Source organism: Mangifera indica, unplaced genomic scaffold (genome assembly GCF_011075055.1).
Source record: "Mangifera indica cultivar Alphonso unplaced genomic scaffold, CATAS_Mindica_2.1 Un_0004, whole genome shotgun sequence".
Lineage (NCBI taxonomy): Eukaryota > Viridiplantae > Streptophyta > Magnoliopsida > Sapindales > Anacardiaceae > Mangifera > Mangifera indica.
In genome coordinates, this window is record NW_025401096.1 from 62,607 (window position 1) to 134,695 (window position 72,089).

A 72,089-nucleotide genomic window follows, 5' to 3' on the forward strand; every position below is an offset into this window, starting at 1 on the left:
GAATCTAATTATAAAATTCAAAATTTTTTTAAATTTATTAATATTTTATTTAAGTTTAGATAGCAAATTGGTAAGCTAACCAAAGTTAAGCGTTATCAATTTAAATTCAAACTCAAGACTCAATTAATAGATTATAAGTGGGCCAACAGAGAGGGGCAGTTTACAACCTTAATCTCAAACATTATAAAAATGGAAATCAAATTAATGTTACTTGCACTAAAAATTGGGCAAAATCTCTATGGCCGTAGCCTGTCGATTGTTTAGGTCTACGTTGAGTGATTGCTTGACGGTACAATTATCCCTTTCTTCTACTTTATATATACCTGTCTCATTCGCCTCTCACCTCTCTCTGTATCGAATAAATTTCAACTATAAGCGCAACAGCAGCAGCTTCCCCATATATTTAACTTCTCGATCGCTCTCTGAGTTTCTGCGCTTTCTCCTTCTTCATGGCTTCTTCTGCTGTGTCATCAAAAACTGTACAAGAGAGTATGTTTTCTTTTACATATTTTTCTTTCCTTTTCTTTTCTTTTTCTGGGTTCTTTTGTCATTGAAACGTCTGATAATTTGGGGCGCGTTGCAGAAGAAGAAATATTTGTTCCAGATGAACATGATGTTCTGCAGAGGCACGTTGCTTTCTTTGATCGGAATCATGACGGGCTTGTTTATCCTTGGGAAACCTTTCAAGGTACCTCCTCCTACTTTCTTCTTCTTCCTCATTAAGTTTCGTTTTTTTTTTTTTGTAAAAAGATTTTTTTAATGATTTTACAGGTTTCAGAGCAATCGGTGCCGGCTACTTGCTGTCGACGGCCAGTGCCTTTCTGATCAACATAGCACTCAGTTCGAAAACTCGCCAGGTAACTCTCCCTGTATTTTTCTGAAAATAATTTAATAATTTTTAACTATTAAAATTCCGTTACAATAATTTATTTAAAATATTAATATTAAATATTAAAACTCATAACGACCAAATTATTATTGCATTTACCAAGTCTTCGGCTTAAAGGCTGCCTTATCGTTTCGATTTTGGACCCCATTTTAATATAGGCCATTAAAATTTGTGGGATGAAATTTCAAATTTCAAATTAATATAGGCTTAAAGGCTGCCTTATCGTTAATTAGTGGCAAAATAACAATTCAAATTTAAGGGGACTACTTTATCATTGTATAAGGTGGTTTTTTAATTAAAAAAAGGCCAAAGGACTAATTCCCACCCAAAGAATGTTGTTTTCCTAAATTTCTCTCTTTAATTTTAAAAATCTCATTTATCCACTCATAGATTATTAAGTTTATTAGTTTTAAAAATAAAATTGTTACTTTATCTTTTTTGTCATTGATGCAATGGAATTTGTCTTGATGATGATCCCCTTTAATCTTCTTCGATAATTATTATTTTTCTTTTTAAATAACCTTTTGCCTTTTTACGATATCATTATTCATTCTATTTAACGTTCTTGCTATGAATTCAAATTTATACACATTCAAGGATTAGTGTCGGACGTTAATTGTTGATATGAAGTTTATTATTTAAATTTCTATATTTATTCATATGTGTGTCAGTCAATCAGCCAATCTCTGACACCGTCCGATGATAATTTTTTATTACGATATTAGATCTGTTAATTATTTAATTACGTTTCTTCATACAACCTAATTAAATAAAGATTAACTTAAAATGATTGATTTGATAATTTCAAAAGTTGTAATATTAAATTTTAATTAGCAAAACACTAAGAAACGAAAACCCTACGTGCAGGGAAAATTTCCTAATCTTCTATTCCCAATTGAGGTTAAAAATATCCACAAAGCCAAACATGGCAGTGACTCCGGAGTATATGATTCTAACGGAAGGTATATTTTCTATATCAATATGTCCTTTTCAAATATTATTTCTTTTTTTTTAATTTTGCCTTATTGTTATTGTTATTTATATATCAATCTTGTTGCATTATGAAAGCATTGAAAAGTGTAATTTTACCACACTAAAGTAAAAGATTCTACCCAACAACCCCAAAAAAAAAAAAAAAGGGGTAAATGACTCTCACCTCTTTAGTCGTTGTTATGGTGTCCCATATGTAACCTAAAGTAATTTTGAATTTTGATTGAGTGATATGGTGGCCAGATATGGTGGCCACGTTAATATAATATAGTTAAAATTTTAAAATAAATTTTGGTTATATGACATAATAATGATGTCATTCAAATATCAATATGACAATCAAACTGATTTGAATAATGATTTAATGCTATTCATTTGAGTAAAAAAAGGTCAAATTGTTTTGATGGTCGAATCAGTTTATGACCCAAATCCAAATCATATTTGGCATTGACTCTCGATTGATCCAATATATGTTTAAAACAATGTAAACTACTAGAAAAGACTATCTTGATGGTATTTGAGATATTATCACATATGTCAAGAGTAACTAAGTGGTTAATCATTTTTATATTTTTCTAGTAAAGAAAATGATTATATTCAAAAAAATTAAAATAATGTTATAAAAGATTGTATTAAACTAGTGTTAACTATATACCCTTTGTCTCTTCTCTTACAAATATATAGATCTGCTAATGAAAATTTTGTAGCGATTTAAATTTTTTTTAAAATTTTGTCATGATTAAAATGTTTTTTTATTGGAAGTATAGAAGGGTTATTTCTTTCCTTCTTTTTATGTTTTTAATTTTTTACATGATTAATTTTTCTAATTATTTTACTTGTATTGTAGGTTTGTTCCTTTGAAATTTGAAGAAATTTTCCGCAAGCATGCACGAACGCACCATAATGCTTTAACATCAGATGAGTTAATGGCAATGCTCAAGGCCAATAGAGAACCTAAGGATTATAAAGGATGGTTAGTATTTTTCTTCTTTCCTCCTTTTCCTTTCTCCTTTCAGATAGATGAATTGTTTAAATAAACATGAGAATAATCAACAAAATAGAATTGTGGTTAGGCGGTATTCAGAGCACATTCTTTACTAAATGGAGCAAATGCGAACTTTTTTAGAACAACGTATTGATGACATGTTGTTGGCCGATCTGATCTGAGTTTTAAAACAATATAATAAACAAATCAAGCATTTAGGGTTAAACTTTAACGGTAAACAAACACAAATGTTATGATTATTTGTTGTTAAAAATTATAAAAACAAAGATATTAATGCAAAAAATTGCAGGGTTGCAAGTTACACAGAATGGAAGGTGTTGTACGATTTATGTAAAGATAAACATGGATTGTTGCATAAAGATACAGTAAGAGCTGTTTATGATGGAAGCCTATTTGAACGATTAGAGAAGGAGAGACAATCTACCTCAAAGAAAGCGTAAATCCACTACCATTTTACGTTAATGGATACATACACATATATATAGTTGTCATTCCTTCTTATGAACTTGTAAATGAACTGTATCAACCAATATTATAAAAATAAATAAATAAGAGGAAATTGTTATATCAATTTCTTTTTTCTATTGCAGTGATGTGTAAAAGAATAGCATTGGTTTATTGAATCATTCGGGCAGGGTGCCGAGTCCAATGGGTAGTCCGGATTCGAGATTTGATGATTTGCTTAAAGTAAAATGAATTTTATTATTATTATTTTTTTGTAATATTCTTTGGTGTGATGTAATTACTTTGAAGCTTGTATTATGTAAAACGTCTTAAGTTGTGTTATAATATATAGCTTTCGTAGAAATTTTAGTTTTAGACTCACTATTTAACTCATATTCTAACATTATAGTTTTCGTAGCGACATAACATGTGCTAATTGTGGTGAGTTTTGTCATGCACAAGTAAAATGAATGCGAATGATATGATAATTGTGTTAATATATAATTGGATAAATTAAATTATAATAAGTTAAACAATTAAATCATTCAATCATATGATGATATAATAATTGTTAGTAATAGTTAATAACCATTCATTAACATATATAGTATTACTTTTAAACTAAGGATTATTTTTAAATTAAATTAAATATAATGTATAAATTTAGGGAAATTAAATAGAGAAGCCTAAACAATAGGGGTCTAAGGAAATTATCCCAAAAATTAAAGTTAAGCAAAAATGCCCTATTTAATTGCAATGACCAAAATGCCCTTATATATAAATAAAAAAATTTCCATGCCCCTACTCATTTTCCCCCCAAAATCACTGTTATAATTCAGAAGAAATCCCAAGTCTCTCATAGGTTTAGTGTTCGTTCGATTTCTTCGAAATGTTTTCCCGGGGGGGGGGGGGGGGGGGGGGGGGGGGGGGGGGGGTAAGGGGGGAGGGAGAGAATGCATTTTTGAAATAGTAAGGACCTTGGGAAGAATGGGGGAAACCCTGAGGGAGGGGGTATTTTGAATAGTAACCCCAGGGGGTGGTCCAGGGAACTCGGGGGAATTTAGGGGGTGAGGGAAAAATTAATTTTTTAAAACCATAGGACTTGTGAGAGATAAGAAAATTGATAAAGGGGCAAAGAAAAACTATAGGACCATGGGAGAGTAGAAAATATATAAGGGGGCAAATTGATTTTTTTTACTCCTAGGTTTGTCGACATGTAGTTTTCGAATTTTATATTCATTTTTCCTGTATTAGAGTTCTTTGACAAATAGTTTTTAAATTTCAGGTACCTTTTTTTATTTTTTGTGCTTTCTAGGTCCTTTTTTGATGTAATTCTCGAATTTTAGATCGATTTTCCAGTTTTTTACCATTTTAAGCTATTTCAATGTTTAGTTTTTGAAATTTAGGTTCTTTTTTTATTTTTGTCATTTTAGGGTATTTTGATTTATAATTTTTAAATTTTCGATTGATTTTTTGGTTTTTGTTATTCTAGAGGATTTCAACATGTAGTTTTCAAATTTTAGATCTATTTTTTTATATTTTTCATTTTAAGGTTTTTGGACATGAAATTTTCAAATTTTAGTTTAGTTTTTCAATTTTTGTCATTTTAGGGTATTTCAACATGTAATTTTTTAATTTTAGATCAATTTATTAGTTTTTGCCATTCCAGGGCCTTTCAATATTTAGTTTTCAAAATTCAAATCTGTTTTTTTATTTTTGTTATTTTAAAATATTTTAACTTGTAATTTTTGAATTTTTAATTTATTTTTGAATTTTTTTGTTCTAGGGTATTTCACCATTTATTTTTCAAATTTCAAGTTCGTTTTTTGATATTGTCTTTTTAAGGTTTTTAAATATCTAGTTTTCAAACTTTAGTTTAGTTTTTCGATCTTTGTCATTTGAGGGTATTTTGACATATAATTTTTGAATTTCAGATCAATTTTTTTGGTTTTTGCATTCTAGGCTATTTTAACATTTACTTTTCGAAATTCATGTCCGTTTTTTAATTTTTGTTATTTTAGGATGTTTCGACTTGTAATTTTCGAAGTTTTGATCGATTTTTTTTATTTTTATCATTCTAGGATATTTCAAAGTGTAGGTCTTAAATTTTAGGTTCGTTTTTCAATATTTATCATTTAAGGTTTTTGGACGTGTAGTTTTCAAATTTTAATTCAGTTTTTCAATTTTTTTGAATTCGAGGGAATTTCAATATATAATTTTTGAATTTTGGACCTTTTGTATCTTAGTCTTGATAAGATATCAGTTGATGAAATAATTATATTGTACAACAACCATATTGTTGATGAGATCTTATCTATCGCTATCACTTTGTCATTTGGGTGACCATATGCCTTATTAGAGGGTAATCTTGGTATGAGTGTGGATAGCTAATAGATTATTTATTCATTACGAACCTAGTCACTACCAATATGACATAGAGCCTATGAGTCATGTACAAAAAGTGTAGATCACCGGATCTACACTTTTTGAGCTCCATAAGATTGTTGGACTTAAATGTGACTTTGTCAACTTAATGGACTAAACTAAAATAACCCAAATGGAATGGCTAGAATGAAATAGTTTAGAGTTGACTTTATCCATATTGGATAAAAGAGATTTACAAATTGGATAAGTGATAGGTCAGATGAATAGACATTTAAGTAAGATGAAAGACCTATCCTTCTCCCTAGTTGACCCTATCCAATATCTTATGACATATCTCAAAGATCAATCATGAATTTAATGTTGATGGTTATAGTATTGCATTTATGGTTATGCATGCTTCAAACATGGTCATTCAAATGATGTATCATGCAACTATTCTAGCTATATTAGGCTTGTAACGAGCATTCCAATCTTGGAATGCCCATTCATGAGTTTGTATATATGTAAATAAACTAAATTGCAAACTATATAGACTTTTGTCATATTTTACATACTTTAAAAAACAAACACGTTTTCATCAATCCTAAGGTGTTTTAGTAGACACCTTGTGCCCCCTATCGCCTTTTTGTACCTGTACGCCTTGCGTGAATCACCACATCACCATCTTGCATTGTATTAGAGAATGATACACGCACCAAATCACCTGAAAGATGATGGAGCCTCCAAATTAGAGTAAATACCAAACAACACCCTATGATTGTTTTACGATACATGCTATGCAAATTACGTCTCATAATATGGACCTCGTCAATTTATGGATGACTGCTACATTTAAAATTTTATTTGTATTTCCACTGCATTTGTGATGTTTTGATTCCATAAGCGAATCCAACATTTAAGTTGAGCCAATCCCAAAAAATGGCAAGTTTGAGTTTGGTTTAACTTTAAAATAGCTAGCTTGAGATCACACTCAAGTTGCTTAATTGGCGAATAGTTACACTGGAAAAGAAGAAGAAGAAGAATCACGGACATTGTGAGCTCTAGTGTGATGACATTGACAAAGCATCAATCTCGAGCATTTATCAAGATGAATTTTTTTAATTCAAACTCGATTTATTTGCCGATTAGAAATTTGAGCATGTTCCAACAAGATCACGTCCAACCCTAAAGGTAGTTACAAACGTAACTTTATTTCCTTGTGTTTTCAATGAGTAAAACCTTTTACTAAAACAAAAATAAGAGATTTTGCAAAACTCATCTAACCACTTAAACTAGTTTGATTATAAAATACATATGTAAAGATCAATATATAATATTATTATCCAGGTTTGAGAGAATTAATTATCTATCACTTAATTTAATTTTTATTTATTTATAATATTGTTGGTAACAATTAAAGTAAAGATTAAATATATGGTAAATAATTAAGGTAACATTGCCTAAAAAGTGATAGCGAAGAAACCCATGATTTTGAGTTTAATTGTTGCCTCTTAGTTTTCAATAATTTTCTATATTCTCAGAAACATTTTATTAAGGACAGAAAATTTTATAGGGTCATTAACAATTTATTAACGAAAGAAAACATTTTTGTTATTTTTGTCACTGGTCAATGTATTCTAATCCTTTCGTTGCATAGAATCATAACTCTGCATGATACAAGGAAACTAAGATCAAACCTAAATAAGCATATAAGGTAACTAAATCAATTCATATACATACAAGGAAACTGAATAAAAATTTACCATTATAACTTTTATAGATTTACAATTATCCCATTATTTTGCTTTATATATAGTTGTGTGATTTGCCTCTCACCAGCAGAAGTTGAGTTTCAATTATATCTTATTTTGCTTTACAATTATCCCAAAATTGGCAATTATAACTTTCAAACACAATGAGTTTCATGGCCTTCTCCTTCTTCTTCTTTATGGCATCTTCTGCTTTTTCTGCAGAAGTTGAAAAATATGTTCCAGCGTCCCAAGATTATCTGCAGAGACACGTTTCTTTCTTTGATCGGGATCATGACGGGATAATTTATCCCTGGGAAACCCTTGAAGGTCCTTCTACTTTCTTCTTCTTCTTCTTGCCTAAGCTTCATATTTTTATTTCTGTAAAAAGATTTTTTTTTTTTAAATTCTGATGATGTTACAGGTATGAAAGCAATCGGCATCAGTGACTTGACGGCCAAGACTATTGCCACTCTGACCCACATGTCAATTAGTCCTAAAACTATCGAGGTATCTCTCCGTGTATATTTCCCACATTAATTTTGTCCTATTTTGTATTTTGCCAAAACTCGAGTTAAAACAATTTCAGTTTCTTTAGTCTGAGGCATAATTGAATCTGCCTAGATCAGTGTTGGATCTTAATTATTAATCTAAAGTGGTTAAAAATTTCGATATTCATGAATGTGTTAATTGATATTTTTTAATTGCAATATTAGACGTGCTGATTATTTGATTAAGTTTCTCAATACACCCTAATTAATTGATTTGACACTTCCAAAAATTGTAATATTAAATTTTAATTAGCAGCACTAAGAATCGGAAACCCTAAATTTAATCAATATTTGCTGATTTGTTCCACTACTTAATTTAGTTTATAAATTATAAAAAATATATATAATTTTATTAATTATAATATCGGTTTCTCATGATGTAGGGAAATTCGACTGATCCTAAATTACCAATTTTTGTTAAAAATATTGCGAAAGCCAAATTTGAGAGCGACACCGGTAGTTGGGATGCTCAAGGAAGGTATATTTTATATATCAATTTGTTCCTTTAATTATTATTTTTTGTGATTTTTTTTTTCAAATTTTGTTTTGATTAGGATGCCTTGTTCTTGTTTATATGTCAATCTTGTTGCATTATTAAAAGTGTAATTTGAAAGTGTTTTTGAGGAAAGTATTAATAAATTAATAAAATTAGCTTAGATCTTTTATGCCACGCAATGAGAATAGTTGAATGGTTAAGAATCGTTTTCCTTCACTTGGATAAAAGTTGCCATTAGGGTTGAATTTGAGGGGCCAAGAAAAGTCAATTAACTCCTCTTCAAAAATTTTTTTACTGTTGTCAGGGACGGACCTACATATGGTAAGGGAAAGTCAGTTTACCTCTTTTGACTATAAAAATATTTTTAGATATAACTGTTAAATTTTAATTTGACCCATTTTAAATATTTAGTTGATCTCTTTGATTTTGAAAATTTTTTAAATATAATCCTTTAAAATTTATTATTTCTTTATTAATTTTTTTATATTTTACTTTTATTCAATTTAGATCTTCCTTAAATTACATTTTTGTTTCCACTATTGATTGAACTATATAGAAAATCTAAAGGCAAAGGTTATTCGCTATTTTGGAAATAGGGTTATTTGTCTTATTTTTTACAAAAATTTGTAGGTTTAATGCTACAAGATTTGAAGAAAATTTCTGCAAGCATGCACATGCACGCAAGGACTCCTTAACATGGGATGAAATAATGGAAATGATGAAGACCAACAATGTACCTAAGGATTTCAGAGGATGGTTAGTTTTCTTCTTTCCTTTTCTTCATAATATAAGGAATAAGTCTATTATTAAGGGTTAAAGTTTAAATCAATATTATATGTATCTAATTGTAAATATTTAATTAGATAATGTATTATATAATTATATGATTTTGAATTAAAGATATTCAATTAAGTACTCAAAATTATATGCTTATATTTTTATTATATAGTTTAATGATACATTAATTAACATACGCAAAAAAGTTACGATTTTTTTTATGAAAATTATAAAAAGAAAGATGTTGATGCAAATTATTGTAGGATTGGAAGCTACAACGGATGGAAGCTCTTCTACAGCCTAGCTAAAGATAAAAATGGACTATTGCATAAAAAGACAATGAAAAATCTTTACGATGGAAGCGCATTTTACCAATTAGAGAAGGGGAGAAGATAAGCCGAAAAGAAATTTAAATAAACAAATTCTATGAGCGAATATTAACAAATCAATAATGTGGAAATCCACTGGCATTGTTCTTCAATGGATATACTTTTTTATACATTTTTCATTTTAACTTTTATAATGAAATTTAAATGATTTGTTTGAGCGAACATTAACAAATTAATGAATTTCAATTATATAATTTGAATTTAGAAAAAAAAAAATTGTATGTATCAAAATGAAACTAATCAATGTTGATGAAATTTGTCAAATAATGAATCTCAATCACATGCATGACTTCATGTTGGCACACGAGTGATCAGTGATTTATGATCTATCAATACAAACAAATACTAGCTAAAACAAAAATTTAACATCTTGACATAATATGTGATGGTCATGATCGTAGGAATTGGCGATCACCAGTCCTGTTTAAAGGTGTGCACTGTCCTATCTCTCTCTCTATCTCTCTCTCTCTCTATTAACACGTTGACATAATAAAAATAAAATAAATAATTATATCTTGAATAAAACTATTTGTACAAACAAATTTCATCAACTTATATATGTATAAACTAAAATAACAGTTTATAATTAAATGATGAGATTGTTTTCTTTTCTTTCACTTTAAAATTACTCAATTATATATTACTACATTAATTTATATAAATAAGCTAGTTAAATTTGTTTGTACTTATATCTTATATTATAAACATGTCAACTACCATTAGTATATATGACATTACTCTAAATGCATTTTTTTAAATGTTTAAATATTTATTGGGCTTACAAAGTGATTTCTAGTTTTTAAGTTCTTATTCATTTCACATATTTGAAATACCTCTTTGTATCAACTAACTTAATCTTTCATAAATAAATTAATATGACTACTTATGGTTTAAATATAATGCTTGTGCAGGGTTGATAAATATTGAACGACTTGTGGAACGAGAAAATTCAATAAATTGAAGTCCATAGTTTTTTTATTTACAAAAAATGAAACCAAGCCAAAGATGCAAAAATAAAAAGAAAATGCAAATCAAAATCGAAACCAATGGACTGATTCACTAATTTTTTTGTTTTTATCAATTTTTATAACACCCACAAGTAAACCGAATGATGTTTTCATCTTTTCTCAATATTATGATGATTTATATTGAGTTTATTGTAGGGATGGTTGTACACCATATGGGTGACACCCATTCATGCCTTGGAAGGGTAGAAAAGTCATTTCACACTGAGCATGTGAAAATGACTAAGTAAAGAGGAGCACATGGTTGTGTGTACAAAAGCACACAGTCGTGTGTAGTTAGCGAGTCTGAATTTTTGGGTAAGATCAATTTTGCGAAAACTCCAAAAACTACCTTTAATAAGCAACACCACACGCGCCCGTATATAGGAAACACATGTCCAAGTGTCATGTTCAATAGACAAGATAAAAAGAGGTGCAAGGCCTAATGTGTGTTATTTTTACACAAGTTTTCTAGTGAGATGCATCACATACACTCCCGTGGTAGGGGCCACCTAAGAGTGGTAATTTACATAGTCTTGTAGTTAGGCGAATGTGGTAAGGGAAGGACAGTGATTAGTTTTCCCATGTAACCAAGATATTATAACTAGTTAGCCCAATAGTTTGACTAACATATTCGCAAGGCACAATAGTTAGTATACATTTAAGATGTCAATTGTTTTCACTAGTGCATCAGATATATCAAAATTAACTTAGTCCTTAGTAGTTTGTGTGAGATGGTCTATTTATTTAGGGCACAAGTGTGTTGAGAGTTAACGGGTGGACATAAGAGAATGTCAAAAAACATTCCCTTTAACCACATAAGTGACTTAGTGATGGAAGACCAAGTTTAAAATTTATGTTTTACCAAGAGGCCACCTACTTATTGATTATTTTTTTAACTCATGCGTTCCTTTTTATGGTTTTGCAAATAGAGGTGAGTAGCAAGGTATGCGAGGGAGTAAGTGGTCCAACTCAGCTTATTGCATGAGGTGGAGGGAAATATTGTCATTATGACATTATTGAGCATTTGTATTTATTTTATAGCTTTTGATAAATTGTTAGTATTTATGCACTTGTGTTTATGAGTTTGGATTTTAGACATGGTTATTATGGGATGATTTTTAGTATTTTGTGAATGCAATTATTTATTGCACATTTTTGCACATATGTTAAGATTAAGTAATTAATATCATGTTTTAACTCCATCCTATGAATTAAGAAAGCAAGTTGTATACATCTCTTCAGGTCATATTCCGTGTAGAGAAATGTATATAGAGAGGGGTACTATAGTTTTGGTTCAGTTTTTTAGTTTCTCAATTTTTTTAAACCACCTATTAATAATTAGCAAGTGATGACTTGTGAGCCAGGTTTAGATTTCAATTCTTGTAGGCCAAATCATGAGATATTTCCTTATGAATCCCTTGATCTTAATATAGAGGACCTGGAAGGGGATAGCCTTGAAATGTAAAAGTTGGCTTGAGGATACCTTTGACAGTAATACCCTAGCATATAATTATAATTATCACCTTTTTGTTCACGCCGACTATTTAATACAAATTATCATAATTAGTACTCATTAATACTCATTTTTTTAGTACATTTAGTATTAATTAGCTAAAATTTTTATTGACTTAAGGAGTCATTATACTCTTATTTTGATGATATCAAATTAATATGCCTCTAATCATATTGACTTATGACTTAACTTTTGTGTGAGTTTTAAATTACAAAAATTCACCTAATGTATTTGAAGGAGAATCAAAATGAGAAATCAAAGACAAGACTCAAAATAAGAATTCTTGAAGATTTGAAGAAAAACTCAAGTTTAGTTAAATATGTTTGTAATCTTGAAGCATTTTTTATTAGAATATTTATTTGTATGTGAAAGCTCACTCAAAATTTGTTTTTATATCTTTCAAATTTTTGGGTTAAAGTGTCATTTTTCAAACCTAATGAGTTAAACCAATTTTTATCAAATTCCAATAACTTATTTGAAATTATGAAGCTTTGCGAACTAAAATATCATATCTCAATTTTGGGTTTGAATAAGTTTTCCAAAAATAAGTTAAATTGATATTTTTCATATCTTTTAAATTTTGGGTTAAAATGTCATTTTTTTAAACTTAATGAGTTTAGCCAATTTTTATCTAACTTCAATAACTCATTTTAAATTATAAAGCTTTGTGGACTAAAATTTTCTATCTCAAAATTGGTTTTGAAAGACTTTTCCAAGCTAGGTTAAATTGTCATTTTTCAAAGTCTTAGTAAGGAAATAACAATTTTTCAAAACTTCAAGTTAACCAATTGAAGTTTTTTATAGTGGCTACCGGATTATCCATAAGCCATGTATTTTGACTTTCAAAAATCTCATCAACTAAATTCCTTCCCATCAACCGATTATACGATGAAATTTATAATGACTAGTGTCACATGGACACTATGAAATTGTCACATCACATCCCGCTAATTAAAAGAAATCTAGTCAACCAAATTCTACATTTTTTGGAAAATTAAAATGGCTACTTTATTGCATAAAGGTAATCTTTCTCATTTTCCCTTATATAAACTCAATCAATTCCATTTGAGAACGACTTTTGCAACAAAGAACTCTCATACATGTGTGAGCAAAACATTTTTAAGTTATTCACTTGCAAATCATTTTCTCTAATCAAAACTATTGTTTAAACACTTTCTTGATTTCATTTGTATTGGATTATACTAAGCTAATACTTTCATATACTTTAAAAGAGATTATATTTTGAATTCTTACAAATTTGTATTATAAAAGAGTAAGTTTCACTCTTGTTGAGTCTAAAGAACTTTTTTTAGAGAGAGAAAGTAAGTTTTAGTTCTTGTAAAAACTAATAACACCTTAAAAGTTATTTGTATTGTGAAGAAAAATTCGGTTGGGGTTTTCTCAACCAAGATTACTAGAATATACTTCAAGAAAGATAACTTAAAGGAGTGGACATAAGTTAAATTGTGTCAAACCACTATACATAGCATATTTGGTTTTCTCATTCTTTAAATTTATATTTTGTGTTTTGTTGTTTTGATTGTGTTGATTATCTGAAATATTTCTTGTCATTCTCATAAATTGTATTAAAATTAGTCAATATTCATTAAGTTACATAAATTGGTTTAATTCATTAATTAATTTGGTAAAAATTGTTTTAAAATGTCTAATTTACCCTCCTCATATGTCATTCAATCCTTCAATTGTGTGCTTTATAGAAGTGTAACAAAAGGTTGTATGGATTCATTTGTCTAATTATTTTGCATAAATTTGAATACAATTTCAGCAAGCATGCGCATACACAATGAATCTTTAACATGGGATGAAATAAAATGCTCAAGGCCAAGAAAAAACCTAAGGATTTCAAATGTATGCATGGTCTAATATTTGTATTATTTTTAAATGTATGCATTTTCTCTTCATAAATGCCGTGAATAGAATAAAAATTAGCCATTTTCAAAAACGATAGACTTTATTAATTATCATCAATAAAAAGAATAGCAAGTTGATTAAAAACAATTGATTTATGTGAATCAAAGTTCGTTATATAAATTTAATTTTGCATAAAATGAATGTATCAAAATAAAACTAATCAATGTTGATCAAATTTATCGAAGTGGGAATTTCAATCACTAAGATGATGTCATTATTGACACTTGAGTGATTTGTAATTGATGATCCATCAATCTGAATAGATCTAACCACAAAACATTAACACTGTAACAACACGTGTGATGACCGTGTTTTGAATACCACACTCAACTGAAAGTATGAGTTTGTCTGACTATAATAATTCAAGTGGCCAAAGCACAATTTCCCACCCAATTTTTAATACCAAATTAAATATACACCCATAAGGTTTCAAAAACCCAAACACCCACCCATAGGTTAACTTCGTTAGAATTTTCTGTTAGAAGTAAGGATAAATCATAATTTTATCACTAAACCCTAAAACTCTAAAAATTTATATTATTTCTCTCTTTTAGGTTAGAACAATAAGAATTTTCCCTCAAGATTAAACTTTGGAAAGTTGCATTCCCCTTTAAGTTTTTTCTTCCTTCTCCGGCAACCGAAGGTCATTTCTGTTATTGGTTGGCCTTCCCACCATCTTCTTGTCCCACTGTTGATCTTCCCACCATCTTTTTCTACCACTATTGACCTTCCTATTGGACCAATTTTGACGAATGAAGACAAACCGTCATTCGACAAAGAGACAAATCTTCGTCTCTTTGACTAGACAAATCGACGAATTAGCATCAGATGAATCTTTTGATGCTGATCAATCCATCCAAATCGTTCTCCAACTACGAATGCGATAAAATGGTGGGAAGGAACGCCTTCGTCTTGCGATGGATCTAGATGATTCATCGCGTTTGTGGCTTGAGAATGATGGCCAAGGGAGCATTGATAGATGGGAGGTTGGTGGGAGAACGTCACTGGAGAGGGAAGGGAAGGAATGAAACTCTAGGGGAAAAGGCAATTTTTAAAACTTTTAGTTGTGGGTGAATTGTTAGTTTTTAAACTAGGGGGGGAGGGATAAGATAAATGTTTAGTTTTTTTAATATTATTGGTTAAATGATTATTTTACCCTTGTAGTTAACAAAAAATTTTAACAGAAATGATGTGGTGGGTGGGTTTTTAAAATCTCACAGGTATATATTTGTCTTTACATTCAAACTTAAGTAGGAAATAGTCTGCCGGCCTAATTCAAGTACTAACAAAACGGATACCAGCAATTAACGTGTCATGATCTAATTGAATAATTTTAAATTAATAATAAAGTAAACAAATAAATCAATCAATCACATGTTGAAATGTCAATTGTTAGTGTTTGTTTGTAACCATTCTCTAGTACATGTAACATTACTCTTTGAATATGATCTCTTAACAAATTAAATTCAATATAATGTATAAATTTATTTTTTGAACATAAGTTTAATTATTTATAGGGCTTATAAAGTGATTTCATGGGTTTAAATAAGGCAAACAGTGTGGGGAGAGGACAACACTAGCACCGTTATGATTGAGTTATTATACCGCATATATGTCAAATTGTTAGTAATTAGTAAAGAGGTTCTGCACCTAATCGATCACTTTGATGAATTCAGCTTTTACCCATGGGTTGTACGAGAATCAAAGAGAACCTATTAATCAATCATTGATTCATTAGTCAACTATACGAGGAGTTCCAACCAATCAAGAGTAAGACCCTCCTCCCATCCGTTCGTATAGTTTAGTGGGGTTTTTGTTAGCCTTCCAAATAAGTGTATTGTCTATTTCCTTTAATGTATATACATACAATAATATGTTAATAATTTATGACTAACACTTATGACTTTGTTATTGTAGAATTTTGGATACATAAGACGCTTGAGACACTGGACAACTGGTAAAATTAAGGTCACAATCAATAATACCTAAGTGATAAGTTTTAAAGTTGATGGGATAAATTATTTTGTATGTACTTAAGGGTTGAAAGTGATATTAATACTATAATATTTTATATAAATGAAAACACCATTTGATCATTATAACTAACTTTTGACTTTTGATGGAAGATAGGAAAATGTATATATTTTTTTTAACTTTAAAAATGAAAACTTATCGCTCAGCATAATTTAGATGAAAAATTGTCATTCTCTCTCTCACTTTCTCTCTATATATTTAGTAATTTAATTAAGGTAAAAATTGCCGAAAATGAGGTAGTGAAGAAACCCATAATTTTGAGTTTAATTGTTGCCTCTTAGTTTTCAACAATTTTTCTATATTCTTAAATAAAAAAACCGTTAGGGGTTATACTTGAATAGGGTTGTAAACACTGAAGAAGACAATGTAACTCATTGAAGAGGAGAAAATGTTAAGTTTCAAAGTTATGATGATTGCAAAAAGAAAAAGATGCAACACTAGATAAAAATGTCAGTTTTTAAAAGTGATATACACAAGAGGATATTAACCATTGTGATTCCATAAAAGAAAATAACGTATTTGTGTATATGAATTATAATGTGTTACATGAATATATAATAAAGAGTAAAAACATTTATCGCTTTGACATTAATTCCTCTTAGATGTTATAAAATAAAGTAATGTTATGTGCATACAATTTTGAATACATAATTAGATACATAAATAAGGTATTCATATTATGATATATTATTTGTTCATTTGTATTCAAAACTGATTGACAGATAGATTGTTTAAAATAACAAAAAAACCCATCAGGTTTTAGACATAACCTGTGGACACATAGTTATTTTTGTTATTAAGGACAGTAAATTATAATTTGGCATGGTACAGGGAAACTAAACCCAACTAAATAGCCCATACAACGAAACTAAATTCAATTTATACATATATATATATATACACATACAGGGAAACTGGCTAAAGTTTACAATTATTACTGTTTCAAATTTACAATTATTCCATTTTTTTGTTTTATATATAGCTGTGTGATTTGCCTCTCACCTGCTGCAGCAACTTTGTTGACTTCCGAACAAAAATGAGTTTCTGGGCCTTCTCCTTTTTCGTCGTCTTCTTCATGGCTTCTTCTGCTTTTTCTGCAGAAGTTGAACAATATGTTCCAGCAGAGCAAGATGTTCTGCAGAGACACGTTTCTTTCTTCGATCGAAATCATGACGGAATAATTTATCCTTCGGAAACCGTTGAAGGTCTTTCTACTTTCTTCTTCTTCTTCGTTAAGTTTCATTTTTTTTAATTCTTCTTTTTTTTTTTTTTTTTTTGACGATCTTACAGGTATGAAAGCAATCGGTATCAATCCCTTCTTGGCCCAGAGTAGTGCCGCTCTGATCCACATGGCAATCAGTCCTGTAACTACCGAGGTAACTTTAAATTTTGTCCTATTTTGCATTTTGCCGAACTCAAATTGAAACAATTTCAGTTTGTCAATTTTCACTGGAGATCGAATCCACCTATCCTTACACATGTCAGAGATCAGTGTCGGAGGTTAATTGTTATCTTAAGTATTTTTTAAATTTCGATATTCAAGAATGTGTTGGTCAATCAGTGTCAATCTTTAGCTAATCAATATACTTCCAAAAGTTGTAATTTTTTATTGCAATAGTAAACATGCTGATTATTTGATTAAGTTTCTCAATACAACCTAATTAATTGATATAATTCCAAAGGTTGTACTATTAAATTTTAATTAGCTGCACTAAGAAACGAAAACCTGAAATATAATCAATATTTGTTGATGAAAAATGTTATGTTCACAATTTTTTGTATATAATTTTATGTATAAATAATAATGCAATATCATATGATTGGATAGGTAAAAATTAAAAATAAAATAATATCTAATCACATAATAACTCATCATTATTTGTGTATTTAATTTTATTATTTTAGATAATATATCATTATATAATTATATTTTTTTTAATTAGAGGTAAAATATGATCACATACTACGAAATCATTTAAGTGTACTGTTAAATATTCAAAATTGAGTATCTATAACACAGAAATTAATAAATTATGATATGGGTTCCCTACGGTGCAGAGTAAATTACCCGATGTTAAACTCCCGATCGTGGTTAAAAATATCGCGAAAGGCAAACATGGGAGCGACTCCGGAACCTATGATGCTCAAGGAAGGTATATTTTATAATCAACTTGTTCCTTTACATATAATTTCTTGATTTTTTTTCAAATTTTATTTTGATTACGATGCCTTGTTCTTATTGTGATATATATTTATATATAATCTTGTTGCATTATTAAAAGTGATTTGAAAGTGTTTTGGGGGAAGTATTAATAAATTAATAAAACTACTTTAAGTTATGCAAACTACACAATGACAATGATTAAATAGTTGAGAATCGCTTTGGATGAAAGGTGTTACCATTATAGTTAAATTTGATTTGAGCTGATGACGAAGGGATGGTTATATAGATGTAGTTGTCTAATTATTTTACATAAATTTGTAGGTTTGTTCCTGCAAAATTTGAAGAAATTTTCAGTAAGCATGCACATGCACACGATGACTCTTTAACATCGGATGAATTAATGGAAATGCTCAAGACTAATAGACAACCAAATGATTTCAAAGGATGGTTAGTTTTCATCTTCTTTCCTTCTTGTCATATATAACAAACAAGTCGACTATTTAGGGTTAAGTTCAACCAAACATACACAAAAACGCTACGATTATTTTTTATGAAAAAATGTAAAACAAAGATGTTAATGCAAAATATTGCAGGGTTGCAAGTTTCGCAGAATGGAAGCTCTTGTACGATCTGTCTAAAGATAAAGATGGATTGTTGCATAAAGATACAGTAAGAGCTATTTATGATGGAAGTCTGTTTTACCAATTAGAGAAGGGGAGAAAATAAGTTAAAAGGAAAGCCTAAATCCAGTAGCATTTTGCGTTAGTGGTGATATGTTTTCATTTATTTTTCATTTCTTGTTCTATGAAATTTAAATAAATTGAACAATTAATAGTATTTTACGTTAATTGATTTATGTTTTTTATATAATTTTCATTTCTTTTTATGAAATTTAAATAAATTGTATGAGCAAATATTAACCAGTCAATGAATTTCAATTAAAAAAAAATTGATATTTGTTAATCTAAGTTCATTATATAAATTGAATTTAGCAAAAGGAAAAAAATGTATGTATCGAAATTAAACTAATCAATGTCGAACAATGAATTTCAGTCACATATGTATGACTTCATAGTTCACACATGAGTGATCAATTATTGATGATTGAGATTTCTCGATATGAACAAATTTTGGGGAAAAAAAAATTGCCATCATGACATAATATGTGTGCACATTTTTTTTCATGCAATCAAAACACATTCAATCTAAGTACACCTTTTCCCCATATAACTAGCGAACACACAAATGCTTGGGAATGAGTATGTTAAAGGAGATCATCAAAAGAAAGTTTTCTCCAATTTTTCTTCTTCCTTAGAGAGAGAGAGATGACTAGAGTGAGAGAGATTAAATATGGTAACCCTACTAGTCCTTCAAGTACTCCACCCCAAGTCATTAGGTATTTGCATAAATGGCCCAACCCTTTTATTTCTATCAATTAGGTCTACAATTATGTTTTAATATTTATTTCCAAATATTTTTAAACATAATTTCAGATTTCTAAATTCATGTAATACCTCTCTTCAGAAGTATTGTCCTTTGAAGGCAAAGGCTACATACTTAGGCTAACTAAGCATGTATACACTTAATTTACACTAAATATTCAACATGCATAGCAAATCACTAGAATACTCTTATATAAAAACTCACGTAAGTGTAACAAAGGATGCCATAAATCATGAAATACCATCATCCACAAGAAACTAGTCTGCAGCTATTGAAAAATCAAATACAAATCCAACAACCAAAACATATGAAACATAAAATAAGTAATGGCGTAAATGCTCCCATGCAGCCTCAAGCCCACTGACGACCACTCACCTCATTGTCATCACAATCATTTGTATCTACAAAACAAATTAATAAAAGAGTGAGTGAAAAGTCACTCAACGAGTAGGAGGTACAAACTTTAACTAAATTCCCAAATACTCTTAGCTCAACCCACTGTAACTTGATCATCAAGAGTCTATTTCTAAACTTCCACTATGATGGCATGTAGATTACTATCCTTATTTGATCACTCAAGAACCCCCAAGCTCCATAATATTCTATCAAGATTAAATAGGTCCCTCATGGTCACAAAAGAATCATTCTGGATTTTAATTTGGAGAACTATTTCATCCTTTACTTGTTTAAGTGAAAGCATTATCTCATACTAAATTGTATACTAGGCCAATCAGACTGGATCGATACAAGGATTTAACACCTTGGCCATACGAGCATCGCTATGCAGTCCACTCATCTACAGTACTATAGACTATTGAATTAAATTAGGCTTTACTACAAGTAAGGGTACCCTACTACAAATACGGTGTCCTACTACAAACGTGTCTTACTATGCACATGTCTTACTGTAGGTGGTGTATAGAGTATAAACTTATGGTGCCCCTTTGTAATGATGTTAATAACCTCAAATCATGACTAACATGCATACATCTCAAATTGTTGATCACTTCAAGCTCACATAAACTTTCACCCTAACATATAATTCATGCCTTAAATATCACCTCTCTTTTGGGCACAATAAGTAGTACTATATACCTTGAAAGTTTGTACTATCCTTTGAGACAAAATATTAAACACTTAGCTTCATTCATAATGATTCACTATTCACTTTAGAAGTTTACAAGTGCACGCTATCAAGTGTACGAGTCTACATCTCTCTTTTTACATACTGTTTGTCCCTTACAAGTGTATATACTTATAACACTATGCACAATCATGCAAGGTTGCATGCATGAGCGTACCTCTTTCTTTGTCTATGCGTAGCTTATCTTCTTGTGCTTCCTTCATTGTGACCACTTATAAGCTTGTACAAGAGTGCATAATTAGGTACACAAGCGTACCACCTCCTCTACTTCAAAATACTTATCCTATTCAACCTACATACTTTTTTAAGGGTAATATTGTAATTCTATTGTAACATCCATAGATATGTCTCAAGGCATTATAGTTATTTTTTATGTTATTGTTTATGTATGGTTAAGTTCTCATGGTTAAATCATAAAATTTAAATGAAGGGCGGTTGTGCATGCAATGGTCATGTCTATGTGTTGGTTGCCACAACAACCTAAATGGATAAGCACCATATCAAATTGAATTTAAGTGACGCACTGCCGTTTTAGGGAAAACACATGCCCTGTATGGTGTTTCGTGCTAACAGTTTTCAAAAGGCACATTAGTTATGTTTTAGGGGATTTTTATCCCTATTCCAACATGTGTATAGTTGCCAAAAGAAAAGGGATGATTGAGTTGATATTACAACAATATTGTGCAGCTTCGATATGGTTTTTCCATAATAAAAGCAATGAAAAAGGTAGAGAGAAGTAAGACACCCCCAAATCTTCAAGCAATTGGGGGAAAAGTAAGTATGATTCTTTACACCCTCTGTTTAATGTGTAATTTCGTTATGGATTGAGGATAGATCCTCTGTAGATCTGCTTATGAATTCATGGGTAGATTATAATTGAATAATATTGCATTCTTGATGAATTCTTGTGATGAAAATATATACATGTATGTGTAAAGATGCATTGTTGTAGTTATTGTATTTTGAAGATAGAGTTCAATATGTTATGATGAGGTTAATGAAAATTATATGGCCTAATGAATGATTAGACGCATGTTAATTTATGTAAACTTTAATGATCATAAGGCTATCATTAGGGATAAGTTTGAGATGCTTGAATGTAATCGCGAATGCCATATCAAAACCCTCAATTTTTTTTACAAACAAAACTGAAATAGATTTGGAAATAAAATGTTAGGTTTTTTCACATGGATCTAAGTTCACATAAAAGACTAATTGCTATAGTGTAATTTTTTTTCTTATATTTCACATAAGTGACTTTACAAGCCATAACAATATAACACACCAATTTGTTTATTGATTGTATACCAATATGATATAAATACACAATTTCATAGTATCTATATTTTATCTTATCGAATACAATATAGAAGTTATTAAGGGTGCATTCAAGAACTATTCCCAAACAATGGCAAAATTGAGCTCAACTCCAATAAAAATGACTACTTTGAGATTAAACTCAATCACTCAATGTGCTCAAGAGTGAATATTATCATTAGACAAAGAAGAAGATGAATCATTGGCAATACGAGATCTAGTGTGGTGACATCAACTAGGCATCGATCTCAAGCATTTCTCAAGAGGAAAATTGTTTATTCAAACTAAAATATTTTGGTCTAACAACAATCCAACCCTGATTCGACTAAGATCACATCCACCCATGACTTTTTTAAATGAGTATGCTCGTAGACTAAAACAAATGTAAGAGATTTCATAGAACACATATAAATACATCAACTAGTTGGATGATTAAATACATACGTAAAGATGAATATATAATATTGTTGTCTAGGGTTTGAGAGAATTATTTATGTATCCCTTAATTTATTTTATGTATTTATAATATTGTTGGTCACAATTAAAGCAATGTTGTAAATATAATTCAAAATGACTGAAAGAATTTGAAGAGAGAAATTTCAAGAATTTAAAACTGAATAGGTGAAGAGAATATACTAAGCAAATTAGTATATGGCTGTTTAATATGTGAGAACTATAGAATTGGAAAGTAAAAACATTACAACAAAATGCACCTAAAGTTCATTCATAAAATGCAAGGGAGGGAGCAGTATTTATACAATTTTTCTACTGCCCCTTCAACCAATGAAATCAAGTTACCGCCCAAGGTCATTTAATGCCTTGAGGACCGTCTGTATTTGACATCTTAAACTATCTCATTAAAAACCTTACTAGGAAATCCTAGTGAAGGAAAAAATAGTACAATGCACATTGTGTTCAAGATGTTACACATTTCAAGAATTTTCTCCGTCTGATAAATGCTCTTCCTCTTTGTAATGGGATTAATTTTTTTCTTGTTAAGTCATCGTATATTGATAGTATACACTAATTTTTCAAATGTTGATGTCAGTAGTGTCTTGGTGAATAAGTTTGCCAGATTTTTATTAGATCATATTTACATGATATCAATCTTTTGATTCTGTTAGAGCTTATTAATGTAAAAGAATTTCAATGAGATATGTGTCTACATTAATGTATCCTCCTTTAATTTGAGAAATACATGGTGCATTTTCCTTATATAATAAATAAGAGGTGTCTATTATGGAATAAAAACTACATATATTTCAGATATGATGAATAACAGATAATAATCATATGCATTCTTGGTTTGCTTCATTAACAGCTAGAATCTCGAAATGATTCAAAGATATTTACAACTGAGGTTTGTTTAGTAAAGTGTCATGATATTATTGTGTTATTTTACATGAAAACATATCCTATCAGCGAGCAGGCTTTATAAGAGTCAAAAAGATAACCAACATCTGTATAACTAACCAAACTATGATTTTAAAAAAGTCTCAGATATAAAGACACATAGGCATATAGGGTCATTTACATAGCCTTTTTTTAAATTAAGTATTCATTAAGATGATTGTGCCACATTCTTCCAAATTGTTTTAATCCACACAATGATCTTTATAACTTGATTGAGTACATGTCTCTTATATTGACCTTTTTTGCTTCAAGCAATTTAAATCCTTCAAGATGTTTTATATAGATTTCAGTATGTAAATTTTTATACAAATAAGTAGTAACTACATCCATTATATGCATATCTAGTCTTTCTAAGATTGTTAAACTAATCATATATTTGAGTGTGATTATATTCATCATAGCTGCATATGTTTTATCAAAGTTTATACCTGACCTTTAGGAAAAGCCTTAGGCTATAAGCCTTGTTTTATATCTAGCAATCTCATTTTTTTCATTTCTTTTTCTCACAAATACTCATTTATATCTAACAGGTTGGACGTCTTTAGGTGTTTCGACTACAAGTCCAAACATTTAACGTTTTGCTAAATAAGCTAATTTTATCTTAATTGTTTTTTTTTTCCATTTAGGCCAATCATGATTTTGTTTGCATTCATCCACAATACGTGATTCAAAATCATCATTATCCATAATTTCAATAGCTATTGTGTATGAGAGTAGATAATCAGTGTTGACCGTTTCACGGTTCCACATCTCTTTTACATAAGCATAATTTATAGATATTTATGTATTCTCATTTTCCTAATTTTCATGAATTTGTTCCACTTCATGGGTTTTTCATTTATTTTAGGATGCTCATGGTTGATATCTATTTGATTCTTTGTCTTTCTTTTCAAGCAACAGTGTTTTTAAATCCAACAAGTCTACCATGCTTATGCATGTAATATATTAATCAATCACAACTTGAATAGACTATTTAGTAGTCATTTTAATTTTTATTGATGTGTTAGCAATTGGTGTGTGTGATTTTGTCACTTTTACCGTATCTACAAATGTATTAGACATTCAGTTGATAATAATTTGCAAGCGCATTATCCTTTGCATTACAGTTTCACTTTAAGATATGTAAGCATTTAGATGAGACATACTAAATAAGTGTCAAGTGAGTTCATGTCTAACTTCAAAAGGCATTTTCTTTTTCTGTAAAGATGAGAATATTGTCTCATCAAAATAACAATCTGCAAAACATGCAGTAAAAAGATCACTCTTATAATGAGTAATAAATTATATCCAACATAAATTTTCAAATGACATTAGGGTCTCATTTTGAGTTTAATTGTTGTCTGTTAGTTTTCAACAATTTTTCTATATTTTTAAATAAAAAAACCGTTAGGGGTTATACTCGAGTATGGTTGTAAACACCAGAGAAGACAATGTAACTCATCAAAGAGTAGGAAAAAATGTCAAGTTTCAAAGTTACAGTGATTGCAAAATGAAAAAGATACAACACTAGATATAGGGAAAAAGGTCAATTTTTAAAAATGATATACACAAGAGGATATTAACCATTGTGATCCATGAAAGGAAATAATGTATTTGTATATATGAATTATAATGTGTTACATGAATATATAATAAAGAGTAAAAACATTTATTGCTTTTACATTAATTCCTCTTAGATGTTATAAAATAAAGCAATGTTATGTGCATATAATTTTGAATACATAATTAGATACATAAATAATATATTTATATAATGATACACTATCTATTTATCAATTGTGTATTCAAAACTATTTGACAAATAGATTGTTGAAAATAATAAAATACCCATGACGTTTTAGACATAACAAACTGTGCGCACATAGTTGTTTTTGTTATTAAGGACAGTAAATTGTAATTCGGCATGGTATAAGGAAACTAAACAAAACTAAATAGCCCATACACGGAAACTAAATTAAATTAATATATACAGGAAAACTGACTAAAGTTTACAATTATTACTGTTTCAAATTTACAATTATTCCATTTTTTTGTATTATATATAGCTGTGTGATTTGCCTCTCGCCTGCTGCAGCAACTTTGTTGACTTCCGAACAAAATGAGTTTCTGGGCTTTCTCCTTTTTCGTCGTCTTCTTCATGGCTTCTTCTGCTTTTTCTGCAGAAGTTGAACAATATGTTCCAGCAGAGCAAGATGTTCTGCAGAGACACGTTTCTTTCTTCGATCGAAATCATGACGGAATAATTTATCCTTCGGAAACCGTTGAAGGTCTTTCTACTTTCTTCTTCTTCGTTAAGCTTCATTTTTTTTAATTCTTCTTTTTTTTTTTTTTTTTTTTTTTTGTTTCGACGATCTTACAGGTATGAAAGCAATCGGTGTCAATCCCTTCTCGGCCCAGAGTAGTGCCGCTCTGATCCACATGGCAATCAGTCCTAAAACTACCGAGGTAACTTTAAATTTTGTCCTATTTGCATTTTGTCGAACTCAAATTGAAACAATTTCAGTTTGTCAATTTTCAATGGAGATCGAATCCACCCATCCTTACACATATCAGAGATCAGTGTCGGAGGTTAATTGTTATCTTAAGTATTTTTTAAATTTCGATATTCAAGAATGTGTTGGCCGATCAGTGTCAATCTTTAACTAATCAATATACTTCCAAAAGCCGTAATTTTTTATTGCAATAGTAAACATGCTGATTATTTGATTAAGTTTCTTAATACAACCTAATTAATTGATATAATTCCAAAAGTTGTACTGTTAAATTTTAATTAGCTGCACTAAGAAACGAAAACCAGAAATTTAATCAATATTTGTTTATGAATAATGCAATGTTGAAAACTTTTATACATAATTTTATATACACACAATAATATATTATTATGCAATTAGATAGTTAAAAATTAAAGATATAATAATATTTAATCACATGATAACACATCATTATTTATATATCTAGTTTTATTGTTTTAGATAATATATCATTATATAATTAGATTTTTTTTATTAAGAGTAAAATATAATCACATACTAACAAATCATTTAAGTATATTATTAAATATTTAAAATTGGGTGTATATAACACAGAAATTAATAAATTATGATATGGGTTCCTTGTGGTGTAGAGTAAATTACCTGATGTTAAACTCCCAATTGTGGTTAAAAATATCGCGAAAGGCAAACATGGGAGCGACTCTGGAACCTATGATGCTCAAGGAAGGTATATTTTATAATCAATTTGTTTCTTTATTTATTATTTCTTGATTTTTTTTTCAAATTTTATTTTGATTACGATGCCTTGTTCTTATTGTGATATATATTTATATATAATCTTGTTGCATTATTAAAAGTGATTTGAAAGTGTTTTGGCGGAAGTGTCAATAAATTAATAAAACTACTTTAAGTTATGCAAGCTACATAATGACAATAATTAAATAGTTGAGAATCATATTCAGTCGCTTTGGATAAAAGGTGTTATTATTATAGTTGGATTCGATTTAAGTTGCTGACGGATGTATTTGTCCAATTATTTTACATAAATTCGTAGGTTTGTTCCTGCAAAATTTGAAGAAATTTTTAGTAAGCATGCGCATGCACACGATGACTCTTTAACATCGGATGAATTAATGGAAATGCTCAAGGCCAATAGACAACCTAATGATTTCAAAGGATGGTTAGTTTTCTTCTTCTTTCCTTCGCTGTCATATATAAGAAACAAGTGGACTATTTAGGGTTAAAATTCAACCAAAAATACACAAAAACGCTATGATTATTTTTTATGAAAAAATGTAAAAACAAAGATGTTAATGCAAAATATTGCAGGGCTGCAAGTTTCGCAGAATGGAAGCTCTTGTACAATCTATCTAAAGATAAAGATGGATTATTGCATAAAGATACAGTAAGAGCTATTTATGATGGAAGTCTGTTTTACCAATTAGAGAAGGGGAGAAAATAAGCTAAAAAGAAAGCCTAAATCCAGTAGCATTTTGCGTTAGTGGTGATATGTTTTCATTTATTTTTCATTTCTTGTTTTATGAAATTTAAATAAATTGAACAATTAATAGTATTTTACGTTAATTGATTTATGTTTTTATATAATTTTCATTTCTTTCTATGAAATTTAAATAAATTGTATGAGCAAATATTAACCAGTCAATGAATTTCAATAAAAAAATTTTGATATTTGTGAATCTAAGTTCACTATATAAATTGAATTTAGCAAAAGGAAAAAAAATGTATGCATCAAAATTAAACTAATTAATGTTGATCAAATTAGTCGAACAATGAATTTCAATAACACATATATGACTTCATAGTTCACACATAAGTGATCAACTATTGATGATCTAGATTTATCGACATGAACAAAGTTTGGGCGAAAAGAAAATTACCATCATGACATAATATGTGTGTGGGCTTTTTTCATGCAATCAAAACACATTCAATCTAAGTACACCTTTTTCCCATATAACTAGGGAACACACAGGTGCTTAGGAATGAGTATGTTAAAAAGGAGATCATCAGAAGAAATTTTTCTCCAATTTTTCTTCTTCCTTAGAGAGAGAGGGATTGAATATTTTTCAAGAGGTTAAAAAAGTGGTTGGGGTTATATTATGTTATGATTTTATATGGTAACTCTAGTAGCTCCTTCAAGTACTCCATTCCAAGTCATTAGGTATTTGCACAAATGGTCCAATACCTTTATTTATATCAATTGGGTCTACAATTACATTTTAATATTTATTTCCAGTTTAAACATAATTTCAAATTTCTAAATTCATGTAATACCTCTCTCCAGAAGTATTATCCTCTAAAGACTACATACTTAGGCTAATTGAGCATGCATACACTTAATTTACATCAAATATTCAACATGCATAGCAAATTACTAGAATCCTCTTATATAAAAACTCACAAAAGTGTAACAACGAATGTCATAAATCATGAAACACCATCATCCATGAGAAACATATCGTGTAGCTATTAAAAAATCAAATACAAATCCAACAACCGAAACATATGAAACATAAGAAACACTTTGGTCATGCGAGCATCGTTATGCAATCCACTCATCTATAGCACTACAAACTACTTAATTGAATTAGGCTTTATTGCAAGTAAGGGTACTCTACTATGGATACAATGTCCTATTGCAAACATGTCCTACTATAGATAATGTAAGGATTATAAACTTATAGTGCCCCCTCATAATGACCCTAATAGCCTCAAATCATGACTAGCATGCATACATCTCAAGTCATTGATCACTTCAGGCTCACATCAACTTTCACCCTAACATTTAACTCATGCCCTAAGTATTATCTCTCTCTTAAGCATAATGGGTACTAGCATATACCTAAAAGTTCATACTATCCTTCAAACAAAACATTAAACACTTATATTAATTGATAATGATTTACTATTCATTTTAGAAGTTTACAAGTGTACACTACCAGGAATACAAGTCTACATCTCTCTTTTTACATATGACTTGTCCCTTACGGGCGTATATACTTATTAATAGTATGCACAGTCGTGCATGGTCACATACACGAGGGTATGTCCTTCTTTGTCTATGTTCAGTTTATCTTCTTATACTTCCTTCATTGTGACCACTTATAAGCATGTACGGACGTGCATAATTGGGTGCACAAGCATACGACCTCCTCTAATTCAAAATACTTATCCTTTTTGACCTACGTACTTTTTAGGGGTAATATTGTAATTCTATTGTAATATCCACAGGTATGTCTCAAGGCATTATAGTCATTTTTTATGTTATTGGTTATGTATGGTTAAGTTGTCATGAATTAAATGACAAATCGTGAAATTTAAATGAGGGGCAGTTGTACATGGGATGGTCATGTCCATGTGTCAGTTGCCACATCAATGTGTCGGTTGCCACGTCAGCCTAAGTGGATAAGTGCTATATCAGTTTGAATTTAAGTGATACACAATCGTGTGTAGGGAAAACACATGCTCGTGTAGGCGTTGGCAGTTTTCAAAAGGCACATTAATTGTGTTTTCGGGATTTTTATCCCTATTCCAACGTGTGTATAGTTGTAGAAAGAAAAGGGAGCGATTGAGTTGATATTCCAATGGTATTATGGCAGCTTCGATGTGGTTTTTCTGTAGAGAAGGCAATGAAAAAGGTAAAGAGAAGTAAGGCAGCCCAAATCTTCAAACAATTGGAGGAAATGTAAGTAGGATTCTTTACACCTCTATTTAATGTGTAATTTCATTGTGGATTGAGGTTTGATCCTCTGTAAATCTGCTTTTGAATTCATGGGTAGATTATACTTGAATAATATTGTGTTCTTGATGGATTCTTGTGATGAAAATATTTACATGTATGTGTAAAGATGTGTTGCTGAAGTTGCTGTATTTTGAAGATAGAATTCAATCTATTCTGATGAGATTAATGAAAGTTATATGGCTTAATAAATGATTAGATGCATGTTAATTATGTAAACTTTAATGATCATAGGGCTATTATAAGGGATAAGTTTGAGATGCTTGAATGCAATCTCGAATGCCATATTAAGACCCTTAATTTTTTTTTCAAACAAAATTGAAATAGATTTAGAAATAAAATTTCAGTTTTTTCTCATGGATGTGGGCTTACATAAAAGACTAATTGCTATAGTATATTTTTTTTCTTACATTTCACATAAGTGGCTTTACAAGGTATAACAATATAACACACCAATTCGTTGATTGATTATATACCAATATGATATAAATACACAATTTCATAGTATCTATATCTTATCTTATCAAATACAATATAGGAGTTATTAGGGTTGTATTCAAGAACTATTCACAAACAATAGCAAAATTGAGCTCAACTCAAATAAAAAATGACCAGTTTGAGATCAAGCTCAATCATTCAGTGTGCTTAATAATGAATATTATCAGTAGAAAAAGAAGAAGATGAATCATTGGCAATGCGAGATCCAATGTGGTGACATCAACTAATCATCGATCTCAAGCATTTCTCAAGAGGAAAATTATTTATTCAAACTAAAATGTTTTGTTCTAACAACAATCTAACCTTGATTCGACTGAGATCACATCCACCCATAACAGTTATGGTTACAATTGTAACTTCATTACATTACATTTTTAAATGAGAATACTTGTTGACTAAAACAAATATAAGAGATTTCATAGAACACATAAAAACATCAACTAGTTTGATGATTAAATACATATGTAAAGATGAATACATAATATTGTTGTCTAAGGTTTGGGAGAATTATTTATGTATCCCTTAATTTATTTTTATGTATTTATAATACTGTTGGTCACAATTAATGCATTGTTGTAAATATAATAGAAAATGACTAAAAGAATTTGAAGAGAGAAATTTCAAGAATTTAAAACTAAATAGGCAAAGAAAATATACTAAGCAAATTAGTATATGGTTTTTTAATATGTGAGAACTATAGAATTGGAAAGTAAAAACATTACAACAAAATGCACCCAAAGTTCATTCTTAAAATGCAAAGTAGGGAGAATTATTTATACAATTTTTCTATTGCCTCTCCAACCAATGAAACCAAGTCACTGCCCAAGGTCATTTAATGTATTGAGGACCACCCATATTTGTTTTGCTTCATAGGTAGGAAATGTCTTCTGCAAAGGTGGAAAATCCACCTTATGTTATAATACTCCCCCTTGAATTTCCACCACTTATAGATAATAACATTAATTTTTTTTAAGGAAAAACTCAGTAGGATAAAAAACAAAGCAAAGAAACGTAATTATTTAATATCATGTAAAATGGGGTTGGATGTCTTAAACTACCTCATTAAAAACTTGCTAGAAAAACTTAGTGAAGGAAAAAGAAATATAGTGGACATTATGTTCAAGATGTTACATATTTCAAGAATTTGCTTCCTTTGATGAATTTGGTTGCTTGCTAAGTCATTGTATATCGATGTTATATACTAACTTCTTAAATGTTGATGTCAGTAGTGTCTTGGTGAATAAGTTTACAAGATTGTCATTAAATCGATTTGTTTGATATCAATCTTTTGACTCTATTAGAGCTCAAAAATATAAAAGAACTTCAATAAGATATATTTGGTTATATCTCCATTAATTTATCCTCCCCTAATTTGGACAATACATGATGCATTGTCCTTATATAATATGGCAGGGGTCTCTATTGTGGAAGGAAGATTGCATGTATTTCAGATATGATTGATGACAGATTGTAACCACATGCATTCTTGGTTTACTTCATTGAGAGCTAGAATCTCTTAATGATTCAAAGATGTTGCAACTAAGGTTTTTTTTTGGTGAAGTGTCATGATATTGTTATGTTATTATATGTAAAAACATATCCCATCAGCGAGCAAGTTTTGTGAGAGTCAGAAAAATAATCAACATCTACATATCCAACCAAATTAGGATTTTTAAGGAATTAGACAGAATAGAAAATCTCAAATATCTAGCTCCACATAAGTAACAAAGTATATGTTTGATTTCGTTTCAATGGCTTTGAGTTAGTGCAGAGCTAAATCAGGCCAATAAATTCACTAAAAAGGATATATTTGGTCTAGTGTATTGGGTTAAATATAATAAGACACTAATGACATTAAGATACAGTATTTCAAGATCGAATATCTTTCTGTTTTCTTTTTTAGGACAAAATGAGTTTTTTTTAGATTAAAAGATTGAACAACCATTGAGGTACTTAAAAAATAAGTCTTATCTATATTAAAGTGTTTTAGCATTTTTTTAATATATGTTGATTAATGGATAAGCATTCTATTTAAGTTATGCTCAATCTGTAGACTAAGACGATATTTTGTTTTCTCTAGGTCTTTCATCTTAAATTCCTTTTTCAGGTATTCAGCAATATTATTGAACTCTTTAAGAGTCCTAATTAAATTCATAACATATACTACTATAATGGCAAATCTCGATTCTAACATTTTTATAAAGACACATGGGTATATAAGATCATTTATATAGCCTTTTTTTATCAAGTATTTACCGAGGTGATTATACCACATTCTTCCAAATTGTTTTAATCCATATAAGACTCTTTGTAACTTAATTAAGTACACGTCTCTTAGATTGACTCTTTTTGCTTCAAGCAATTTAAATTTTTCAAAAAGTTTCATATAAATTTCAGTATCTAAATTTTCATACAAATAAGCAGTAACTACAGTCATTATACGCATATCTAATCCTTTTAAGACTGTTAAGCTAATGATATATTTGAATATGATTATGTTCATCATAAGTGTATATGTTTTATCAGAGTCTATACCTGACATTTAGGAAAAACCTTGAGCTACAAATCTTATTTTATATCTAATAATCTCATTTTTTTCATTTCTTTTTTCTCATAAATTCCCATTTATATCCAACGGATTAGATGTATTTAGGTGTTTTGACTACAAGTCTAGACATTTGACATTTTACTAAAGAAATTAATTTTGTCTTAATTGTTTTTTCCCATTTAGGTCAATTATGACTTTGTCGGCATTCATTGACAATAGCTACTATGTATGAGAATACATTATCAATGTTGACGACTTCACAGTTTAACATCTCTCTTGTATAAGAGTAATTTATAGATATTTATGTATTCTCGTTTTCCTTTTCATTCATTTTAGGATCATCATGGTTGATATCTATTTGATTCTTTGTCTTTTTTTTTTTTTTTTGAGTAACAATGCCATGCTTTTAATATGTAGTATATTGATCAGCCACGACTTAAACAAACTATTCAGTAGTCACATTAATTCTTACTGGTGTTTTGGCAACTAGTATGTGTGATCTTGTCATCTTTATCATATGCACAAATTCATTAGACATTTAGTTGACAATAATTTGTAAACACATTATCCTTTGTACTGTAGTTTCACTTTGAGATATGCAAGGATTTAAATGAGATATGATAGATAAATTCAAGTGAGTTCATGTAAAACTTCAAGAGGCATTTTCTTTTCCTCCAAAGGTAGGAATGTCGTCTCATTAAAGTGACAATTTGTAAAGCATACAATAAAAAGATCACCCTGATAATGGATGATGAATTATATCCAACATAAATTATCAAATGACATTGAGGTCTCATTTTAATACATTGAGAAAACGCAATAGGGGAATAAACAACACAATCAAATATTCTTAAATAGGATATAATCATGTTGGTAACTAAAAACCAATTATAAAGGTGAATATTGATAACAAGAAAAAGGTCGTAAGCGAATTAATGCTACAACATGTAATATAACATGTCCCCAAATAGAAGTTAGTAATTAAGTTTTTAGTAATAAAGTATATGTAATTATCTAAAGTCGTTTGATAAGAGACTCAAATAATCCACTTAAATATGGATATGCGAGACTAGATACTAATCATCAATCCCTATAGACATGCAGTAATGATCAAATTTCTTATATGTAACTTCACTAGTATTATTTAGTCTTATTAACTTGATCAGATAATTTAATAAATGTATCTTTAACATGATAATAGTTTAGCAAAGGCAACATTTCAAGCTAGCAATAAACAAACATTAGACCATAATGCAGATGCATCAATTAAGAATATGAAATAACGAAATAGTCCACTTGATGGATAAATAAGTCTATATATGTTCCCTTGAATCCTATATAGGAATGATGGAGATTCAATTCCAACTTTGGAGGGCGATCATCTAACTACTAATTTGCCTATTGAATAGGCAATGCAAAATTTTTTCACTAGACAAGAAAATCCTATTATTATTTAATTCATGTTCATGTGAATTTTTAACAACCTACTCATCATTATAGATCCTAGGTGACCTAGATGGTCATGCTAAAGTATATAAATTTTTTGATCAAAGAATATGTCCCCTTGAATCTTATGTAGAAATAATGGAGATTTAGCTCCATCTTTGAAAGGAGATCATCTGATTACTAATTTGCCTTTTGAATAGACAATGCAAAATTTTTTCACTGGACAAGAAAATTTTGTGACTATTTAATACATGTTCGTGTAAATTTTCAATAATTTTACACATTATTGTAGATCCTAGGTGACCTGGATATCATGCTAATGCATATAAACTTTTGAATCAAAGAACTTTTGATTTGATATTGTGTAGATTTCAATTGTTTTTATGATTACATAATATAATCCAGATGATAAAGCAAGTAATTTTTCTAATATATGCCTTCTTCCAGAGGTATTACCAGTTAGACAGAGAAATTCTATATTATTTTCACTCATGGTTTCAATATGATAACTATTATTTTTTATGTCTTTAAAACTAAGTAGATTTCTTTTAGATCTACTTAAATATAATACATCATTGATATTTAACTTGATCCCATTTTTTAATAGAATCGTGGCTCTTTCGAAGCTTTCAATAAGGTTTGTTAACCCTAATATAGTATTTACTTTGAATCAATGTTAGAGTTAGGAAAATTTTCTTTTCCTTAAGAATTATGTATGTTATTGCACTTTCCACCAATCACATGTCTTCATCATCAGTTTTTAAAGTTAGTGCTTCAATTTTAGAGTCCATATCCTTTCATTTAAAATTACATTAATTATAATGTACACAAAATAATGAAAGGAAAGAGTTCATGGTAGTAAAAGCATGAAATAATATTTATAACTCTAAAACAAGGAAATATGATGGATTCTAATTATGATAATCTTTAGCATTCACATCACTAGTCAAGTGATATATGTTCTTACTCTTGAAAGAAGTCTTGAAATATCAAGATTAGTTAGATCAATAAGATCTAAATTATCAACAAATATGATTATATTTTTATGGATGTTTAATATAGATCCATTTGATATTAATGCATACAATAGGTACGCAACCAGTATCTTAATGCATACAAAGACTTATTCCTATCAAAGATTTAGTGCATTAACAAATTCTAAAGACTTAATTTTGAAAAAACTAAATATTCATTTCTTGTTCAATTTTATTAATATCTTTTGTTATTTTAATAAAAAATTATCCCCTTTTTTAACATGTATGTATACATACACATGGATTCACGGACAGGTTCAAACTATGTAAATAAGCAATTGCCCTTGCAATATCAATTGCAGCAGAAAACCGCTTCTGCCACTTCATGAACTCTAGGCACTTCCAATGCGACAAAGTGTCTGCAAATTTCCATTACTCATCAATTCATAAACTAACAACATTCTATGTCATTTGGAGTCGGATGAAAACCCCAGAACCGAAATGATGTGATCGTTTGATTCAATGGTCGGAGCAAAGAACAATTTGTTATAAAACTCTCGTTCGCCTTGTAAGGATCCAGAGTCCATGACTTTAACGGCGACATGTTGGTGAAGAGTCGAGGGGGAGGAGCACGGGAGAATTCCCTGAAGGACGAAGCCGAAGCCAACTTGGCGAAGGCGGTTGGAGGGAGAGAAGGAGTCGGTGGCACAATGGAGGAGGGAGTAGGAGAAGCGGTGGGGAGGTTTAGAGTCGGAAGAAACGGTGCGTTTTTTGGTGAGTTTATTGCAGAAGCAGAAGGTGAGAATAAGGAGACAGGAGAAGGCGGCAAACAGTGGTGGAAGGAGGCGAGAGACAATAGGATCGTGGTGTTGGTAGTGCAGGCGTAGAGCTACAGGGGAAGGAGTGATGAAGGGCTGAGGTTGAGGGAGTGGATCGGATGGCATGGTCATATGAAGGAGCAGGTCCAGAAAATCAACAAGAGTAATTGCAATGATGTTTCATAGTGAGCAATGAGTGTGAAATTGCACAATTCAAGCAGCTTTCCCTGTTGGTTTATTTTGTTGTTGTAACTTGTACTTTTCTTATTTATTCAGCCCACTATGCACACAAATTTACATTATTATTATCCGGTCGATGATATATATATATATATATATATAAAAGGATAAATCAGCATTTTATAATTAAACTAACCAAAGATGTTAATAGTGTTAGATGATAGACGGTATTTAAAATTTTTAAAATTAATGAATAAAAATCCATAGATTAAACCTTGAGGGGAGATAAGTCTTTGGACTATCATAAAATAAAATAATATTTTATATATACAGTTTTAAATATATAATTTAATACATAATTAATGTGTTCATATGACTATATAATTTTTGTCTAAAAAATATAAATATATAATTTTATTATATAAAATTACAAAATACGCGTGAGGTTTCAGACATAACAAAAGAGTAAATTTAATAGGGTCGTTAAGAACCAATTAAGGACAGATTTTTCTTTTTTTTTGTTATTTTCGTTTTCAAGGAAACTAAACAAAACTAATTAACACATACAAGGAAACGAAATCAAATTAGGATATATATACAAGGAAACTAAATCAGTTATAACTTTTACAATATACAATTATCCCATTTTTTGCTTTATATATAGCTGTGTGATTTGCCTCTCACCAGCAGCAGCCACTTTTGTTCACATCCAAACACAATGAGTTCCTGGCCTTTCTCCTTTTTCTTCTTCTTCTTCTTCATGGCTTCTTCTGCCTTTTCTGCAGAACTTGCAGCATACGTTCCAGCAGAACAAGATGCCCTACAGAAACACGTTTCTTTCTTCGATCGGGATCATGACGGGATAATTTATCTCTCGGAAACCGTTGAAGGTCTTTCTACTTTCTTCTTCACCTTCATTAAGTTTCTTTTTTTTTTTTTTAAATTTCTGTGAAAAAGATCTTTTTTTTTTTTTTTTTTGATGATCTTAAAGGCATGATAGCAATCGGTCTCAACCCATCGTTAGCCAAGGCTAGTGCCACGCTGATCCACATGGTAATCAGTCCTAAAACTACCGAGGTAACATTGGATGTAAATTTCCCACGATAATTTTTGTCTCATTTTACATTTCGCCAAACTCGAATTGAAACAATTTCAGTTTATTTTTACTCAGATTGAATCCACCATGTACATACCCTGAGATTAGTACTGTGGGATGTCAATAGTTAATCTAAAGCATTTTTCAAATTTCGATATTCACAATGTGTTGGTCAATCTGTCAATCTTTGTCATCATCCATGATAATTTTTTATTGCAATATTAAAAATGGCAGGGTAAATTGCCCAATCTTAAACTCCCAATCGTGGTTAAAAATATAGCGAAAGGCAAGCATGGCAGCGACTCGGGAACCTATGATGCTCAAGGAAGGTATATTTCATATATCAATTTGTTCCTTTAAATATTATTTCTTGTTATTTTTTTCAAATTTTATTTTGATTAGGATGCCTTGTTCTTATTTATATATCAATCTTGTTTCATTATTAAAAGTGTAATTTGAAACTGTTTTGGGGAAGTATTAATAAATTAATAAAACTAATTTATGTTATGCAAGCTGCACAATGACAATAATTAAATAGTTGAGAATTATATTCAATGACTTTGATAAAAGGTGTTACTATTAGGGTTAGATTCAATCTAAGTTAATGATGGAGGGAGGGTTGTATGGATGTATCTATCTAATTATTTTACATAAATTCGTAGGTTTGTTCCTGCAAAATTTGAAGAAATTTTCAGCAAGCATGCACATGCACACAATGACTCTTTAACATCGAATGAATTGATGGAAATGCTCAAGGCAAATAGACAACCTAAGGATTTCCAAGGATGGTTAGTTTTCTTCTTCATTCCTCTTTGTATATATCGAACAAGTAGATTATTTAGGGTTAAAGTTTAACCAAACATACGGAAAAAATGTTGCTTTATTTTTTTTTAATGAAAAATTCTAAAAACAAAGTTTTTCATGCATAACATTACAGGGCTGCAAGTTTCGCAGAATGGAAGGTCTTATACGATCTATGCAAAGATAAAGATGGATTGTTGCATAAAGAAACAGTAAAAGCTATTTATGATGGAAGCCTATTTTACCAATTAGAGGAGGGGAAAAAATAAGCCAAAAAGAAAGCCTAAATCCAGTAGCATTTTGCGTTAATGGTGATATGTTTTCATATATTTTTCATTTCTTCTTCTTATGAAATTAAATAAATTGTATGAGAATATTGACAATTCGATGAATTTCAATGAAAAATATTTGACATTGATGAATCTGAGTTGATATTATGCTTGTTGAATTCAGCAAAAAAATAAAGATTTATGCATCAAAATGAAACTAATCAATGTTTGATCAAATTTGTCAAAAAGTGAATTTCAATCACACATGTGATTTCATTGTTGATACGTGTGTGATTAGCAATTGAGATCTATCAATATGAACAGAGCATTGCAAAAAACAAAAAAAGAATCATGAAATAATATATGATGGTCATTATTGTTGGAAATGACAATTGATTAATTTTAAATTAAAAATAAAATAACACTTAATCATATGATAATTATACACAAGTGTGTATATATTTATATACCTAAAATATATATACATAATATTATTCTTATGGAATATGTCAATGGTTAGTACTTATATTCTAAAAAGTAATTAATATTTTTTACCCAAATTCTAAAAACACTGAATATGCACAAAATCAAACCAACTCAATCAAATTCTCTACTAACGATCAAACCATAATCAGATCGAAATGAACTTCTATTCGACCGTAAATATACCAATCAACTCAACTTTGTTCTAATTTCAATGAAAAAAATTAATTCACACTTAATTAACATCAACCAACAAATGCAAACCAATCTTCACAAGGATAGCAAATGGAAGATGATGAGGATACCAAACAATGATAGTGGTAAAAGAGACGATGATCGGAGATAACAAAGTGTTGGAAAGAATTGACGATCATGAATCCAAGGTGATTGACTGAGACAATATGATAATATATAATTTCATATGAAAGATAAGAGATTAACAAAATGAACATAAAAATAGTTGAAAAAGATGGGTTTAAAGTCATCAATGTTAGACGGAACAATAGTCATTGGGAACGAGTGTGAATTGAATCCAAAGCTATCAATTTTTATTAACATAAAATCATGTTTTTGTCTTTTTATTTAAAATTTTCCATTAACAGAGTTACAATTTCGGCAAACAAATATTATTAATAATAATTACAGGTGGAAAAGTATTTCTACACCTTGATTGGGAAAATGTTTAATTATATAATTATATAACATAAAATCATGATTGTATTTTAATATTTTTTTTGTCCGTGTTTACTTATTTGTGGGACTTACAAAGTGATTTCTAGTCTATACATTCTTATTCATTTCACATTATTTAGATTATCTCTTTGTATCAACTTCATCTTAAAAACCCAATTTAATATGATTACTTAGTTCCAAATATGACACTTGTGTGTAAATAATGCAATGGGTTGTATCAAACTGGCTTCAACATAACCCGTCATGTTTATAGGTTATGTCAAGTCTAAGTCTGCACAATAACAAATCTTACGAGTCATGTCGACCTCCTAAAACTCTTAGGCTGTGACATAACCTAAGGCCCTTGGGGTCATGCCTTTATAGACTTTTACCAAACCAACTTGTTAATTTTAATAAAAAAATATTTTTTATTAAATTATTTTTTTAATAAAAGAAAACATGTTAAGAAATTGAATTGTGATTAGAAAGAAAACAAATTTCTTTATAATGGGTTAATTGAGTTCTTATAATTAATTTCACCTATGTGAAACACCCAAAACTTGTATTTACTTTAAACTTATATTTTGTTTAGCATTTTTATATAGTGGGCGAAGGAAGTTGTTAATTATATTTTTTAATTGTGGGACACTTTTACATTTTACACTTTTGTAAAAGTGTCTCATATTTAAAAGATACATTAGAACAACTTTATTCATCTACTATCAATAAATGTTTGAGTATCAAGTTGTAACCAAACTTAAATTTTGATTGTTTTATATATGTAAAATTGATTTAAAGAGCTCATTTCATTATAAATCTAAAATTTTCATTTCTTATAAAAATTTATAATTTTTACATTTTAATGACTTGCACTATGATGGGCTCGCCCATGGGCCTAATGTCCAGGCCCGTGGCACAGGCTCCTAAATCGAAATTGATGGACCAATGAATCAACCATTTTTTGTTTGGATTCCTCAGTTTTGGTTTGTTTTGTCAGCCTCTCGGTTCTTTTTAGTAGACCTATTAATAATTAGCAACAGTTACATGTGGGCTAGGTCTCGATTTCGATTCCCCTACGCTAACCCTGGAAAATTTTCTTTACCTGTCCCTTAAGCTTGGTATAGATAGGTGGGTAAAGTTGACAATTTTTAATATAACATATTAATTTAATATAAATGATATAAAAAAATTTAGATTAGAGTTGAGTTTTTATTACCTAAAATTTATTTTAAGTCAATCTGATATAATTCAAAATTAAATTAAATTGTATTAGAATTTACATAAAAATAATCAAACATAATCCAAATTGATTCGAATATTTTAAAGAAACGTTACTTTAATAGAATTTATTAGAGCTAAATTATAGAACTGTTAAAAAACAATATTAACAATAGTTGAAATTTTTATAGATAGTATATTATTATATATTTATATAATTATAATTACTCATATTATTATTTATTTTTATTTAAATATTTTATTTTATTATTAAATAGTAAGAATTTGATTTGATTTGATTATAAACGTATTTTAAATGTGTTACTCATATTATAATAATACATTGTATGTTTATAATAAAAATTTGAAATCTTTATAAATTGCATATAATTGTATATTTATATAATTATAATTACTCATATTATTTTTTTATTTAAATATTTTATTTTATTATTAAGTGTAAGAATTTGATTTAGTTAGTCGAATTACTAACATTTTTGAAAACTCTTATTATGCAAATTTTTAGACTATTTGTCAATAAGACAAAATGTTATATTATGTGTTTTATTAATAGTAGATTGGGATAATTTAGTGAAGAAATTAAAACAATAAAAATATTTTAGAGGGTGATAATGTTGTCATGTAAGGGTGAAAATGTAATTCTGTAATGTGTCTGTGCCTTGATGCAAACTTGTAATATTTGTATGCTTTGCTGCTCTTTTGTAAATGGCCAAGGGGCAAAGTGTAATTGTGCCCCTTGACTATAAAAACCTGTGCAAATATTTGGATCGTACTTACTCTGTTCATTTTCTAATAAAAACATTTTTCTCATTCTTCCAGATTTTTCTTCTCTTTTCATTTGCTCTCTCTCGTCTCTGACTTAATCTCATGATCTAGGGTTTGGCTTCTATAATAACTTCTTAACTAAATAGTAGTAATAGGAAAGTCTCAGCATGGTATCAGAGCGCGAGCCAAACGGCCGGTTTAACAGCCTAAGTGTTCCTGGATACAAGTGACAACGCACCCAGCCAAGAATCGGCTGAGCCGAAAGGCAGGTTTAACAGCCTAGGTGCTTGCACTTAAACGGGGGTGTTGAGGACTCAAATAAAGAAGAGTCTCACATCTAATAAACTTAAGTAAAATGAGTGGTATGTAAGTGTTGTGGATTGGACCTTAACATAAGCCAATTGGTTTTGTGTAACATGGATTTCAATCTTCATACTTGTAAACCCAATATATATTTCCGACAGATAACAATAGATAATTTCAAATCAATTTAGGTTGGATCAAGTCAATTCGAATATTAAAGAGTTAGATGATGGTTAAAAAAATTTTGATATAATTCTAATTTAGATTAGAGTAAAGTTGAAGGTTTTTGACATAAAACTTGAATTAACACAAAATCTGAATTGATACGATATAAATACAATTCAATCACATAAACTATCAAGTCTACAACAACCCTTATATTGGGCTCGGAGGAGACGTCAAGTCTACAACTATCCTTATATTGGACCAGGAGGAGACCTAGTCTTGAAATACGAAAATTGGCTTAAGGATACCTCTAAATTTTAACATCCAAAACAAATAATTATCACTTCTTTTTGTTAACCCGACTATTTAAGTCAAATTATATAATTAGTATTAGCAAGTATCTATTTTGTTAATACATAGTGGGGTAAAGAGAAGAAAGCCCCAAGTATTGAACCCTCCTTATTGGCTTTGAAATTGTCAACTTCATCAAGCATCCAATTCATCATACAACATCCTACGTGTCATGGATGGGTATACGACTCCTACATCCATCGATAATCAACATTTTATCCTATTTAGTGAACAATCATGCATAAGATTTTACACGAGCATACACCCATTCATATTCCTAAATTTTACACAGACATATGGTCGTGTTTGTCCATTGGACAACTATATTTACATCGCATTTTGGATTCACCTAACCAAACCATCTAATCATATTTTACCAATTCTTTTAACACAATTATTAACTGTTCAATGCATTATTATAACCAAATGATGTAAAACACGTCTCAAACAACCATCAGACTGGTTTGATCTAAAGTCTCAAATATTCAATACTTCTAAACCATAATAATCACATTATATACATAAATTTTACATAGAAACACCTTATATATCCTATTCCATTCTACAAATCAAATCTTTTCAACACAATATAAACAAGAGTTTCATTAAGATCATGCCATTATATTCTATCATATATAATTAGCAATTCCTTTTCATATCATCAACTTAAGAAAAAAAAATGACCAGAATAATGACTAGGCACAAAAATCTTAATAAGAGAATGTTGTTAGTAGCTCTTGACCATGGCATGCACTCGTGTGTAGGTGGTACGAGCCAAGGCAGAACCATGCCTAGGGCAAGGCATGGCATATTGTATATATTGACTATAAATATTAATTTGTACAAGTTTGAAAGTTTCTGACATGAAATTCAAGTCGAAAGGGGCATGGGTGGACAATGTGCATTGACTCTCACAAGACAAGTGCAAAGGCAGACAGGTCTGGGTGCACAGGGGTACATGCACATTCAGTAGCAACACTTTCAGATGGGTTCAAGAGATTTAAGAATTATTAAAAATGTTATGGGCATTCTTATTTTAGACATAGGGACTTAAAAATAGGCAAAGATGGTAGCTAGGGCGGACAAGGAGCGTGGCATGCAGATAGGCTATGTAGGTAAGTTGGTCTAGATTGGAGAAAACACATCTGTGGGCTTTTGACTATGGGATGACTTGCAGGCCCAAAAATACTTAATTCAAGCCTCAAACTAAGTCCCAAAACATGGATAAATTCAAAAAACATGGGGGAGCAGAGACTTGCACAAAAATAGATCCATGATGCCATGAATTATGCTCCAAGCAAGGAATATGGGTAGAAAAAATATGGTTGACCAAAGAATAAAGATAGGTGGCTCAACTCCATGAAATACATATGTCCCACTATGTGCTTAGAGCCTTAGGATATTACCTAATAGTTGCAGATGTCAACCACACTTAGATGCCTATAAATTGAACTATGAAAAGTAGTAGCAAAAAGTGGAAAAATCTAATGTAAACTCTCTTTGTAGCAAACTTGTAATCCTTTTTAATATTAATAAAAAGGTTGGGTTTTTTCATTTACCAGGTGTTTGATAAATTGTCTTTTATGTGTTTTTCTTTGTGGGTATTGTGTAGGCTGACTAAGTAGGACACTTAATGCCATCACAAGGCACAAGAAATTCACATCAGGTAGTGACCTCTTGACAAGTTGGTATCAGAGCCTAGTTGAGTGATGGCAACACTCAATGAACAAGTGAGAGTTCTGAAGGTGTTGGCGGGTGAGCCAACAAGAGATGCAACCTCTCTTTCAGAGCAACCAATGTTACATTCTAAAGCAATTATCGAGTTGTGATAGTTTGCATGGGGTGTATAAAGAGAAATGGTTGATAGGTACTATGATATTTTGTCTTAGTTTCTTTCGATGGTAAACCACATGGTAGAGCATATTACTAGTATTGAGGGAGAAATAGGCCTATTAAATAAAGTTGTTACTAGGTCCTCAAGTAAGGGTAAAGGTGGTACAAGTTCGAAAAAATTGAAAGTGTTAAAGCCACATATCATATATGGAATAGTATTTCAGGGTTACCCAAGTTGCCGAAGAAGAACAAGTCACTATTACCAACATGTATCTCATAAGGTGACGCTAAGTAGTGGTGGCACACTAGGTTGGATAATGACCCTAGTGTGGGGCAACTAAAAATTGAGACTTAAGAAGTGAAGTTGAAGGATTAATTCCTACCATTGAACTCAATTTAGGTGGTAAGAAAAGCCCTAAAGAATCTGAAACACATAAGCACAATGCGTAAATATGTGAAACAGTTCAGCTCGTTAATGTTGGACATCAAAAACATGTTTGAAGGGGACAAATTGTTTAACTTAACTTTAGATTTGCAGCCATGGGCACAAGTAAAGTTACGATAACAAAAGGTGAAAAACTTGTCGAGTACTATTGCAAATGTTGATAGTTTAGTCGACTTCAAATTCTAACCATCACCATGATAAGAAAAAGGCTAAAAATAAGGGAAAACATCAAAATTTCAACAAGGGAAGAAAGACAAGGGAAAAAGTGCAGTAGGATCTCTACAAAGTAGTGGGTAAAAGTCCCTTAAAAAAAAAGAATAGTGGTTATTTCTTTTGTGAGAGCCTTATCGAACGAGGGACTACCCACGGAAGTAAAAATTAACTGCCCTTATTGCACAAGAGTATTCTAATGTGGAGATAAATGAGAACGTGAGGCTAAACCTCATTCAGTTGTTTAATGCCATCAGCGGGGACAAATAAAAGATGTGCAACAAGCTAATATATGTGAAAGTGATAATCAGTAGGTAATTTGTTCGTGCTTTGTTGGACACGAGAGCTACCAATAACTTTGTGGCATAGTAGGTTATAGGGAAACTTGGGCTAATAGTTTCTAAATGCTTAAGCTGAATCAAAGTTGTGAACACAGAGGTGCAACAAGTTTAAAGCAAAACCATAATGCTACTGCAGGTAGACCAACGACAAGGTGAGTGTAGTCTCTTGACTATACCCTTAAATGATTTTGACTTGATTTTAGGCTTGGAATTCTTTATCAATGTGAAAGTTATGGTTTTGCCATATTTGTAAGGGATGGTTATTGCAGAAGAAAGGAATCCATGTTTTATTCGAGCAAAGAGTAGTGGGCAAAGTGCAGAAAAGTTAATGTTGCAAGATATTATGTACGTCAGTTTGAGTAAGAAGCAGGATGAATAAATTATGCTAGCAACACTGGTGAAAATTAAGGTAAACCAAGGGGTCGAGATACCAAAGTACGAGGCTAAAGTGCAGGATATATTTAGTAACAAAATGTAGTACAGACAACCACAGATATGACTGCCACGAAGGAGAGCTAAGCATAGCAATAAGCAAGAACTATGAGCCAACCTTCTAACTCAAACCCCATACCCAATAGTGCCTATAGAGGGAACTGAAGTCCAAATATAATTGACTGAGTATGCAAGGCCAAATAGTGGCAAACGGGGTATAAGGTGCTAAGCAGAAAACAAGTTCAGATAGGCAAACTATACAACTGACCAAAATCAAGCAAAGGTGAAGTGTTTATGACAGCTGCTCTAATAGAGTTAGAAATAAATGGAGTAGATTGTCCTAATGGTGTGAACAAGACAATGCCCAAGAAGCCAACAGAATTGCCACAGTGTGTAGTTCATGAACTTAAAGATAAACTAAGCACAAGATATTCAGCAAATGTCTTATTGTGTTATTTTCCACCTATAGGTCTAAAGGAGTCATGGGGGCACTTAGATCACTTACTAGGTGCAAAGTATTTGATGTCGTCAAAAGTGTGCGAGATGGAGTTATTTTAGTCTAGAAAATATAGTGCAAACCTTTTTGGTTTATTTATGTTGTACCAAATAAGGTTACTATAAGAAGGCTTTACCAGTACTTACTTATAACAAACATGATAGACTATTATAGGAAAGCATCGGGTACCAAAAATGAGTTACAATTTTGTACCAGTGAAGAAGTTCAAGTAACGGTGTTTACAAGGTATGGGGTCTTTGTGCTTTTCAGTCCAAACGCCCATGCTATGTTAGGTAACTTCATCTATTTCATTTTAATTCTACTATGGATGGTTGAGTTGAAAAGTTTAGCACTAGGGCGATATGTGTTGTTAGGTTTGTTGAATGCAAGCAAAGGTGTGTAAGGCATTCACAAAAACTATTTTTAAGGAGCACTAACACCTATCAGCGGGGTTGTGTGCAAGAATTAATTTTGGGGAAAACTAGTGCTTAAGGAAGTCACAAGGTTGATTTTTAGGTGCTCAAAATGTTGCATACATCAGTGTTCAGAAAGGCCAAAATTAGAATGCAGGAATGCTCTATAAAGGTGTTTAAAAATTTCTAATAATCAAACCAAATTAGTATCCAAACTGAAAAATAGGGTACCCATAAAACCGATTCAATTACCAAGTTAGAATATTAAGAAAATCAAAATTTTGAGTCGGTTTTTGGTTTGCTCAAATTGGGAAATTGATTACCTAGTAACCAGTTCGATTTTCAAATTTAAAAAATAATAAAAAAATTTATAGTAAAAATTCAAACTTGTCTTTTACTATTAACATAAAAGTCTAATGTTTATTTAAGGAAAACATGTTTTTTATCTTTTGCTTTCCTTGGACTTCTCTTTTTCTTTCCTTGGATGTCTCCAGCTAGCTAGTGTGTAGAATCAAACAATGCAAAGTTGTTACAGACTTGCAACAAAGAGCAAATAACCAGGGCTCAACATGTGGTTTCTCATCTTCTTTTCTCTTGTTTTTCATCTTCTCTTCTCTATTATTGCAACAATATTCACTGTAAAGCAACAAGCTTCATCTTTTATTCTTCTTTATTTTCATTTAAACACTCACTAGCTCAGCTCAATAGCCAACTAGGCTCTTGCCATTTTTCGACGATATTTATCTTGCCTTTTTCCAACAACATCAACAAAAATTTCTTTTTCAAATCAAGTGATATTCTTTCTCAAATTTTTGATGTAGTTTAATTAAATAGTGAAGAAATTTTGTTGCTAACATACCTTCTACAAATACAAAGAATTAAACTTATATAAAGGAATAAAATAAAATAGAATAAATTAAAGGGTAAATTTTCTTAAATCAATAGGGTAGGTTTTGTTAAATACAACTGCAAAATGCACAACATTCATCACATTTCCTTATAAAATAAAATTTGAAATATTAATGTTAAAATTCGCTTCAAAATCGAATAACTGAAAATTTGCATCGGTTATCCAATAATTTCAGTTTAATTATAAATTGATTAATGTGTAAAATGGTTTAGCTTTAGTTCGTAATTTCTATAAAATCGAAAATTTAATTTGGTTTACAAAATCAATTTTATTCACCCCTAATACTTCACTGTTCATACGATCAAGTTGCTCACAATGGGTGAATTCAAGTAGTCAGTAGCGGGTCAGGTTTCAGCTCAATCAAAGATCCTCCCAACAAGGACATCGGCTCCATTTAAGGGGGTGAGGGTTTGTCAGTAGCTTTTGATTGTGGCACGTGCTTGTGTGTGGGTGGCACGAGCCGAGACAAAACCATGCTTGGGGCGAGGCATGGCATATTGTATATATTGATTATAAATATTAATTTGTATAGGTTTGAAAGTTCCCAGCATGTAATTCGAGTCAAAAAGGGCATGAATGGACATCGTGCATCAACTCTCACAAGATAAGTGCAAAGGTAGATAGTCCCAAGAGCACGAAGGTTCATGCACTATCAGTAACGTTCCGAATGGGTTCAAGAGATTTGGGAATTATTAAAAATGTTATTGGCATTCTTATTTCAAATATGGGGGGTGAAAAATAGGCAAAGATGGCAACTAGGGAAAACAAGGAGCATAGCATGCAGATGGGTTGTATAGGCAAACTGGTCCAAACTAGGAAAAAACACACCTACGGGCTTTTGACTATGGGATAACTTGAACACCCAAGCTAAGTCCTAATTCAAGCCTCAAACTAAGTCCTAAAACATGGATAAAGTCAAAGAACATGGGGGACTAGAGACTTGCACAAGAATAGACCCATGATGCCATGAATTGTACTTCAAGCAGGGAATATGGGCAGGAAGAACATGGTCGATCGAAGAATGAAAATAGGTGGCTCAACTCCATGAAATACGCATCCCACCATGTGTTTAATGCCTTAGGATAAATTGTCTTTTGTGTGTTTTTCTTTGTGGGTGTTGTGCAGGCTAACTAAGTAGGATGCTTAATGCCATCATGTGGCATGATAAATTCATGTCGAGCAATGACATGGTGACAAATACACTGGAAGGTAAATACAAGTCTTACTTACCTTTTATCCAGCAAAATCCGTCATAATCTTTCTATTCATTGGAAAACAGAACACACCTTAAATCTTGGCTAAGGACATTATTAAATATTATCCAATATCCTTCAATATAGTAAAGGTGATCCACTTAATGAAACCTGCCAATAGTCAATGTCTCGATCATGCATTCTTATATACACGATCATACATCCCTCTTAACATTTTTTATGTCGCACATTATCCATATCGTCCACATGATAGATTGATGAATAAGCGTGCATTTTCCATGCATAAACATTCCTCAAGCCAAAATTCATAGTCTCATTAACGCTTAGCAATTTTTAATCCATAAACACCTATCATATACAAAATGACTAAATTAACCTTAAATCGTACTTGTAAGTGTTACATACAATTAAGCTACACGTTGATCCCCTCTCATCAAACTTTTACCAACTTTTGGATAATTATTACATAAATAACCATAATAAATTGGCTTTACAACACCTATTTTAACAAGCTCTCACTTACACTATAATCAATTGATCATTTGTCTAATGTTAAATGATTTTACATGTCTATCATACTTCTATTGTGATTGAGACTTCATTAGAAGGTCAGCTATATTATCATTTGAATAAATCTTACATATTTGCACATCTCCACGGTTAACAATCTCTTTGATTAGATGAGACCATCTAAGAATATGTTTGGACCATTGGTAAGATGTTAGCTCCTTAGCCTGAGCAATGATGCCATTGTTTTCACAGTATCCGTCAACAAGATCAATAACGTTCAAAACCAACTTAGCCGGTGGGATTTTAATACTTGACTTTTGACAAGTGAAAAAATATCCTTTTCGACTAGAAGGATGAGAACTCATTTTGATATAGTTTAATGGGAAATAGTGTTTCTCTCTCTCTCTCTCTGGGTTGTAGACATGGTAGAATATAGAGAGTGGGAAAAAACATCAAATTTCAAAGTTAGTATCTCTCTCTCTCTCTCTTGTAGGCACGGTAGAATATAGAGAGTGGGAGAAAACGTCAAGTTTCGAAGTTATGGTTGGGTCGTTGTAAGAAAAAAAAAAAGGTTGCAACCCTATTTCCAAGAAAAAAGTCAAGTTTTAAAACTAACAGGCACAGGAAAAGAAAATGCAAAGACAATAGTGTATACCTACATATGAATTGTATACTATATATGGATATACACTAAAGAGTAAAATCATCGATTGCTTTAACGTTAATTCTTCCAAGGTATTATAAAATAACGAAATACACGAGATCTTCGGCATAACAAATAAAATTTATAAGGCCATTAACAACTTATTAAGAACATAAATCAAAATAAGGAAACTAGATTAATTAATATATATACATACAAGGAAACTTGATACAAATTTACAATTATCCCATCGTTTCCAACCACAATGAGTTTCTGGGCTTTCTCCTTTTTATTCTTCTTCTTCATGGTTTCTTACGCTTTTTCTGCAGAAGTTGATGAATATGTTCCAGCAGAACAAGACGCTCTGCAGAGACACGTTTCTTTCTTCGATCGGGATCATGACGGGATAATTTATCCTTGGGAAACCGTTGAAGGTCTTTCTACTTTCTTCTTCATCTTAATTAGGCTTCATTTTTTTTTTTCCTGCCAAAAAGAGTTTTTTTTTTTTGATGATCTTAAAGGTATGATAGCAATCGGTCTCAACCCCTTGTTAGCCAAGACTAGTGCCGCTCAGATCCACATGGCAATCAGTCCTAAAACTATCGAGGTAACTTTTAATTTTATCCCGTTTTCCATTTCGCAGAACTCAAATTGAAATAATTATAGTATTTTTTTTTTTAATTTGGATATTCATGAATGTGTTGGTCAATCACTTAATCTCCATCACTGTCCTCCATTTCTATTTTTTAATTGCAATATTAATTAAACATGACAGAGTAAATTGCCCGATCTTAAACTCCCAATTGTGGTTAAAAATGTCGTGAATGCCAAGCATGGTAGCGACACCGGAACCTATGATGCTCAAGGAAGGTATATTTTACGTATGGATCTGAATTGATGAGGGAGGGAGGGAGGGTTATATGGATGCATACGTCTAATTATTTTACATAAATAGGTTTGTTCCTGAGAAATTTGAAGAAATTTTCAGCAAGCATGCACATGCACACAGTGACTCTTTAACATGGGATGAATTAATGGAAATGCTCAAGGCTAACAGACAACCTAATGATTTCCAAGGATGGTTAGTTTTCTTCTTTCCTCCTCTTCGTATATAACAAACAAATCGATTATTCAGGTGAAAAAATGTTACGATTATTATTTTTTTCTGCAAAATTTTAAAAAAAAAGTTGATGCAAATTATTGCAGGGTTGCAAGTTTTGCAGAATGGAAACCCTTTTACGATCTATGTAAAGATAACGATGGATTGTTGCACAAAGATAAAGTAAGAGCTATTTATGATGGAAGCATATTTTCCCAATTAGAGAAGGGGAGAAAATAAGCTTTTAAAAAAGCCTAAATCCACTAACATTTTGCGTTACTAATGATATGTTTTCGTTTATTTTTCACCACTTCTTATGAAATTTAAATAAATTGTATGATCCACTAGCATTTTAGGTTAATTGATTTATGTTTTTATATATTTTATATTTCTTGTTATGAAATTTAAATAAATTTTATGAGAGAATATTAACTCATCAATGACTTTCAAAAGAAAAAAAGATATTTGTGATAGATCATTATAGAAATTGAGTTTAGCCAAAGAAAAATGCATGTACCAAAATGAAACTAACCAATGACTTCTTTGTTGACACGTGAGTGACGAACGATTGATGATTTATTGATATGAGCAGATCTTGCTTGAAAAAACATTTGATATCTTCGTCTATAAAGTGTTACACTAACACATATAAAGTCCCATTGAGAAATAGGGGTGCAAAAACCAATATCCCCAAACCCATAAATGATATTTAATTATATGTTATCCAGTCATTGTCAATTTAATAATTTGTACACAGATGAGGTGTTATCATGTGATTGGATGTTTCTTTATTATATGATGACATATGTTTATAAATTACCTAATTATATTATGACACATAACTGTGTATATGAATTGTGTATCAAAAATAGGTACACATAGTATTACCCTAAAGAATATTAGTTTGGGTTTTAATAAACCGTGGGTGGAAATAAGTCTTGTAGCCAATTTAATAATTTGAAACTGAACCGAAAACTGAAATAACTAAAATCAGAATTATGGACCAATTAACCGATTTTTTGGGTTTGGTTTCATCGGTTTTGATTTAGTTTGTCACTTTCTCCGTTTTTTCAGTAGACCTATTAATAATTAGCAAGAGTTACTTGTGGGCCAAACCATGAGAATTTTCTTTGTGAATCCCTGTCTGTCTGGACAGCCAGCCTTAGATTAGATTGGGAGGGGACTTTGTCTTGAAGTACAAAAACTGGCCCGAGGACACCTCTAATCGTAACACCCTAAAAAATTAATTATCACTTTTCTTTGTTTAAGCCAAATTATATAATTACTATTCATTAGTTTGCTTTTTTTTTAAATACATAAAGTATTTCTTAAAATACGGTATACATAGATTAATATGGCGTGGTTTGATAGTTTTTTCAAATTAAATTAAAAAAATAATTTAAAAATTTTCAAATCAAACTAATCTATTTTAGATTTCAAACCAAATTAAATCACACTAAAAAAAAAAAATCATTTAATATGACTTAGAGTATAGTTTAAACCTATTAAAATTATTCATTTCTAAATATATATTATTTAATAAAATTTATTGAATTATAGTTTTGTAAAACATAATATAAATATGTAAAATAAATATAAAATATAAATAATATACATGTAAATAAAATGACAAAATAAATATGAAAAAACAAATTATACGCCTAATTACTTGTTAAAAATTTTATCAAATATAATTATATATATGAATTTTAAAAATATATGGTTTACAGTGTGGTTTGATTTGAAAATTTCCCAACAAACCGCAACCCAAATTAGAAAAAATGTTTTAAAAACTTTACAACTCAAACCAAAATATTTTACAAATTAAATCAAATTATAATTTTTAAATAATTTAATTCGATTTTATAATTTAAACTAAATTACAGATACTCTTAGTAAAGAGATGAAGCCCAAAGTATTGAAACCTCTTTATTGGCTTTGAAATTGTCAAACTTATTCAGGTATGGCTCGGTTAATACACCGGCATCCAATTTTAATTATATATAGAGTGGAATTTAATTACATTTTAGATAGTGACATATTTGAGCCAGCCAAACCCAAACAAGGTGCTAAAAGCCTTTTAAGATTTAATAGATAAAATGAGTTATTTTTATTTTTCTCTTTCAAAAGTCACATAGCTATAATGATTGATTGATTAATAAGTGGATTGGGTTTTTTAAGAATACCTCTTTACAGTTGGCCGAACCAAATATTTTTTTAAGTGTTTTCTGTGTTACATCCCACCAATTTTTAGATAGAAGGAATTCTATTCTTATTCGAAGTGAACTTACATATGGATGATATAATTAGTCATTATATGTTAATCGTATAAGTAATTGCTCACTTCTAATGACCAGATAATTCTTTAATGCAACTCGGGCATTTTTTTCTAAGGAATAGTGTGATCACACAACATATATAAACAACCAACCATATGTGATTGTTTAAGGTGACTTGTTGATTGTATACAACATGAGGGTATACAAATTGCTTTCATTTTTTATTACATGTTCTATAATAATAAATTTATATGTACGTATTTTTTATTATATAATTAAATACATAAATAATAAATCATTATACGATTGAATGATTTATAATTAAAGATAAAGTAATATTTAAATACATAATGATATATTATTTGTGTAAACATTTGTATGTTAGAAATAATTAAACATGTCAGGATCATAATCTATGAAATTTGTAAATACGAATTTGCGTACCCGTTTCTGTTTTCGATGAAGCATCTTCGAATTCTACGCGAGGTGTTGACGTTAGTCTATTTCCACGACGTCATTTGCCCACGTACTGATTTCCATTTGGGAGACTAATTTACTGTGCACTGGTTTTGGCAGGAGAGAAAAGTTCACTATAAAAATGGCGTTCTCTCTCATTTCTCATCTTCTCATCACTTTTCTTTGGGAGGCAGTTAGGACTTTATATAAAAGTCCAACGGCCAATAATAACCGCTAATAACTACCCTTTGGCAGCTAATCAAATCGGGTCGGGTCGACCCGTCATGGGTGGACCCGGATCCAATATCTCCCACTCACACATGATGGAAGACTCGAACCAAAATGCTTAGCCACAGAAATCTCATATAGCAGTACGTTTCATACTTGCAAATGTGTCGTGCGACCTCACGAGCAACCTGTACTTGGGAGCTAAATACTATGCATATGTTAGGAATAACATAGTCGCTTCAACCCGAATAAAACAAAAATAAAATGTTAGGCTCGCAGCACCCCAGACTTACTCGATAACACCAGCTCCCTTTAATCCTTCATTTTTCATTATGTTATTTTCCTATGTATCCATAATCAAGTCCAATCTTCATATGAGTGACATGATCGGCTAGCCAATGGACACACGTAATATATATAAGTCTTCCTCTTCTACTAGAAATTCTCAATTTAAACTTAGCTGCTTTTCTAGTTATGTTCCATAGACCGAATCATGCGTGGCCATAGGTTCCAAGCTAAGATAGCAACACTAAGAGTAAATATCAAACAACAGTAAAGAGTTAAAGGGTACCAACATAAGTTAATCCTCATAAAGTCTCATACAGTGAAGGAGCAGGGATTCATCATTCCACTACTTTAACTGGTCGTTTTACTTATGCACACATGGTATGAATCATGTGCTACAGTGTGTATTTTCTCAAATGTCATTCACAACACTGTACAGATCTTAGTTCAGTCACTACCCCGAGCGCCTAACCTGAGTTCTTAATCATCTTCACACTTACAGGTATTTATTTATATTAAGAACTCACATCTAGCATTCACAAGTTATTTGGTCGTAGGGAATCCAAATTGGTCATTTTCAAATGTATCTATTCATGACCTCATCTTGATCAATCATCAAGGCGACATTTTTATTTCAATAAATCTTTTCTCGAGAAATTTGTCTCCCATTGGTATGCTCTCTCAGCATCACAATTCTCAAGAATAATGTCTCATCTTTGCTCGTTCTCTCAGCGCCAAAGGCGATTGCTCGTGTGAGTGAGCCAATCTCTAACTTGTGTGACATTACAATCTTGTTGAGCTAAAAACAATGTGTATGCAGTGAAAACCCAAGAATTTCGGGACATAAGTTCAAAACATAAAATAAACTTAAATTCATGGTTTTCGACGTTGTGTCATCAATACAATATATAAGCTCAACACTCATCAATCATTATCTACGCAATCTAAGAAATTTAACACGTGCAAGATATACTTTTCTTGGAAGAATCTCAATCAAAATATCAGTGACTATACAATGCGTAGAATTATATTGTACGTTCATTTCCCTCTTGGAAATTGAGTCTCTTATTACGTTGTGTCTAGTGTCGATATGTTTGGTTATCTTATATAAAATCAAGATCTTTCATTTCAACAGACAACCATTGCTCTGACAATATTATCCTGTTTACTCAGATTCACAAAGAATCTTCTTAACCAAATAGTTTCTTGCACATTAACTGAACAGGCTATATACTAGGCTTCCGATGTGGATACGGCTACGCATCTCTGTTTCTTATCGCTCCAAGATATGGGTCCTTTTGGAGTAAGAAAACTTAGCCGTTATCTAATTTGCGTTGGTTTAAAAAGACTTCCCCAACTAGCATCTCAATGGCCAATCAAACGCAAGTTCGATCCTTAATTACATAATCAATCATCCACAGAGCCTTAAAAATATCAAAAATTCTATATACAGCCTTTCAGTGCTCTTTTCAACACTTATTTATATCGACTAACCAGCCCAATCAAAATAAATATTTGGGCATGTACGCATCATAGCATACATAATACATCTGATGGCATCTGAATAGGTAACCTTTGACATTTCTCTTCTTCTATCTTAAGTTTTGGGACATATCTCTTTTGGCTCAATAATTCGTCATTTGTCACAGGAATATCAACAGGTTCACAATATATCATATTGGATTGTTCTAGAATCTTTTGAATATTACGCTCTTATGACAGAGTCAAAAGTTTCTTTGAACAATTCCTCTAAATGTAAATTCACAATATGTATTTTGTTTTCCCACATCCTGCAAGTCAAAGATATGGACAACCATCATTTAATGATTATCACTTACTTCAAATCATTTCTAGCTATTTATACATCATCACACACATTGATAGAATTACAAATTTGTCATCAGACTTTGTCACATAGACATGATGGTCTTGATTAATCATTTCAAAGTTCAAGTACCAGCATCTACATGACAGATTTAGGTCATTCAATGTCTTTGAAACTCGCACACTCTGCGCTTCAGACCTATAACAATAAGATCTATATCTCATTTCATGCAGATTTCTTTGTCAAGTTTTCCACTAAGAAAAATTGTCTTGACATTTATCTGGTGTAATTCTAAATTTAAATGTGTTATTATTATAGCTAGAACCAAATACATTAAAGTAAATATTATAAATGACGAAAATATCCTTCTACACAATCTATACCTTCTCATTGGGTATAGTTTTTCGCTATTAAGCAAAATTATATATATTTATTGAGCCATCCGCCTTACGACTTTCAGGAAACTTATTCATTCCCAATGAATTTTCGATCTGGCGATAAGTCACCCAAAAACTAGAATTGGTTTGTTTTCTTAGTATTCTATCTCTTCTTCCAATGCATTTCAAAATTTTCTTATCAAAGGATGAGACATTTATTTCAAGTTCTTTATCATCTTGGGGAGTGGTTATGAAAACATTGTTTTCACTTTAAAAACGTCACTTGAATACTTTTGGACGTCCACTCCAATGCAATTGAGAATTAATACTCTCACTATCCGAAATAGATTAAAGCTTAATCTCAATGCTCCCACTAGGGTGAGATGAATGAAGCAAACAATTAAAGATCATTACTCCCACTATCCGAAATAGGCTGGAGCTCAATTGCATTTGCTCCCACTAACTAGAACTAGTATAGGTCTTATATCTTAAGACTCAACTAATGGTCGTTAAGAGATACCCATCCTCATTCTTTTCTCATCTCATTCAGATGAAACCTATTATCAACATCATCTCTTTTAAGAAAAATATCCTCTATGAATGTAGTATCTCTAATACAAGTTCAATTAATCTTCCAACGAAATCCTCCCTTATGAACACATACCTTTGGAGTGCTCAACATATTTGATAAAGATACATTCATTTCATCTTAGTCCCAATTACTCTAACTTATGGGAAAAATTGCGGATTGATATTGCTAACCACTGAGGTTGCAATCAATTATCTCAGATTTTCTCTTTGACCATAACTCATAGGGAGTGGAAGTAACTAGATTAGTAGGCAATCGGTTAAGTTCTCTCGCAACAATAAATATCATATCATCACAAAGTGACTTGACATTTTGCTTGCGCTTTCATTGACTTAACCATTTCCAATAGAGTTCAATTACTCTTTTTCACTACACTGGTTGTTGCGAAGTTTTGGAATTACTATTTACCATACTATTTATTTCATTACTCAGTTCCTTGAACTGTTGGAACAAATGTTCAAGATCTTGATGAGTTCATAAAACTCTTATCAATTTTGTCTAATTGATTCTCAACCTCAATTATCTATAGTGTCTAAAGTAGTCTACTGCTTTTGACTTATGGGAGATCAAGTAGACAAGACCAAATCAAACATTGTTATCATCATTAGTAATGAAAAATGAGATACATTCTCAAACTTTACATTCATAGGAAAATATATATACCTAAGTATATAGATTGCAAAAGAAGTCAAACTCATATAGTTTTGTCAAATGGTTTTCTAGAAGTTTTTCTAACTAAGCAATGCTTACATATGGACAATTCTATATATGTGAAAGTTCCTAATAAACTTTCATAAGCCAATTTATTCAACCCATCTTGGCTTACATGCCCAAATGTAACATGTCATATATTTGCATTCACATCCATACACATAGGAGAAGCAAATAATGAAAAACTTAACATCATCAAAAATGTAAGGTGACAAACACCATATAACCATTCAACCAACAAACCAAATCTGTAGAAATCAATTCTATCACATTTCAATAAAACACCCAGAGAAATTCAAATTATATCCTAGTTTAAGAAGAACAAGTACTTTGACCAAGATTTACTGAATATTAGGAGCATATTGGATTTTGTGTAGGTATAGGATTCGATCATCTGCAAAACTTATTTGTCTGTGTCTATTCCTCTCACTACAACCCTTGTGTTGTTGCCCACATATATTCAATCCATTTTATTCAGAATTCGATAGAAATCTATTAAAGATCTTCTATCATGAACTACTTGGTCGGTGGCTATAGAGTCCATAATCCACGTAGGATAATACTCAGTTAATATCATAGTACTAGAAAATCAAAGTTTCATCACTTGATTTTAAACAAGACTATCATTTTCATCTCTATTAATTCACAGGCGATATAATTCTTGTTGCTTCTATTGCAACTACTCATCTTGTTTTTGTCTCTTCTTCTAGTACTTTTGACACTCTTCTCATTTTAATTCCTTGTTCTTATTCTTTGAGCATTAAACGATCTCCTTCTTATATTAGGACTTGAGCCACTCACTTTTAAAAGTTGATTCTGCAACGTATGCATGAGTATTAAATTCAGCTACCTCATGGGCACTTATACTCCAATTTTATGTGGCTAGAATAATTAACAAAAGTTCTTATTTTCTCATTATGGGTCATATGTACCTTTATACACTCCCACTATCGAGAAGAAATCGTTTTTCTAAATGAACCTCATGTTCATGTATCAGGTTACGCGTAGCTGACTTTAGTTTCATAATCAGATTTGACATTCAATCAAATTCAAAAATCAACTGTCTTTAGTTGGGGACCACAATTCCTCCAAACTTTTCAACTAAAACCAAACTTATGGCATATACAGTTGAACTTTCATAGTACTTATATACCAGATCGATAATCATGAAACTAATCAAAATATCACACGAAGTGGATCTTGCTTCTTACATGTGTGATGTGCGTCCACATCACGTTTGTGTAAGGCACTGATTAGGTTTTTATCCCTTAGTCAGCCACAACTAAATCTTAACCTGATTTACAGCCTCTAAAGTCTTTTGCTCATCTAGGATATTGTGCATTTCAAATATCACATGGTTTAATTCTCTCTATTCAGTATCATTCTCATTCAAATTAGCCATCATTTTCTAAGATGTTATGGTTAACTAGATCACAGAGACATCTATCTGACACAACGCTATCAATGCAATCAAATACACATCAATTGTCGCAATTACGCATTAAAATTTTAAAATATCTCACATAAGGCACAAAATCGAAAGTTCACTATGTTCCCAATCATCTCCCATGACACAAATGTTTGACATTTTAAATTTTAATCTAATTGCGCCAATATTAATTCTGGATGAGAATTTCATTAAAGTCTATCAATCTCAGAATTCCCACATTTAACAAATATATATGATACAACGAATGCATCATCTATTTTGACTAGGACCATTTCATCAACCCGTATCGATCTTTGAGACATTTTATCCATGATAAAGTCTCTCTTACATTTGCGTTAGGTCAAATACCTCGCATTACGTTAGTTTTGGGAATAACGATAAAACAATGAATATTCTATCGTACATTACTAAGCGTCGCTCTATAGCAAGCTATAATGAATCCACTCACTCCCAAAAGGTTTCAAATTCTTGTCCCGAATAAGATCATTGATTACGGGGATCATATTCACGCATGGATATTTTCTCTTTCCCAATTAAGAGAATTCAATAGGATATTGATAATTTCTACATGCAACGTGATGGTCTCTAATCAATAAATTTGTATGAAGTAGAAACATGTATCCTAAAACACTAATATGTGTTTTCGGGAGTTGGAATAAGATATTACATGTCATTATACGTCGTAAGACCCATGGAACACATCTCATATACCGATCCAAGTACTACACACCTTCTAAGGACTAAAAAAAAAAAGTTTCACGTGCCAATACACTCTGAAAGTAGGTGTTTATGGCGGAAATAAGCTCATAAGCTCCTTCACGCACCAAGTAGACACCGCACGCGCCTCCACGTGCCGTATAAGTGTATGCACGCGCCTTCACGCGCCAGGGATGACTCAGACGCGCTGTCACGTGCTGAAATAATGTTGTCACGTGCCGCCACGTGCCAGGCCACCCATTCACTCGCCTTCACACGTCGGAAATGGGTCTCACGCCTGGTCAAATGTTGACCGTTGACTAGTCAATTATTTGACCATTGACCGGTCAATAGTTGACCGTTGACTAAACGGGTTAACCCGTTGACCAGCTTGAGTATTGACCAACCCGTTGACCTCCGGTTCAAGTAATTGGGTTTTTCCAACCCGATTTTGACCCGAAATCGCGCGATGAACCCTAATCTTGCTGTCTGTCTAATTGGCCATTTTCTGACGATTTTTCGACGAAAATACCATAGGGCTTTTGTAGTACAGTATACGGGGAGTCCAATCGTTCCAAGTTTCGACGCCGATGGCGCCGAAATCCATCGAAACGGCAGGCAAGAAAAAACATGCCTTCGGTCTCGGATTTGGGTCTATTTCGATCAATTCCGACATTAATTCGAGTTGATTTTCAATTTAAAACATGTAATATTATTTCTAGCATATATCCAACATGTTTCCCAACACCAATTTCATGCAATTTTGCCCGAATTAAATTCGTCCCCAAAAACGAAATTTTAAACAAACTTCCATATACAGATCCTAATTGGCATAGTATACGCAATACCATTCACAGAAAACATAACAAATATGTATCCTAGGCTCTGATACCAATGTTAGAAACAATTAAACATGCCAGGATCATAATCTATGAAATTTGAAAATACAAATTTGCGTACCCGTTTCTGTTTTCGATGAAGCGTCTTCGAATTCTATGCGAGGTGTTGACGTTAGTCTTTTTCCACGACGCCATTTGCCCACGTACTGATTTCTATTTGGGAGACTAATTTACTGTGCACTGGTTTTGGCAGGAGAGAAAAGTTCACTGTAAAAATGGCGTTCTCTCTCATTTCTCATCTTCTCATCACTTTTCTTTGAGAGGCAGTTAGGACTTTATATAAAAGTCCAACTGCCAATAATAACCACCAATAACCTCTAATAACTGCCCTTTGGCAGTTAATCAAATCGAGTCGGGTCGACCCTTCATGGGTGGACCCGGATCCAATATTTGTATATTCAAAAATATATGCGTATATATTTCAAAATATAAGAGACAATAAAAATGAAAATAAAAACATTAGATAATTACATGAAAACTTTTTCTTTGAATTCGAAGTGCTTCTCTCAAGTAGAAACAGTCACCGTATAAAAAAAAAATCAATTTGAAATGGTGGAAGTTTTACATAAGAAATAATTATATGATAATATACATAACAGGCCAAAGACTATTTCCCATCCAATTTTTAGCTGGAATTTAAAAGCACACCCGTGGTAGTTGAAAAACCCAAACTCTCACCCATAATCCAACTTCTATTAACTTTTTCTGTTAAAATAAGGGATAAAATTGTTATTTTACTGTTTATATTAAAAAGTTATAAATTTTATTATCCCCCCCCCCCCCAAGTGTTACAAACTAATATTTCACCCTTACTTAAGGTTTTCAAACTTTGACAAATAACATTTTCAGCCCCGAACCTAGGGTTTCCATATTTTTCAAACTACAACCACCCCCAGAACTTTCAAAAACAGCACACCCCCACTTCAAGTTTAGCTTTCATATCCCTTCTGACATTGTCTCCGGCCTCCTCCTTCTCATAGTGCATCAAAAAATCGTGCGATGAAGAGATCTTCATCTCTCCGTCGCACAGTGTGAAGAAGAGACGGAGATCTCTTGGTCGCACGGTGGTGTGAAGAAGAGACATCTCTTCGTCACATGGTTTCCTTTTTCTATTTATGTTCTATAACAATAAATTTATTTATGTTCTATAACAATATATTTATATATATGCAGTATTGAGTACATAGTTAAATACATAAATAATGTGTCATCATATGATTTAGTGATTTAGAATTAAAGATAAAGTAACATTAATCACATGATGATACATTATCTATATAAATATTTGTATATTCAAAAATGTGTGTGCATATATTTCAAAATATAATAGACAATAAAAATGAAAATAAAAAAATTGGATAATTATATGAAAACTTTTTCTTCGAAATCAAAGTGCTTCTCTCAACTAGAAGCAATCACCGCATAAAAAAAAAATCGATTTAAAATGGTAGAAGTTTTACATAAGAAATAATTATATGATAATATACATCATAATGTGTGAAACATTATGTGAAGGACAAGACCTAGCCACGCAAACTGTTATGTAGTAAAAATTTCTCATTAAGTCAATTTACGGATACATTCCAAACAATGACTAACGTCAATGAACAAGTATTATTTCAGATCATAATTTATAGAATAAGTCTCATATAGAGATGATAATTTCAATCCAAATTTAGGGGCTCCGACTCTAACAGTGAAAGGATTCTCTTGATAGAAACGAAAAAAGAGACAAAAACGGAGATGGAGACAAAAAAAATCTTCATAATCGAAGACGAGATACATGTGTCTCATCTCTGTCTCACCCTTGTCTCTATCCTTTTATATTAATAAATCTAATTAAAATACTAACATATTTTTATCGTTTTAGATTATTTATGTTTTTCAAATATATTTAAGTTTTTATTGTACATATTAAATTGGTTAATATATGATATTTGTGAACATTTGAAATAGTTGATTTGATTTATTTTAATTTTTACTTAATTTTGTTATTTAATATATTTATGTTATGTTTAGAAGGTATGGAAAGAAGATTTTTTTTCTGTAGATATAGGGAGAGAATTTTTTTCTCGCGGGGACAAGGAGAATATTTTTCTTCGTTGAGAGGGGATGGAGAATACTTATTGTTCCTGTAACAGAGACGGGGACAGAGACGAGGATTAAAATCCCCTCCCTACCCCTCTTCGTTGTCATCCCTAGTCCCAAAATGGATGGTTTCTCTTCTAAAAGTCACAAAAATGTCTAATTGTCTTTTATTTATATTATTGTATTAGTTTCTTGCATTCAAGTCTGTCAATTTTAGTATATTTCTTGTTGTACACACTTTCACACCACAATCTAGATGAATCCAAAACCAAATTTTCGTAAAGTGTTTGGGGGCAGAAAAAAAAATTGTATAAAAATACCAACAAAAAATAAACTCACATCTCATCAAATGATCGTTAAAAAACAAATAAAATAAAATTATGATTAAAATGATATTAATTTATTATTGAATGCGACATCAATTTAATTTGATGGAACAACAACGTCTTGCTTCTCCGAAACTACAACGTCTTCTTCACTCTGTAGACTTCTTCATGACTCTTCATTTCAATCACGAAGCTCACTTGCATTTGTTTTGGTCGTCAAGAGAGACAAATTTGGAAAGACTATCATTTCTACAAGTAAGTCAGTCAATTTTACGTGCACTTTGGGCAGCGTCAATTCCGGATTTTCATGAAAGGGACCGATCAATCTTGTTTACAATATTTTTTTTTTTCTTTAAGTGAGGAATCGAACCATATTTACAGAATTAAAAAACTATATCAAACAATTAAAATTCTATAAATAGGATTATTAGGCATCAGTTGGTATAACTTTAAAAGCTAACTTAAAGGTAAGGGCATAAACAAATTGAATTGTTCGTGATTTATTCAAGCTCAATTACACTTCTACTTTAGTTACTTTAAACTTGCGGTTTTGTCTTTGAAAGACATCTCGCGAAAGAGAAAGAGGCAATAAATTTATATTGACCCAAATCCCTTATTTCCTGTTGGATTAGGGTTGTTGACATCAACACATGCTCGGATCTTCAATTAAATTTGTTATATTCAAACCAATATTGGAGTAAACCTTGCTTGAGCTCGATTGGATCAAATCCAACACCGGTAGCATCTTCATAAATGAACTATTTATTTCATAATTTGACGATGAATTTACATAGATGACTAAAGTAAGACATCCAAGTCTTGTCAATGGAAGCAGGATGTAATTTCCAAGCAGTTTCATAGAATTGGACGATACTAAAGTACCAAAAAAAGGTCTTGTGGGAATACATATTATTACAAGGTAAAAACAAATGAAAAATTCCAAGAAAAACCAATTGTAGAATGCTGATCAAAATTATCTATATATATCACAACTATATTCAATTTTTAAATGTTTTTATCCAATAATATGGGCGCATTATTAGCAAATCATGCAGAGTCAATATTTATTATCATTTGATTAATATATATTTTCTTAATTTTACTATAAAATTATAAGTCTATAGGCATTAATTAATTATTTTTCTTGTTGCAATACCTATTAAATATAAAATAAAGAAGCCGAAATGAAATATAAGATCTGCATCACCAATTTTATCATAGGTATTTAGGTTTGGATATAAGTCGAGCTCAACAAATAATGGGTTAGCTTGAATTTGACTTGAATGGATAATAATGGTTCGAGCTTATCTTGAGTAAGTCATGTTGTATTGAACAAAAGTTCGAGCTAAGCTCAGCAGTGAAGTTCAAAGCTCGAAGCTCAATTTGTATTGTTGGTTCGATGACACTTAAAATGACGTCACTTTGATCATTATAAAAACAATATCGTTTTCATATAATAGTTAAAACGACATTTTTTTCCCATTGTTTAAACTATGTCATTTAGTTTTGATTATCATTTAGCTCGACTTGATATGAGCTATAAGCTAAACTCAAATTGATTTGAGTTGATTAATTGACTTGCAAGCTAGACCAAATTGAATAGCCTTCAGCTTGAATTTGGCTTGGTTACTCTAGTCGATCCTAGAACTTTGACTCAAGTTCAATGCATACAAACTCAAGTAGAGTTCAACCAACTCAAGTCGGTGTCTCGGCTAGTGTCTAGCCTTATAATATTCTTTAAATTGAACTAAGACGAGGAATTTGAAAATTAAATAATTGTTGGGTTTATGAGTTGTCAATCAGTCATTATTTTTCATTCATCAAAATATTACAAATGGATTCAAAAGCTCAAATGAGTTTAATCTATCTGAATACTATGATAGTAATGATAATATTGACTATGCATGTGGACAGGAGCATAGGCACCAACAGGTGAAACTGGGACAACCACAAGCTTGATAGGAAGAAAAAGGAAGCAAAAATCTATGGTGGGAGATCACTTCGATTGAATACAAGAAATGATTGAAGGAAGAATAATTCGACAAACAATGTGCAAACACTGCGGCTCATGTTTAATATGTGTCAATTCCATTGGCATCAGTCATCTTCGCCAACATATTACATAGTATTATAAAAAAATTCCACACAAGATGAGAGGGCAATAACTTCACTAGATCATGATCATTAGAGCCAACGTCAGTGCAGCAGAAGGTCCAAGCATACCTCATATTGAAAGCATACAAAAGGTATGAAGTAGTTATAACATGTTTCTTCAAACCCAACCAAAAGATTTGAAAAATCCCTTTTTTTGAAAGAATATGATTACGAAATTGTCATAGCTCCAATGAAAATATTAGAGCTCTTGAAGATAACCACAAACCAATGTTCAGGTGTTTACTATATAACAAGTTGTTTAATATTATATAATATGTTAGAAATTAGTGATATTTTTAAAGAATATAGGCATCATAATACTTTCCAAAATATGTTTAGAAAAATGGAAGAGAAATTTTAAAAATATTGGAACGAAGTTCCTTTAGTTTATGTTGCTACCACTATTTTAGATCTTAGGGCAATATTATTAAGAGTACAAAATTTTTTAGATGCTATTAATGAAAATTTATTAATTAAAAATGATAATAGAGTAGACGATGTTCAAGAATTTTTATTTGAAATGTATAGTATTTATGAAAATAAATATGAAAGAAGGCCAGAAAGTTCTGAACCTGAGGTAAGCTCTGATAGTTCATATAGAAGAAAGTCACGTATAGGATCCCTCTTGTGCAAAGGTAATGTTGTTTGTGGGTCCGAGTACAAATTATAGTAAGTTTTAGAATTATATTAATATTTATTGTTATCTATAAATTATGAAACAATATGGTGATAGTGACAAATTAGATGTTTTAGTATAGTGTAAAGCAAATTAAGAAAGTTTTCTTGTGCTTTCCATCATGGCACAAAATCTATTGACCTCTACTATAGCATCGAAATTCGCTTTTAGTATAGGTGGATGCATGTTGGTCCATAGACAATCCAACTTACACCCTAACATGGTTATAGTGATCATATGTATAAAGAATTGGGTGAAATCTGACTTCAAGTTATAGAGTTAGATCGCAAAAGATACATAAAGACTTTAACAATTTGGACGTTGAGGACTAGTAGATGGTATATATATTGTACTTATATATGTAATTGTAAATTATGTAAATGAATTATTTGCAATATGTTCAAATATTTTTCATCATATAACCATGGTGTTTTTTCACCACAAGCAAGGGATTATCAATAAAACATTGAAAGTATTGTCTTCGGTTTTAATAATTAGAAAATGATTTTTATATTTAATTGTTTAATTAATAAAATAAAAAATATTAGTTTTATTTAAGTAACAGATTGACATGTTAAAGGTTTCGCACGACACAACCCTATATAGGGTTGTGTTATGGGTCTATCAATTTTTGTGGGTTGGCCTAGCACAAAAGACCCGTAATTGTGTAGGCCTTGTCTCGACACACCCTACAAACACAATAGGCCACACCGAAGTCAGCTCAACATAATTCACCGACACCTCTAATCGTATTAAAGGTGAAGTATTTTGCAAGTTCCACATCAAATTATACTTTTAAGTATGTCAATTCCAAAGGCTGCCTTGATAGTAGTATGATTTGAGATGAAAAAAACTAAAGTCACTAGAACTAGCAAATCTATTTAAGTTTAAATTCGAATTTAAACTAAATTTAAATTCATTAAAATACTAATATTCAAATTAATATGGATGAAATCTAAAATTAAATTATTTTCTAATAAAGTTGAAGTATCATCTCATTAATCTCAATCTAATGTATAAAATTAGGAATTCAATGGTATCAAATATCATATTAATTCATTTTGCATGCATTTAAATTTTTAATTTTTAATGTAATTTTTTCTCTAATTCTTTCCCAATCTAAGATATATATATTTTTAAGATTTTTGAAGCAAATCTCACTTAATTTTGATAATTTAAAGCCCTCAAACGTGCATCCCTTGACCAAAATTTCAGTGTGTTACACGATGTCGTCGTCAACAAGTTAAATATGTATCCGTTGAGAAATGTTTATAAGGTTTTGATAAAGCCAAAAGATTATTTCCCACCCAAGGTTTGATAGAAATGAAAATTTGTATCCTTTAAATTTTAAAAAGCTAAATTGTTTATGGCCAAAGGACTTATTTCCACCCCAAGTATCCTATTTTCTCAAATATCTCCTTCTTAACTATGAAAATCTCAAACATTCACTCATGAAAGGTTAAGTATATTAGTTTCAAGGGTAAAATCATCATTTTATCTGTAATATTAAAAATAAATTAAAATTTAATCTTTTTTTTTCCCTCTTAAACTCTAAAAACTAAAAATTTACTCTCTATGTCAAGTTTTAAAAAATAACATTTTCCCCCTTGGGTTTAGTTTTTAATCTCTGGATTTGACTTCGGAGATTGGAAGCTAAACCCTAAGGGGGGAAATGTCATTTTTTAAAACTTGACTTAGGAGAAAAATTATTAGTTTTTAGAGTTTAGAGCGGAAAAGGAGATTAAATTTTAAGAGGTTAAAGTTTCATTAACTTTAACCATTCATAAGTAAGTGTTTGGAATTTTCAAAATTAATGAGTGAAAACTAAGAAAATATGATACTTTGGGTGGGAATAAGTCCTTTGGTCCTTTTTTATTTATCTTCTTCTGTAAGTAAATTATGTTAAGTGAAAATAAAAATATCATTTTGCATAAAATGTTTTATTCTATTTTTCTTTTTCCAAATGACTTATGTTTGGGGTGAATATAATTCTTGAAAATATTAGAGGTGTTAATAATCGTTTTAAGGGATTTTAGAATTCAAAAAAAGTTCATGGTATTTTAAAATTTTCAAAATTTTAATATGCCCCTAATAGTTTGAAAATGAAAATTACACCTTAAAAAACTAAATAAAACATAGCATTTTATTATTGGTAAAAGTTTTGATATTTTTAGAGGTCTAAGTCGATAATTTCTAAATTGGTAGAAATATATTAATAATTTGATATTTATATTAACTATTATTGGAAATTTTGTAATTTTAGTAAATGGGACAATAGTTATTTCTAGGAAAACAAAAAAAATCTGTTAATGGAAGTAAATGATGACTAGAAATTTGGTTATTTTCAAAATTAAAAGGTGTAAATTTGACGTTTGATCAAACCTTGAGTGGGAAATGGTCATTTGGCCTTTTGATTAGAGACTACTGTGATAAACCATAAAGAATCTCAAATCAGTATATAATTGAGTTTAAAAGCTTATTTGAGTCAAATTACTTTTTATATTTTTCCGAACAGATTTTCCTTGGTTTTTTATTAAATTACCTAATAATCCCATATTTTTAATTTACTAAAATGATACATGTGTCCATTATTCAATTTGTTATTTGCTAATAGAATCATAAAATGAGAAAAGATTATCAACTTCTAATTAATGTATATAGATTAGATTCCTACATAATCTCTCAATTACTTATAATAAATCCATTATCCTAATTAAAATTATAGATAAATTCAAACTAAAATGAACTTGATTAAAATTTAATAAAGCACCATATCAATTGATAATCAATTATATTAGAGAAGACGACAAATTGTTTAAAAAAAAATAATGAATAATCGTTATAAAAGAAGAATATTTAAAAAATAAGAGTTTCGATAAATAATTGTCCCTCAAACTTGAGTTGCTCATAGTTTGGTTCGCTTTAATTAATGTTTACTTGAGTTAAAGTTCAAACCATTTAAATTTGGCTCTCAAGCTGAGCTTAAGTTTTATGTAGGTTGGTTTAGTAAGCATGCAACTTGGCTTAAGTAAACTATTAATAATCTATTACAAATTTGAAATCTTGCACTTACATCCTTAAAATTTTTTCTTTTATAAATTTTGAATTTCAAGAGTTAATTGAAAAAAAAATAAGTTTATAGGGTTTTGATGTAATTTTTTAAATTATAAGGGGCTGACAAAACTTTTAAATAAAGTTTTGGTCAATAATTCTTCTAGCAAGTCTGAGTCGAACAAATTTTAGTTTGATGAGCTTAAATTCTTACTTAAGTTTAATTTGACTTAATTATACTATCAATCAAAATAAAATTTTAATTCGAATTTAACTTATTCAATCTAAACATAAATTTGAGTCTAAATTTGTCAGATTTAAATTATGCCAGATTAAAATTATAAATCTAATAGCTACATTATCTTTTAATTACTAAAATAATAATAATAATAACAATAATAATAATAATAATAAATTTTAAAAAAAAAACAATAATCATATAACCAACCTACGATAACAAATATAAGTGGATATACATTTATTATCATGTGCTCTTACAATAAAACTATGTATATTACAATTTTATACATAAATAATAATATATTATAATATAATTAAATATTATTTTGTTATTTATTTATTTATATATAAAATTATATATATTATTTACACTCCCAATATCACTAATATTTTTATTAAAACATTGTTTTCTAAAATTTATCCTCAAATTATTCCGTTCCATACGTAAATTCTCCATAAAGGAAAGGCTTAAAGCAACTCCACTCCCCTTCTCTCTTCTGCAGAAAGCTTTCTTCTTTTCTTCAATTCCTCCATTAAAATTCTGCAACTTCTTCAACCTTCCATCACACTTAACAAGCATGTCTTCAATCCCTCTACTTCTCCTTCTTCTTCCCATTCTTTGCCTCACTTTCTCTCTCCTCCCCACTTCATCTTCCTCCGCGGTCGACACTTTGGTCTTCGGCGGCTGCTCCCAGCTTAAATATGCCCAGGGCTCCCCCTACGAGAACAGCGTCAACTCGATGCTTACCTCCTTAGTCAACTCAGCCACCTTCACAACCTACAACAACTTCACAATCCCTTCCTCCACCTCACAAGATGCCCTCTACGGCCTCTTCCAATGCCGCGGCGACCTCAACAACGCCGACTGCGGCCGCTGTGTCGCCAACGCCGTCAGCCAACTGGGCAACACGTGTGCCAACTCGTGCGGCGGTGCGTTGCAGCTGGATGGCTGTTTCGTAAAGTACGATAATACGACGTTTTTAGGGGTGGAGGACAAGACCGTACTGGTGAACAAATGTGGGCCGTCGATTGCGTATGACTCTGACGCGTTGACTCGGCGTGATGCGTTGTTGGGTTTTTTGGCGGCGAGTGATGGGAGTTACAAGCCGTACAGAGTTGCCGGGTCGGGGGATGTGGCCGGTGTGGCGCAGTGCGTAGGAGATTTGAGTGCGAGCCAGTGTCAGGATTGTTTGTCAGACGCAATCGGACGGCTGAAAACTGACTGTGGGGCCTCCAAATGGGGTAACATGTACTTGGCCAAATGCTACGCGCTATACTCCAAAGGTGGAGATCAGTCGAACGGCGGTGACGGTAAGCGGTTTCACCACCTTGTTGGGTGGTGGTTTCTGGTTTTCGGTAATATTTTATTTTTATTTTTCATTTAAATTAGTGGGATTTTAAGAATTTTTTTAAATGCTTCTGGTAATATGTGTTAATTTAATTTTTGTTCATTATTATTTAATATTGAGTTTGCATGGTGGTTTGGTCTCTTGTGTAAAGTTTTAGAGTGTGGGGGACTAAAATGAAATTTCTCATTAGTTACTTTGCTTAAAAATTAACCATCCCTTTGTGTTAAATTCAAATCCCCTCTCATAGAAAGAAAATTGATTTTCTCGCATATATATGATATTGTGAACATTGGCAAAATCATAAATAAAATTTATGAGGTTAAAATTGAATAATATTAAAATATAAAAATGTTAATAAAAAATAATAAAATTTAAAAAATAAAAAATTTAAAAAAAATTATCCATATTTTATATATAATAAGTAAAAAAATTTTGAAAGTAAAAAAGTCAATTGACCCCTTTGACCCTCATCACGGGTCAGATTTGTTTTATGAATTTGCATACATATTTAGTGACGTGTTAAAATTATATGGTTCTAAAGGGCAGTGGATATACGTACCGGTCGTATGAAACAAAGTTGAGTGTAATTTGAACGGCTGAAAATTTCCACTTTATTGGGTTAAATTTTTTCCTTAATTTGACAAAAAGTAATATTATATGTATATATTTTAGATATCTAGATGATATATCATCATGTGATTAAATATTATTTTATCTTTAATTTAATCATTCAATCATATGAAGATATATTATCTGTGTACCTAAATTTTATACTAAAAATATGTACATAATTTTATTGTTTGATAAAAAGGTTGAGTTCTATGTTTCAAATTGAATCCGGTGTCAACGAATGAATGTTTTAGCATTATAACAATAAAATTATGTGAATTTATTTTTTAATCAATAAAACTATATGTATTCATTTTTAGTATATAATTTGTGTACACCGATGAAGTGTCATCATGTGATTAGATATTTCTTTATCATATGGTGACATGTTTTAAAATCACTTAATTACATGATGACATATCACTGTGTACATGAATTATATACCAAAAATAGATACACATAATATTGCTCTTTTTTAATACCCAATTAAATATTCAAATTATGTGATATTATGTGATTAAATGATTTTAAATTTATGATAAAGTACATATAATTATATGATAATATGTCATTTAAATATTTAATCGGTTATTCAAAATTAAGTGCACATTACATTTGTTGAAACTATAAAGCCATAATTTTGACCATTTGGATATTTGGGGAAATTTTTTTAAAAAAAGAGTCAAAGTAGTTTATACTTTCCTGTATTTAAACCCTAAATTATAGTGCTCAAAGTTGCCTGTAAAACACCAAAATTATAATCATACATGAAAT

The 72,089-nt window shown here is 30.6% G+C and overlaps 7 protein-coding genes across 8 annotated transcripts in view; all 7 read left to right on the plus strand.

The window, feature by feature from the left end:
* Window positions 1-219: 219 nt before the first annotated feature.
* LOC123205366 (probable peroxygenase 4) lies at window positions 220-3,693 on the plus strand. Its single transcript, XM_044622311.1, has 7 exons — window positions 220-489; window positions 584-688; window positions 772-857; window positions 1,757-1,851; window positions 2,727-2,852; window positions 3,175-3,321; window positions 3,476-3,693. Exons 1-7 carry the CDS (start codon window positions 450-452, stop codon window positions 3,483-3,485), a joined length of 609 nt encoding a protein of 202 aa, XP_044478246.1. The 5' UTR covers window positions 220-449; the 3' UTR covers window positions 3,486-3,693.
* A 3,867-nt stretch (window positions 3,694-7,560) lies between these two features.
* Window positions 7,561-9,764, plus strand: LOC123205358 (probable peroxygenase 5). The gene is made up of 5 exons (XM_044622303.1): window positions 7,561-7,771; window positions 7,866-7,951; window positions 8,376-8,470; window positions 9,119-9,244; window positions 9,529-9,764. Exons 1-5 carry the CDS (start codon window positions 7,609-7,611, stop codon window positions 9,659-9,661), a joined length of 603 nt encoding a protein of 200 aa, XP_044478238.1. The 5' UTR covers window positions 7,561-7,608; the 3' UTR covers window positions 9,662-9,764.
* A 7,386-nt stretch (window positions 9,765-17,150) lies between these two features.
* Window positions 17,151-19,172, plus strand: LOC123205394 (probable peroxygenase 5). 2 transcript variants are annotated; one of them, XM_044622338.1, is made up of 5 exons: window positions 17,151-17,345; window positions 17,431-17,516; window positions 18,199-18,293; window positions 18,626-18,751; window positions 18,898-19,172. In XM_044622338.1, the coding sequence occupies exons 1-5, from the start codon at window positions 17,177-17,179 to the stop codon at window positions 19,028-19,030; spliced, it is 609 nt and encodes a 202-aa protein (XP_044478273.1). In that variant the 5' UTR covers window positions 17,151-17,176; the 3' UTR covers window positions 19,031-19,172. The 2 variants fall into 2 exon arrangements, with proteins under 2 accessions (XP_044478273.1, XP_044478274.1); XM_044622339.1 differs by lacking the exon at window positions 18,626-18,751 and adding an exon at window positions 17,576-17,640 and having other exon boundaries at window positions 18,898-19,017.
* A 6,491-nt stretch (window positions 19,173-25,663) lies between these two features.
* On the plus strand, window positions 25,664-27,697 carry LOC123205397 (probable peroxygenase 5). Its single transcript, XM_044622341.1, has 5 exons — window positions 25,664-25,888; window positions 25,981-26,066; window positions 26,746-26,840; window positions 27,168-27,293; window positions 27,443-27,697. The coding sequence occupies exons 1-5, from the start codon at window positions 25,720-25,722 to the stop codon at window positions 27,573-27,575; spliced, it is 609 nt and encodes a 202-aa protein (XP_044478276.1). The 5' UTR covers window positions 25,664-25,719; the 3' UTR covers window positions 27,576-27,697.
* A 9,297-nt stretch (window positions 27,698-36,994) lies between these two features.
* LOC123205398 (probable peroxygenase 5) lies at window positions 36,995-38,656 on the plus strand. The gene is made up of 5 exons (XM_044622342.1): window positions 36,995-37,227; window positions 37,329-37,414; window positions 37,668-37,762; window positions 38,096-38,221; window positions 38,371-38,656. The coding sequence occupies exons 1-5, from the start codon at window positions 37,056-37,058 to the stop codon at window positions 38,501-38,503; spliced, it is 612 nt and encodes a 203-aa protein (XP_044478277.1). The 5' UTR covers window positions 36,995-37,055; the 3' UTR covers window positions 38,504-38,656.
* Window positions 38,657-50,138: 11,482 nt separating this feature from the next.
* On the plus strand, window positions 50,139-51,336 carry LOC123205402 (probable peroxygenase 5). Its single transcript, XM_044622346.1, has 5 exons — window positions 50,139-50,362; window positions 50,450-50,535; window positions 50,704-50,798; window positions 50,884-51,009; window positions 51,135-51,336. The coding sequence occupies exons 1-5, from the start codon at window positions 50,194-50,196 to the stop codon at window positions 51,265-51,267; spliced, it is 609 nt and encodes a 202-aa protein (XP_044478281.1). The 5' UTR covers window positions 50,139-50,193; the 3' UTR covers window positions 51,268-51,336.
* An 18,454-nt stretch (window positions 51,337-69,790) lies between these two features.
* The window catches only part of LOC123205379 (plasmodesmata-located protein 6-like), a 3,688-nt gene continuing 1,389 nt past the window's right edge, over window positions 69,791-72,089 (plus strand). Inside the window, exon 1 of the mRNA XM_044622322.1 lies at window positions 69,791-70,668. Coding sequence (XP_044478257.1) covers window positions 69,936-70,668 — 733 coding nt within the window. The 5' untranslated portion in view covers window positions 69,791-69,935. The remainder of the gene's footprint in view (window positions 70,669-72,089) is intronic.

Coding starts and splice junctions, on each gene's coding strand:
- LOC123205366 (XM_044622311.1), top strand. CDS start 450: ATGGCTTCTTCTGCTGTGTCATCAAAAACTGTACAAGAGA. Junction 858..1,756: donor TCAGTTCGAAAACTCGCCAG/GTAACTCTCCCT, acceptor CCCTACGTGCAG/GGAAAATTTCCTAATCTTCT. Junction 2,853..3,174: donor CCTAAGGATTATAAAGGATG/GTTAGTATTTTT, acceptor AAAAAATTGCAG/GGTTGCAAGTTACACAGAAT.
- LOC123205358 (XM_044622303.1), top strand. CDS start 7,609: ATGAGTTTCATGGCCTTCTCCTTCTTCTTCTTTATGGCATCTTCTGCT. Junction 7,952..8,375: donor TTAGTCCTAAAACTATCGAG/GTATCTCTCCGT, acceptor CTCATGATGTAG/GGAAATTCGACTGATCCTAA. Junction 9,245..9,528: donor CCTAAGGATTTCAGAGGATG/GTTAGTTTTCTT, acceptor AAATTATTGTAG/GATTGGAAGCTACAACGGAT.
- LOC123205394 (XM_044622338.1), top strand. CDS start 17,177: ATGAGTTTCTGGGCCTTCTCCTTTTTCGTCGTCTTCTTCATGGCTTCT. Junction 17,517..18,198: donor TCAGTCCTGTAACTACCGAG/GTAACTTTAAAT, acceptor CCTACGGTGCAG/AGTAAATTACCCGATGTTAA. Junction 18,294..18,625: donor ACCTATGATGCTCAAGGAAG/GTATATTTTATA, acceptor ATAAATTTGTAG/GTTTGTTCCTGCAAAATTTG.
- LOC123205397 (XM_044622341.1), top strand. CDS start 25,720: ATGAGTTTCTGGGCTTTCTCCTTTTTCGTCGTCTTCTTCATGGCTTCT. Junction 26,067..26,745: donor TCAGTCCTAAAACTACCGAG/GTAACTTTAAAT, acceptor CTTGTGGTGTAG/AGTAAATTACCTGATGTTAA. Junction 26,841..27,167: donor ACCTATGATGCTCAAGGAAG/GTATATTTTATA, acceptor ATAAATTCGTAG/GTTTGTTCCTGCAAAATTTG.
- LOC123205398 (XM_044622342.1), top strand. CDS start 37,056: ATGAGTTCCTGGCCTTTCTCCTTTTTCTTCTTCTTCTTCTTCATGGCT. Junction 37,228..37,328: donor TCTCTCGGAAACCGTTGAAG/GTCTTTCTACTT, acceptor ATGATCTTAAAG/GCATGATAGCAATCGGTCTC. Junction 38,222..38,370: donor CCTAAGGATTTCCAAGGATG/GTTAGTTTTCTT, acceptor ATAACATTACAG/GGCTGCAAGTTTCGCAGAAT.
- LOC123205402 (XM_044622346.1), top strand. CDS start 50,194: ATGAGTTTCTGGGCTTTCTCCTTTTTATTCTTCTTCTTCATGGTTTCT. Junction 50,536..50,703: donor TCAGTCCTAAAACTATCGAG/GTAACTTTTAAT, acceptor TAAACATGACAG/AGTAAATTGCCCGATCTTAA. Junction 50,799..50,883: donor ACCTATGATGCTCAAGGAAG/GTATATTTTACG, acceptor TTACATAAATAG/GTTTGTTCCTGAGAAATTTG.